This window comes from Silurus aristotelis (assembly GCF_946808225.1).
Source record: "Silurus aristotelis genome assembly, chromosome: 21".
Classification (NCBI taxonomy): domain Eukaryota; kingdom Metazoa; phylum Chordata; class Actinopteri; order Siluriformes; family Siluridae; genus Silurus; species Silurus aristotelis.
Window position 1 is genome coordinate 6,991,691 of NC_139594.1, and position 72,089 is coordinate 7,063,779.

Here is a 72,089-nt window from a genome sequence, read left to right on the forward strand (position 1 = left end):
TTTTATTGCAGTAACATCGAAGTGCACTTTTTCTCCATCTGAGATGCTTGTTTATTTAAAGCCAGATCTGCAAGCTCTAACTTATTCATGGCGTGTTTCATATTTCAGCGACTTGCCTGGAAAATTGAATGCCCTCTTTTTCCTTTCGAAACCTCCACAAAATGCAGGCTCATTCCTGAAGGAGAAAACAAAAGCGCGGCTTTTCTTTTATATGAATGATGGCTTATTTACATTCTTACGCAGCGTGCTACGAATACGAAGCGTCAAGCATGCGCGTAAATAACGGAAAAAACAAAACACTTAATCATGCTTTTCACGGTTTTTGGCCACTGTAAAAATCCTAAATTTACTTATGCTTATGAATGATTACATTTTTTTTTCAATCAGAATTGATTATTTTTCCTGCCTGTCAGCAGAACTTGCGATCTGCTTATAATAATGGATGTTCCTTTTTGTTTTAGCCTTGAGTCGTGAAATTTTGCTCGATTAATCCGAGTTGTTTATGGAGTAGACACTGCATTATTGACAACTTTCTCCTGCAGACACGCAGGTAAAGGGAAAAAGAGCGAGAGATAAATTACAGGAACCAGTGCTGAGTGTAGATGCTGAGTATGTGTTGACCTTGTGTTGAGCTGGGTACTGATACTCCTTCTGTTCTACATCTGAGGGCCAGGTTCTGTGTCTTGGGCTTTATCGACATGTCCTCAGGCCCTGTATGTGTGTGTGTGTGTGTGTGTGTGTGTGTGTGTGTGTGTGTGTGTGTGTGTGTGTAGAATGTGAAAGACTCACTGTCTCACCACAGGGGTTGTTTTTCAAAGGCCTTAGAACAGTGATATGCATTTTCTATCCTATCCTGCCACCAGCCCAGCATCTCTTATGTCACTTTCTGCATCAACATAGCAATTAGTCTGAATTATCCTTCTTTTTAATTTATCCACCCTTCCCTATGTCTTATATAAATCTGGGAGAACGATAAAGAAGTCAAAAACTGCTTTAAATTGGATTTTTTTCAAAATGGAAGATTACTTAAGAATTTTGCGCCTGTGAATTGTCATGTATTGAGTATTTGTAAAAAAAAAAGACTGTTGTCCTTTAAATTAAGTTCAGCCAGTGTTACTTTTTATTCAAAAAGTATAATAATGGAATAATCTTTATTCATGCAGTTTCGCCACATAGAAATAAGAAAATTGCTTGAGTTTCTTAAAAACTCCACAATACTAAATATAGGTCATCTGTCTTTCAGAGAAATTGGATACTGTATAAAAATAATTCCTCTTTCTTTTTCAGGTGAGGAAATTAAATGTCACAGAAAAACACGACTTGATAGGACGCAGCACAGGAATTGGTGGTCGTAAAATGGGCCATGAAGGTCTACAATAAATTCCCTGCCTGCCGGGCCTGATCTTTCAGGATGCTTTGTGCATTCACCCTCATTGCGCCATTTTTCCCAAAACTTGCAAGGAAAACTATTAAGAGTAAACTATAATGGCACACGTACATTATTTCCAGCATGTTTATTGTTCACTCTGTCAAAGAAGTAATGGTGAACTTATTACTTCGCATTAGCAGCTGGCCTTTATCCATTGTGGAAATGCGAAAATGATCTCTGTTTAGTGTTTGTGTAATAATGAAGGTTCGTTCTCTTCAGCGCTGACTTTACCTGTGATACTTATTACTGAAACGCAGGTCCTGCTATATCATTAGGGCTCATTATGTATTCTCTGGCTGCACAATACCAAGCCATAACAGGTACATAAATATGCCTTGCGCACTCTTTATGCAATGAATAAGCGTTGTCCTAAGTTCATTTGTCAGGTCATTAGCATCACAAGGTAAAAAAAAAAAGGAGGCAGGGCAGATTGTGTGCGGGTGGTCAAGCTGCAAATTTGTAGGCCCCGGCGACGTGCATGATGCAGAGCACCCAGCTGCTAGGCTTCATTTCAATGTGAGAATGTCTTCTGTGCTCAGTCTCTCAGCAGATGAGCGAATGTGGGAAGTAGCTAATGTGCTGGCATTACCTCTACTGTGTAATGAGTTGATGCATCATTCGGAGGAGAGGTGGCTGGAATGGTTCTGCGAAAATGTATGAAGTGTTGAAAAGAGAAGCCGAGCAAATGGTGTGGAATGGCTTGTGTGATTTTTTATTTTTTTCAAATTGTTTTCAAATGCTGCACAAAATAGATGCAATGACAGATTAAAAATAACTTTAGATTCGCTATGGATTATAATAAAAAAATAATTATTAGACAAAAGAAATATTATTTTCTCTTAAAAGTTTTATACGAGTCATAGTCAATAGTTTTATGACTAGTAGTCCTTTTGCCCTGAAGAACAAGTATGTGCCTATTATATTATGCAAGATTACTATTCAAAAATAGACAATATTTCACACAATTATAACGAGAAGTAAATATTGCTTTTTTTTCTCCGAACCAGACCATTTCTTATTATCTTTGATCTTTTACACTGTCGATCCACTTCATGATCCGTTTTATGATGTGTAATGGTGAGAAGAAAATGGTGAGACAGCAGCGAGGAGACTCTTGAGCTTATTAAAGCCGGCGTTGCGTTATAGTTTTTTGCAAGCGTTCCCGATATGGAGTTAGTGACGAGATTTTCTTGCGCATTCATCAGCGATCTCTCACACTAAGCTTGTGCAATCCCTCTTTGCTTGTCATAAAAATGTTCCCAACTTACCTTCGAGCTCACTGGGACTTGGCACATGGACTATAATAGCATGCAAATGGAATACACATTTACACACACACACACACACACACACACACACACACACACACACACACACACACACACACATATATACTCACTTAGACACGAATCTGGGACAAGATGGCCATGACCCACAGAGGTCTTCTTTCCGTGCAAAGTATCTGGGGGATTCGGTATTCTCTCCAGCCGGAGCTTAATTAGCCTGTCTGTGTGCCGGGAGAAGTGTTCTGCGGTTGACCTTTCCTAAAGGTAAGCGGCCGATGCGTGTTCAACAGAGCGACAGGAAAATGAGCAGCGGAGGGGAGGAAGCTGACAAGTCTGTCTTGGGCATGCCACTGCGCCCACAGCTCACACCGAGCCTGACTAAATAGTGTGATGGAGAGAGAGATATTTCCAAAAGGGCATCTATCTGGATTATTATCTGGACAAGGACACATCCATAAACGTGAAGCCTCATCTTACAGAAAGCAGTCGGGCCATTCTCTGCCAGCATACATCTCCACAATCTGTAGCTCGAGGCCATGGATAGGGGTTGAAATTTGGAAAGAAAATTGCATCAGACATTTTGAAAAGAGTTAATATAACACTTTTATCCCTCATAACGCAGTATTTACAACAGTCTTGTAATGAAGGGTGCTGCTACAGTAGCTATTTCACACTGAATGCCTTTTTTTTTTTTTTAGGAATGATAAAAGAGTGACGGTAGATAATAAATAAAAAGAAAACACCCATTCATATAATACTTACACCAAACATTTAAAATCTATCATTATCCAATTTATTTAAATAATAATCATTGAATTTTTTATTTTTGTATTAATCATTTATTTATTTAAATCTATTTGGATTTTTTTTTTATCATTAGAAATCAAATCTGTTGATATGTTGAATCACGTGTTTTTGTATTAAAATAATATCGAAAGTGAAATAAATTACTTCCATTATTTTGATCAAATACAAAATTAGATTTAATAGCTTTTAACAGGCTTTTAAGCTCCACCCACTTGACACAATCACATAATTAGCAATATAATACATTATATTGTCATTTTTAATTCTTGGGTGTAATTCCTCTGAAAACAGTCAGAAGTCTGGAAACCACAGCCATCATCAGACATTGGGTTTGTTCTCTGGTGATGCTCTGCCAGGACTTTATTGCAGCTGTATTTAAGTCCTGCTCTTTCCTGCTTTGTTTTGCCATCAGCAACTGAAAGTGAGCTCAGTTATATGCAGATCAGTTGACTGACAGCCATTGCAGAACTTTTTAAACGTTTTTTCTTTTTTTTTACCTTATGCTTTATGTCATTGTCCATCTGCAGTATTAACCACCATCCTATTAGTTTTAAAGTATTCAGCTGAATGTAAATAGATAATGCAGCTCTACTAGCTATACTTCAGACTTCATCCTCCTTTTTTTTCCTCTGCAGTGACATCTCAGTAAATAAAAGGAACCACTTTCATTTGCAGTCATACACACCCAAGGAAAAAAAACGAGGTGGAACACTTCAGATCATCAACAGTTCCTCTTCTCCATACTCTTCTCCATCCATTATTCTAAATATAACAGCTGTGAATGTTTTTTTTTCTGTCATCTACCACAAATGTTTTCTGTGGTCTTCCAGGTATTTTGTTGTTCCTGATATCACTAGAGTGTTCGTTTCTTTTGATGAAAGTTACTAATAAATGATTTAACCACAACTAATGTCATGCGGGTTGATACTGATTTTTTCTAATTAAGCCTTATGATGACTTGCTTTTGTGGATATTGTTTTGAGAGTTAGCAAGTGTTTTGAGAGTTAGTTGAGAGTTGCAGCGCTCTCACCGCTGCGGCCCGGGTTCGATCCCCGGTCAGGGAACCAACCCCAGCCACTCTCAGTGCCGGTCCCAAGCCCGGATAAATGGGGAGGGTTGCGTTAGGAAGGGCATCCAGCGTAAAACATGTGCCAAATCAAATGTGCGGAGGATCCGCTGTGGCGACCCCTAACGGGAGAAGCCGAAAGAAAGAAAGAAAGTTTTGAGAGTTAGCAAACGAATTCCGAATGCAAATGCAGCTCTGTGTTTTCTATCTGCTCAGTTATTTTGCTTTTTATGAAGTCTAAAAAGTTATGCTTAGTGAATAAGATTAAACACGATCATTTGCACAAACAAGTGTAAACCTTGAACATTAAAATGGAAAATCAGCTCACCTGTAATATCTTGTTTAATATTAATTTACCAATTTACTTTTACAAACAAATGCTTGTTACAACCAGTGATTGCATTGCATTTTATTTCTTCACTTGACCCAAACCTGCTCAATGATGATATTGTTTACATGGGTTGGAGTGGAAGATCTGGAGTAACCTGCTATAGAGTTCTGACCCCAACTCTATTGAACACATTTGGGATGATTTGGAACTATGGGTCTAATCCAGGCCTCCTCACCTCACCTACATCAGTACCTGAATTTACTAATTCCCTTGTGGCTGAATGAGCACAAATCTCCATAAGCACACTCCAAAATCAGATAAAACATCTTACCAGAATAGTGTACCCATATATTATATATCATGTTAAAGATTTATGGAATTGTTACAAACAGAAATAATTAAATAATTGGTTTAAATAGAACTTGCAATATGAACTTGTTGACTTTAAAATTAAACCAAATTATGTAGCAATTCGTTTAATATAATTGTTATTCACGTTGTGTGAGTACTGAGGTTGGCCATAGCTCTCTGCATTAAATTTAAACACACATGAACGCATAAAACAATACAAAACCAAAATTTACCAAAAAGGCATTAGTTTACACCATAAACCCTTTAAGAGGAATGCTGAGGAGTGTCCAGGATTCAGCTACAAGAACATTAGTGAGAACAGGCACTGATGATGGGTGAGGAAGTTTGGGGTACAGTTCCAGTTCATTCCCAAGGGTTTAAAGTCATGCTTTGGTGCAGGGTACTTGAGTTCTTACACTCCAACCTCAACACACTTTGTAAACTCCATGCTTCCACTTTGTCCAAGAACCACATGTGAATCTGATAGTGTATTCAAATAAAAATAAAAAAATAGTTACACTCACCGGCCACTTTATTAGTTACACCTGTCCAACTGCTCATTAACGCAAATTTCTAATCAGTCAATCACATTGCAGCAACTCAATGCATTTAAGCATGTAGACATGGTCAAGACGACCTGCTGCAGTTCAAACCGAGCGTCAGAATGGGGAAGAAAGGTGATTTAAGTGACTTTGAATGTGACATGGTTGTTGGTGCCAGATGGGCTGGTCTGATTATTTCAGAAACTGCTGATCTATTGGGATTTTCACGCACAACCATCTCTAGGGTTTACAGAGAATGGTCCAAAAAAAAGAATATATCCAGTGAGCAGCAGTTCTGGCTACGGTTCAGGCTGGTGGTGGTGGTGTAATGGTGCGGGGGATATTTATTTGGCACACTTTGGGCCCATTAGTAGCAATTGAGCATCGTGTCAACGCCACAGCCTACCTGAGTATTGTTGCTGACCATGTCCATCCCTTTATGACCACAGTGTACCCATCTTCTGATGGCTACTTCCAGCAGGATAACGCAGCATGTCAAAAAGCGTGAATCATCTCGGACTGGTTTCTTGAACATAACAGTGAGTTCCCTGTACTCAAATGGCCTCCACAGTCACCAGATCTCAATCCAACCTTTGGAATGTGGTGAAATAGGAGATTCGCATCATGGATGTGCGGCCGACAAATCTGCAGCAACTGAGTGATGCTATCATGTCAATATGGACCAAAATCTCTGAGGAATGTTTCCAGTACCTTGTTGAATCTATGCCACGAAGGATTAAGGCAGTTCTGAAGGCAAAAGGGGGTCCAACCCGGTACTAGTAAGGTGTACCTAATAAAGTGGCCGGTGAGTGTATAATAAAAAATACAATAAAAAACCTTTCAAATTTACTACTTTGTCTTTTTTTTTATTTGTTTTTGGGAGCTAGTTAGAGTTGAGTGTTAATCTCATGCCACACTGATTGTTGGTAAACACAAAATTAGTTAATCACATTTTAAAATGTACTTTTTTAATAACGTTTAAGGGACTTGAGAGTTCAGTATAGATGAGAAACTGCTTTTGTTTTTGTCTTATTAACTGTCTAATGAATCTAAAATGACTAGTGAGGGAATGACTGCTTATATAATGCAAGTGATAACAGGAACAAACACAAACTGTTAAACCAAACCTTAATACAAACCTATAATTTTTATAACAGTCATACAGATCCTTGATTTTATAAAGAAAATGAGTAAATACCTTTTGATTGGAGAAATTAATGGAGCTATGATATAAATCACTGTAATCAGCGCTTATTCTCTTTCAAACCTTAAAGATTTGAATCCAGATCATAGTGCCTACCACGCACACTATATTGACTAAGGTTTATGGACACCTGACCATAATATTGTTTGTTTTTAAACATCCCATTCCAAATGTAACCCCCTTTTTTCTGTTATAATACCCTCCATTTCTCTGGGAAGATGTTCCACTTTATTTTGTGAGGTGATGAGGCCTGGGGTGCACTCAGTGGTCCAATTCATTCCGAAGTTGTTCAGTGAATGTGTTCAGATCTTTCACTTTTCACTTTCACTCATGGATCTGGCTTTGTGCACATAGGCATTGTCATGTTGTCATGTTGTCATGCTGGAACAGGTTTGGATCTCTTAGTTCTCTTAGTGAAGGGGAAATGTAATGCTACCGCATCCAAAGACATCCCAGAATAATTGTACATGTCCTTCATTGACCTAACAGTTTTGGGAACAACCACATATGGCTGAAAAAGACAGGTGTCCTAATAATTTCGTACATATTGCATATGTGATTTTTAAAATTGATATGGACAAAAGGCATTATTCACTATTTAAAATAATACTCCAAGACATATTATTATGATTATGATTATGATGATTATTATTATTATTATTATTATTATTATTATTAATAATAAGCACTGCTAGCTTAGCTTTCCATCAAAAGATTAGTGCACAACCCTATTTTTGTTTTGATAGACTACAAGGTATTGGCCATTGGTTAATGATTAGAATAAAGCCTTATAATGTGAGTCCAAAGTTTTAGCATCATATTCCCGATCAATCTTGATTTTCTATGCATGATGTAAAGAATAGGGGTAAAATAGCTCTGTTCCTATGGCTCTATAGATAGTGTTGACAATTTAAACCCCTGAACCGCCAAATCCCATAATACTTTCCAAAAAAAGTATCAAAGTTTCAGGTTAAAAAACATTTTTCGATTGCATGGAGAAGAGCTGGCTCTGGCTCTCTCTCTGTCTAAACCAAATAAGCAAATGTAGACATGCCTGTGTGTGTTTGTGTGTAAATGTGCAATGTCTGTTTGCATCAAGAGTAAAGGTAAAGAATTTGTGTTGTCAGGTCACTCAAAGCCCTGATGCTATGGCATGCCTGAACCCGTTTTAGTCTTTGTGGCAATGCAGACTGTTTGTCAAGATATTGGTCATGGATGTCACTGTGACATGCAAGAACAAGACGTTTTTGAGAACTTTTACCAATTATTCTGTTTTAGGTTCACTGCTTCTCGTGCCGACATTCCTGTATCGAAGTCAATACCTCACCTCGAAAGTGTGAAAGGTGCTTCTTAAATACAATGTGTTGTTATTCTTACGTGAACAGTTTAAGGAGTGAAAGCACAGCGAGAAGCAGGATATCACAAGTTTTACTGAAGCTTGGAATGAGTTTCCTCTTGATTGGAGCTCAGGCTCTTCTGCTCCAGTTGTGTTCATTTCACACGTCAGTGGCACGTGCGGGACAGTCTGGCACGTATTATTCGTTGCTTATCACAATATTTGAACAAAATCAGCTGTTTAGAGGAACAATGTTATTAGTAGCTTGATATGTATACATGTTTGAACTCAATCCTAATACGATCAGCTTCCTGATAATATTTCTGTGTATTTTCTTTTATTAGTGGCATTTTTTTGCAGCTGATTAACAAATAATTAATCTCCACACATTTTATACTTCATTCAATGTGAAATCTTTGTGGTTTTAAACTACACAGCAGATTCAAAATCAGGAAAAGCATCAGATTTGTAAAATTTGCTGAATTGAAATAGCTGGATATTCTAATAGTTTTCCATTTACTTATATGTAAATAGGTGTTGGAGTGTGTGCTTTCATGGTGATCTGAGATGGACAAGTGTCTCCTACAGGCTAAATTTCTGCCTTACCAACAGGGTTTTCCTGAAATATGCCAGATCCACCTCAACCCTGATAAGAATAATGAGTCAGTGAATGTACTAATTTGTGCATGTTAGAACATTGCTGTTTGGCGGAATGAAAGCCTTCTACAGAATTGATCATACATTGTTTACTCAATTCAATCAAATAGCATTCAACCAATATTCCAGAACCCACCAAGCTAAATATTAAGCAATAAAGCAAATTTTATAAATGTATGACGTTCATTACTCCAGTGTAGTCTAAAGTGCAACTGTCAAAAATTCCACCACAGGTAGCATTCTATTACAACACTATTACAATATTATATTCTTTACGATGTGGACATAGAAGAAAAGAAGCCATAAGACATCTCAGGATTTTTGATTGGACATTAATGATGGTGCTTGATATTAATTTTAACATTGCCAGGATCAGAGTTTATGCAATAATTCAATTTATACAAACACACACACAAAAAAATCAGGTAGTATAAAAATGTAAACCAAGGTTGTACAAAATAAGAATGTATTGCATTACCCTCCTTTCTGAGAAATAGGCTCTCAGCTCTGATCAGAAAGTCGGGGCTCTGCTACCAGTTTCATTTACAGCCTTCCCACGTTCCAAATAATTGACAGGCAGGAGAGACCACCTGCTTGCAAAGAAGTTCCTTAATTGGTTAATACCGATTACAGACCCTAGGGCAATCACAGAGAGTTTTTATATCAAACCATCTACTTTCGTGATTTAGCTCTGAAGAAGTAAAGACAGTTTAGTTAGTGTGTTCTGACCGAATTAGAAGCCTATAGCAGCTTTAGGATTAATTGTTATAGTTCGCTGCTACCATACCGCTGCATCCTCTAACATGTCTGTGCGCTTTTAATTGTGTTCCCCTTTCAAAACACGATGATGTCTAAGTGCTGATCTTCATCAAAGCTGGGCCGCCCCGTTGTGCTGCAGCTTTAATAGCTCGCACTTCATTAGTGTTTCATGAGACCTGTCAGATAGATGCGGCTAATCTACGCCAAGCACGAGGGAAAACGAGCGGGCGTCACGATCACACGTTCTTATCAGGCAGCGCAAGGCTTTATAACATGCTTGTTTTTTTAGCTTTATAGTTCAAAATGTCGTTTGTTGACGCCGATCCCGTTGAAACAGGTGGAAGCTTTTGATAGCATGTTTTTTTTTTTCAGTACATAATGAGAAATATGTTGCATCTTATAAATCATGCGTTCCGCTTATTATCTTCTGGTTTTACCTCAGAGAGTGGAAAAGCAAGGTGAGAAAAACACGCCGACCAAACTCTGGCCCACGGCTCTGCTGATGGCTAGTGGCAGCGCATTGCAAATTAGTATAATGAAGATACGGGGGAAAAAATGGAACAGTCTCAAACATGCATAGCTGTATTTTTAGCCTTTTGTACAACACATTGTGAAGCCCTCAGAAATCAGCTGGATATTTTAAGACGTGGTGAAAATCTCTGCCTGTCTCACGTGTCTTAGAAGAACTTTGAAGTCTCAGGCGGTCTCCAAGATTATTTTTTCTATTCGTAGACTGGTCTGTTCCTTAAAATGTTATTTCCTCTTGAGGCGTAAACAGAAAAGCACCTAATAAAAAAACGAAATCAAATCTTAATTTGGTGCATACAAGGATATCCACATAAGGATAGCAGGGGAGGAATATCTGAATTTTGACAAAAATGTCTGCTTTTATTTGCCAAAAAAAGGCCAAACTACAGAGTAGGGGAAATATTAACTAGTATTAATAGAATGCACTTAGAAGAATAGTGTTTGTGTGTTTGTGTGTACACAGTAAATAAACTCAAATTTTGCTAATTAATCAAATTAATTCTAATGAATTAGTTACCACTTTACTCACCTTATTTGTCTCCTTTTACCAAATCCTGCGAGTCAAATGGCAGATTTTGCACCTAAGGCTTAATAGTGTTAAGGTGAAAAAGCAGCTTTTCTTATTAACAAGGATGGACAAATATGAAATGAAAACAGCCATTTTACAGATTCTCTGCTCATTAAGTGTGACAGAATGGTGACTCTGGCTCAGCCCCTCGCTGTACCGCAGTCAAAGCTCGCAATACCACAAGTGCTTCAGTACACCAATTTACCCTGACCAGGAAGAGGCAGCCGTAGTGAAACCTGAATACTAATTGAGAGATACTAGTTCAGGTTGATGTGCGTAGCTCTAATTTGCATATATGCGAAAATAAAAGCTTCTGAGAAGAGATTCTAGAGGTTTGAATTAAATCGATTTCTTCAATCTTCTTTGTAGACAGTGTAAATCTAGGCATTAAAACTAAATAAAAATGGTTTAGTTTATGCATCAGTGTTGTAGACTAAAATGTAAACCTGGTATATTTTCTGCATTTCGACTGAAGACCACAAAGGTTAGCCTATTCATGTGAGGTTTTCACAAACGAAGCTGAGCCATAAATAAACTTCAGCAAAAGCTATAACTGGATGATTCCTCAAGGGCTGGATTCTACCGCTGTCTGGCATGCCGGCTACATTCTGCTTTTACTCTTCCCTCATTAACACATCTCACAGAACTATGGGGTTATGGTGTAAAAGAGGTTGAGATCTACCACTTTGCTCCTATCAACTCTGGTGTGTGATTGTGTGAGTGTGTGTGTGTGTGTGTGTGTGTGTGTGTGTGTGTGTGTGTGTGTGTGTGTGTGTGTGTGTGTGTGTGTGTGTGTGGGAGTGTGTGTGGGAGTGTTTAATATCTTGACCTTGGTTAGGATCTTGGTGCAAATACTTGACTGGTACCTTTGATTTATTTTGTAACAAAAACTCTGATCAATAATAAAAAAGCTTGTTGGTTATAAAGCTTAAATTTAGGGTTTTAATTTAGGTTTCAGGCTTTGCATTGATTAGCCACATAAATAATTGTCAATTTATGGTCCTCAGAAACAGGAAACAGCCTTTTAACAATAATCTTCATAGGTTATTTATTTTACATACCACTAAAATACTGAAGAACCCTTCAGAGTGATCAGCAATTTAAAATCTCACTATTTAAGATACATTATATGGACAAAGGTATTGGGACACTTGAGTTTTCCAGCCATATTTGGTTCTTCCTCCATCTGCTACCATGAAAGTGGAAGCACATAATTGTATAGGATGTTTATGGATTTGATAGCTTTAATTTTTTTATACACTTGAACTTGGAAACCCAAACCTGTTCCAGTATGGCAATAACCCTGTGCACAAAGCCAGCTCCATGAAGATATGATACGATCTTAAGTGGCCTGCTATAGAGCTAGGTATATGAGCAGTTTATCCAAATCCAGTTAAAAGTTGTTTGAAATTGGAATGGGCTAATCTTTTACAAGTTTCATAAATGATAATATCAGTGTTCAAAAACATGGAAAAAAAAAACATTTAACTGAAGCAGTGGATATGTGTGTTGGTTTTATTGTCACGTTTTTAAACCTGTGTGGAATGCATTGCTTTTGAATGAGTACTTATCATGCTGTGTTTTAATCATAGCAATTGTATTCCATGAATATTTAGTCTGAATGTGGCCTGAATGTGGGTGTGGCAGCAGGGGCATGGCCGAGCATTAGTTTGTGAATTGAGGGAAAGGTCGGGGGAAACATCAGTAAGAATCACACACCTGTTGGAAATTTTATCTAATCAGTGTTCAGAGGGGGGGTGGGTTGGGGGGTAATAAGAGGAGTGAGAGAAGGGTGTTAAAGAGAGAGAGAGAGAGAGAGAGAGAGAGAGAGACAGACAGACAGACAGACAGACAGAGACAAACCTGAGAGAGATGTGCGTGTGAAAGTGACCAATAAGGAAACCTGGTTTTGCCAAAATTGGTCGCCACCCTACTGGTCTTCCTTCCCCTGAACCCTCATACAGGGAACTTTATGACCTGTTTATATTCTCGGGCCTCATTACTAAGGTCAGGACAGGAGAAAGCATTAGGGGTTAATATCAGCCTCTTTATGGCAAATAAAAAGCATCTCCTGTATATTCTCCTGTATATAAACACAGCAGCAATATCCATGTGAACTGCCTTTTTGTAATTAGACGCAAAATCTTTTTCATAAGGTGGGCATAATAATGAAAAGCAGAAAAAAAAGACACGACTTCTGAAGAGAGCTGGCCTGGAGCCACTGCTGATGCACCTTTTAAACACTGTGAATAAAACACCAGGGTACTTAGCACTAGATATTCATTATGAGGGGAGCTTATTCACTCGCAGTTGTTGCAAGTGCACAAATAGATACCAGGCTATGGGTGCTTCTGATTAGGTACCACAAGCTTTCCTGTATGCAGAAATATACAGTATATGAAAAATTAATGCATTAATGAACAAACAAACTATGCCTTAATGCAACCAGGCAGATAAGCGATATAAAATGGTGATCGTCATAAACACCAACTGCTTATAAACTAATATTCAAATCTATTTTCAATAAATTAAAGAATTAAAAAAAATGTCTGGAAGTGAAATCTCAGTAGTTAAGATGTTGGACTTCTGTTTGGAATGGCATGAGTTAAAATCACAGCACCACTAAACTGTGACTGCTGGGCCCTTAACCCTTCGATTTCTCAGATGTATAAATGAGATAATTCTAAGTTGCACTGAACAAGGGCATCTGCCAAATTCTGGAAATGTCTCATTTTATTGGGATTTGAATTTGACAATTAATGTTACGATTTGATTATTCGAATGAAATAACTTTCTTTCGGCTTCCCACATCAGGTGTCGCCACAGCGGATCCTCCGCATGTTTGATTTGGCACATGTTTTTACGCTGGATGCCCTTCCTAACGCAACCCTCCCCATTCATCCGGGCTTGGGACCGGCACTAAGAGTGGCTTGGGTCGGTTTTCTGACCGGGGATCGAACCCGGGCCACAGCGGTGGGAGCACTGCATCCTAACCACTAGACAAATGAAATAAGAATCATTTTATTCTTAAACTAACCCCTTAATGTACTGTACTGTAATTCTTGTTATGAGATAAATGTTCTATTTTAAACTGTTTTGTCAAGTTTTTGGCATTGAGCCTCAACAAATTGTACTAGTTTGAATATATTTCAATCAGTGTTTATATTCAATATAGCATTCTTTACCTTCAGTCAAACCAAGTAAACCAAGCTTTTGGTAAACAAAGTAAAACTCACTTTAACTTTTGTACCCATGGGAGTTCTCACAAAATCTATTAAAGTGCTAATTTTCCCAGACATGAATAATTGGAAACCGAATTTGGAGTAATGATGAAACTTACTCAATATTACATGTCCAATAAACACCCAGTAAGGTCCACATAGCAGCAGTAATAATTGTACTTATTTCAACATGTATAATTAAAGAAGTACAGCTCCTAAAACCAAAAAACAATTAAACATTTCCAACAAATCCTTAATTTTGTAATATTGTATGATGTAAGCCGCAGACATCTGGTAAAGACAGCTGGTAAAACATACTTTATTAGGTTCTTCACAGATGTTGCTGTAGCATCCAAAGGAAGGTCTGCCATCAAGCTATAAAGAGTTCCCTGTGTTAATCTAAGAGTAATACAGGAATGTGCCTCAGCAGCAGTTGTTAAAGTGTGGCAGACTGATAACAATATTGCCCAAGTGGAATTGAATTTGGCCTTTCCACTAACGCACCGTACACTTTATTGTGGTATACTTGCTAAATCAAGTAGTTCGGCTTTCCTAATTTTTTAACTGGACTCTTCTGTAGAATAAACATTATACTGAACCTGGGGCCTTAGAAATGGGCACTAAAACACTAAGGTTGAGATTAATGCTTTTGGTACGAACACTGATGATCTCACTAGTGGTAAGGCTAATAAAAAGTGTGTAAATCCATAGGCCATTCAACTGAATATAAAGAACCTGACAGCACTTGGCAAAGTATTCAGTGCCTGGCAAGTTCTAACCCTTTCGAGTTGAACAGTAAATTAGTTGCCATCAGAAGCCACATAGTTAAGAAGAGTTCACTGGTGGGCAATTAAAGGGTTACATGTAAATATAAATACACTGAATCCAGATCATATCTAAACAAACAGCATCATTAAACTATCAAAAGAAATCTAGGACAATCAGGGTTGGCTTTTTCTTAAGATTTGAAAATAACCCACCAGTAAATCAACCATGTCTGTCTTAAAGAGGCTGTTCACTAAAAATCTGTGACAGGGTAAAAACGGTGGATAAGGATTGAATTAACCAGAAATGCAACCAATTCCAAGGGTACCTGTTAAAGAGCTGAATAGATCTACAGATCAAATGGGAAAAGCTGCTCATTGGTCAACCAAAGCCTAGACAAAGTTTTTTGTTTGTCACACTCCTATTGTTCTGGCAGCATATATTTTTTCATCACTAGGAACAAATACAGGGCAATTTTGTAAGCTAGAATAAAATCCTTTTCTAGTCTTGAGAAAAGAGCAGAGCTTCACTGAACCCTGAAAACTTCGGTGGTTTAAACACAAGAACCCAAATGTTTTAGAATGGCTCAGTCAAAGCCCAGTGGCTCAGACAAAGCTTCTAATCTGACAGAGCATCTGTGGCAATGCTTAAGGTTTCTGTTCACCAGTGGTCTTCAGGGCTTAAGCAATCTTGCCAAGAAGAATTGTCACACATTTTAGGATCCAGATGTACAAATCTGATAGAGACTGAAAGCTAATATGCCAAAAATCTTAAAGTTATCATTTCAGCCAAAGTTGGTTCTAATAAGTGGTCTGAATAATATCAGCTCAAATAAATATCTGGTTTATTTGTTGTTTTTTAAATGAACTTTTCTGTCACAATATAAAACTTTATCACCTGAAATGTCTAATGTAACGTACATAAAATGCTACAAATCCTAATTACATCAATTTTTATTCCAAGTTGTAACAAAAAAGTTTAAATGGATTTAATTCTTACTAAAGGAATTGTTACACTGCAGTGAATCAAACTGTCTATGCTCCATCTATGTGTCAAATCTATGCAGTCTAGCAGTCTGGTTGAAACTTTTCTCATTATGTGTGAAATACTTTGCTTTTATTGTGGATGATGTTTTAGGGTTGTTGTTTTTTTGCAGAGTTGGCAAGAAATAACCCTTTCTGGTTCTACCATAAAGCTGAATGTGGCAGCATTGTCTGTGCACAGTTGTCAGACTGATTGTTTGCTCCTGGGAAAGTATAAAATAATCCAAAGGTGGAATGCTAAAGTTAGAATGTATCCCAAGGTCCCACAGAGAGACTTGTCTTTCCTTTTAAACTTTTTGTAAAAGGTTTCTTATTAACCAATAAAAGATGCAGAACTAAAATATCTTTACTTAACAGCTATACTTAACGTTGCTGGCATTGCTACAGCCAGATGATCTGGTAAATCATCTGCATTGTGAAATAAAATAACAGAATCAAGCATTCATGACAAATATAATGATTTTGTGGGTTATTAATAAATCTTTTCTTCCTATCTGATGTTGCAGAATGTACCAAAGCCAGCACTTCTTAAGCACTACAAGGAGGCGAATTACATGACCTGGGTCAAGTGAGCTGATAGAATGCCCATGTGAAGTGAGAAGGCTGTAAAGAAGTTCTGCTGTTGGTGCTTGGCATGAAATCAAGTGTTTAAAAATACTAGTGGAAACCGCAGATCCTTTTGAATGACATTAATTCACTCAGTTGTAGATCCAAGGTTATATATAAACCTTTAACATGAATAATGTAAACCATACAGTAGCTTGTTCTTGGAATGATGAGTGGCTCAGAATAATAAAAAATTTAATTAGATCTGCTCTAAATGCTAATTCTAAGTCCTGCATGTGATTTCTGACATCTTGATTAACTCATTAAGTGAAACTGTTTAAACATCTAATGGACCTGGCAAAAGTTTGAAAACACCTAGTCTTTTTACAACGTAAAGATTTACTTTGACCAAAGAAATATATAAACGTACAAATGTTAGACTCCTCTATTGTTAAACTCAGATGAACAGCTTTACACACTTCTGGTTCTTTCCCAGAGACTTTTACTTAATTTTTGCATGTAAACAAATGAAACATGTATGTCTTAAAAAGGGTAAAAGAAGGTGTTTCCAAACTTTTCACAATCACTGTAGATATTCATCCAAAAGCTACACACAACTGAAATATATATGTATTATTCAGTCTCCTGTGTAAGGTCTTTGCAGCAGACAGAGAAGGGAAAATATCATTTCGTATGTCATTTTGGTTGATGTAGCCTAATAAGGCAGAGGTTCAGGTTGCACCTGAGAAGCTCAAAGTTCATGACATTTATAACATGGCTTGTTTGTTGCTCGGTATTTACTTTGAAGGTTAAACTGGCCTGTAGCAGTAATTACATTGTTGCCTCTCCAATGATCATATCGAATCGATAGACCTTTAAGAATATTTTAGAGATCTAAAGCTCAATCTGCTAATTAATATCGGCAGCTAATTCAATTACTCAGGATCCAAAAGCATTATACAGGCTTAACAAAATCTCGTGTTACGGACTACAGATGTTTGGTTTTAAAACTTCTAAATTGAGCTTTTAGAAGGACGAGAAGATCCGTTAGAAGGAGTTGTTTGGGCAGGACTTGTTTTCTGTAAAAAAGACTGGTATGGATTAAGAACACATTGGATGGTCCTTTGGGATCTTCTCACAAGCTTTAAAAGGAAAAATAAAACCTAGGAATTTTTCTGGCTATCCCACAATGGTATGACAGGGGTTTCAATCTCCTCTGAACATCACATCTGTTACCGGATGTAAACATCTGCTGATGGCATGCAGTTTTTAGATGTCTGCTGAGAGAAAAAAAATGACATACACATTAATAAAAAAAGACACAATTCCACACCAACAAGTGAAACATGATTAATATGCTAACAAAGCTCACATGATCATGTTATTTCCCATTGTCAGAATCATAAATCCTTGAATCAATCAATTTCTCCAGTAAGAATAGCCCTTAAAGCTAAGTTTCTTTTTTGAGACGGTGTTTAATTTTTTTTTGTATTTTACATTTTAATGACACAGTTGTATGCTGTACGGGTTTCACTTTTTTATAACAAGATGACAAGGCTGTTTGTATTTTAAATAGTAACAGGAGGACAGTGAACAGACACAGTGCTGTGCATGACAAGTACTTTGAAACCATATGACAGCTTCTCAGATATTCTCTGGATTTAATGAGCGAGCGTCAATCCTAAACGTAGTAAAGGATTTTCAAGTGAATGGCACAGTGTCCTGAGCTACAGTCGGAATAGCTATGCCTGTGTAGAATCATTCATTAAGCTTTATAAGCTAGTTTAATATCTTAAGAGCATTTGGTCTTCGTTTGTTTAAGGTGTCCTTTGAGGTTTTCTGTTTTCATTCACTCCTTCTGTCAACCGCCCGATCTGACAGATTTGATCAAATGACTCGTTCGTCATTTAAGAAAGCATACCACTTCAGTCCCATCTGAAGTCATGTCCTACCATTTCATAAAACTTCACATTGAAAGGCCTATAAAAGTCATGCAGCTGCTCAATGACCTCCTGGTCGATTTGCACATGTGTCCTGCCCTTGGACTTGCCGAGGCACCGAGGAGTGCTGCTGCTCTCAGGCTTCTTTAAACAGGGGAAGCCTTTGGTTCGGTTGAAATAAAAGTGCTTGTCTGTGATGATGCGCTTAAGTCCCAGAAAATCCTGTACACGCCCCAGCTCACCGGCCGGGTCTGTGATTAGCCGCTCGCCGCTCACAAAGTGGATCTGTGAGAGACGGAAGTACTGCAGCCAATTTTCTAGATGCAGGATATACATGCCTATGCGGATGGCGTTCCATGTAGTGTCCACCAAACCCTCACTCTTGTTCTTGAAAGCGAGCTCCTCGAAGCTGGGGATATCTGGCTTTTTGGACAGCGTCTGTGTGTAGTCGGAGATGGCTCGTGTCACTGGATTTCGAACCACCACTATGAGTTTGGTGTCTTGGGACATACTGGCGATGCGGCGTGGAGCCTCACGTGTTACAAAGTAGCTGGGGGTTTTCTCCATAGTGATTTGGCTGTCCAGCGTTCGTGGCATTAAGCCTCTAGAGAGAAATAGAAAGAAATGACAATGATAAAAGACCTTGGGTGCAGTCCTGGTTTAAAACTGCTAACTTTATCCTTAAAAAAAAACAAAAGAAGGAAAAAACTAAATAGAAAAATCGAGCGTATGAGAAAATTATTTAACAAAATAACAATGAAATGAAATTAAATAATGAGGAAAAATAATTACACATCACATTATATGCCACTTGACACCGTATTTTACACTAAGCAGTGAAATACCAGTAATTAGCTTCATTTGCATATCTTAGAAATACATTTCAGCCATTATATGAAGTATGCAATAAAGCAGACAGTACAGCCGGTAACATTTACAAGTAGCGTGTTTCACAAAAGCTATAGAACTATGCACTATGCAGAATAATGAATTATTCTAGCCAGTATTCCTGATGAGGTGGTAAAAATAACACTGGCCTTTGGGTTTTATTTATAGAAGGTAAAAGAAAAGAATCAGGAGGTTAAAAGCAAACAGCCTGTGCAAATGATTGCGAGCATCCTTGAAAATTTGAGATTCTGTTACAGTCACGAAATCAGTGCACATACCCAAACACACACAGAAGCTTTTAATACTTTCAGCCAATATTTCCAGTCCCTTATCTCCCCAGTGTGTTTAATGCTGAAGGGCATGGGGAAATTATCAAATCTCAGCCACATCCTGCACTCTTAGTCATAAATCACCATCACCTGCATTACAGATGCACAATACCGAGAGAGGCTTTGGGAAATCTAGGACACTTGAAATAGGTCATTATTATCACAAAGTTTTCCAGGAGCAAAACATCAGATCTTCCAACTTCAAAGTTGTAGAAGCATGAACTTATGAGTTACAGAATTTGTATTTATTTCTTCCATTTTCTTTACCAGGATAATATCAAAACAGTGTCAAACAGGGATTCTGGATTGGCATTATTATTCAGAATCAAGATTTATTTTTTCTACCATTTTCAATTGGAGTTAAATTATATTTGAATATATATATTTTTTTATAATACTAAAAAACTTTAAAATGCTGTGTGTTTTGTCAGTTATAGCTGAAATTTGCTGAAGATCAGCTTTGCTAAGTTTGAATTACTGTATGTTTTCCAGCCAGGATTCAAAAGCGTTTTCTCTCAGTTCTCTGGTTTTCTCCGACCTACAGTACCAAAAGCATACAGGTACGTAGCTGACTGCTACATAGCCTGTAGGCATGATTGAAGAAGTTAAGTTGTTGGAATTCTCATGCCCAGTGTTTAACCCTGATAAGGATAAAACAGCATTTGAAGACGAATGAATGCTATTTGGACCTACTCTTTCATTATTTATTAGAATTTTTAACTCCTTCATCAACTCTTCACTGATTTCTTAGAATTCAGTTGAACTGAGGAACTCAGCATTTTTGTCAAATTTAATACATAGGAGATAAACCACATTTTTTTTTTATGATACTACAGCACAATACCTTTTTAATACAGTTTGTTGGATATTTTGGCAAAATAAAAAGGAAAATGCCAGGAAAGAATAAAATACTGATCCAGAGCTGCTCAACTGTCCCATAAGGCACGCTTGTGGCTTCGTGGACCTCGTTTGTGCATGCCCATGAAGCCGTATGATGTCCCATTTCTCATTTGCAGATCCAACAGGATTCTCACATGCACCCTTCGGAGATGCCTGAATCAATTTCAACTCGGCACAGGCCTTTTACCCAAAAGCCCATGTGATTGATAGAGCGCACCAATCACTATGAAAAGGTTTTATTTAACAGAAAATAGAGTTGCAAGGCATCTGAAATGCGAGAACAAGATCTTCAAATTAAGATTCCTACTGTGTATTTTGTTACTACTCTTTAAATTACATGAAACAGATAAAAACAAATTACATAAAACAGAAAAATATACATACAAATTTAGTATTTATGTACTACTGCAGTAGACTGTAGTAGCTATGTTTTTTTTTAGCAGATTTCCTTGAATGGTCTTGAGGTTTAAGTTGAATGAGTGGGTCAATATTCAATATATTTTTTTCCTGCTGAGCAAACAAACATCTGATACACTACATTCACTGGAAACAAATAAATTTATTGGTTAAAAAAAAAAAAAAAAAAAAAAAAAAAGATTTTCACCCAAGAAAATGCAGTTAGTAGATATAGGTCTCCTATAAGAGCTTCTGAGTTTGTTTAAATGTATGTACATACATAAATCTAAATAGGTGAATGAAACCAAATGCAAAACAAATGAGTGATCATAACAAATACAAGTTTGTTGTAGCTGACATTCTTCCATGGTAAAACATTATTGAGGTTGGATTAGAGAACATTCTTCTTTCTGGATTTATAGGTGGTTTCCTCAGTGTTCTCTGTTTTTTTCCCAACTACCAAAATCATGCACCAAGGATTGACTCGGTTTCACAGTCTTTAGGTGTAAATGAGTGTGTGAAGGTATAGGAATTCTCATATACAGTGCTTAACCCTGACCAGGATAAAACAGCAAGTGAAGATGAACAAATTTATGAATGCAAATGTAAATGAAATGTGAACTTTGTGTGCAAAGAATTTGCTTATAGCTGAGATGACAAACCGTCTGAAACTCAAGTTATAGACAATATATCTACACTGTCTGCTATTCCTAGATGAGATTTCTAATGTGTAGCCCCAAAATGCAGAAAGATCATAGTCGATTTAAAACTACAAGGTGGCATCTCACTTACCTTCTCTATCCAGCAGATGCCTGAACATATGTCTAAAATTTCTTTTTAGAATTAATGGAAACATTTAACATTTTACAAGCTTGATAATGATAATGTTAATGTGCTTGAAAGCAATTGTAAACATGGCTATGTAAACACTCTAGCTCTAGCCAGGCTTTCAGTAGTGTGACTCTCAGCAAGATTGGAGGTTTTATTTCCCATTCTTCTCTTGGCTAGTTGTACTGTCAAAGTCACGTAGCTCTCGGTCAAAATTGAATCCTGTGTTCCCCATTACAGAGTAGGGTCACATATCTGCAGCGTTAACTTCTGCCCGGATTGAATTAGTGGGGAAAGGCTGCCTGAATGCAGTACAGAGTTTTCTCTGCATATCTGTGTGTATGTGTGTGTGTGTGTGTGTGTGTGTGTGTGTGTGTGTGTGTGTGTGTGTGTCGGTGTGTTTTCACATTCCATTTTAGCACTGATGACTTTCCATGTTTTGGGGTGAATTAGGTGCCAATATAAATGTGACCTACAGCAAAAATTAAGTGTTAAGAAATAATTTGCCATGTAAGCTGCTTTCTTTCAGGTTTATTGCCCAAGTGTGTTGACAAACACAAGGAATTTGGTTCCAGCTGTTAGTTACTCTCAAAGTACAGACATAAATAACACTACATTCAGCTTTGACTATACAAGACAAAACAGACAAGACAGACAAAACAAAACAAAAACAGACTATACAAGACAATACAGACAATGTGAGACATTTTTAATTTCCTTTTAGTAAAGATTAATAAACCCCTTACATTTTGATGATACTACTAAAAAAAAAAAATCTTCTTTAGTCCATTTTTCCAAACAAAAACAATTCAACTATTCCAAAGATGACTTGAAGTCTGCGATGGCACATCTTTGTCAGCTTTTTTATTTAATTTTCTTTCAGAAAATCCTCAACAGCTTTTAAGGACCATGTTTCCCAGAACACACAAAGGCATAGAAATATGGCTGCAAGAGTCTACACCCACCCAGCACTTTTATATCAACCTGAAGACTAATTATCTGCAACTGTTCACTAATTACACACACACACACACACACACACACACACACACACACACACACACACACACACCCTTAGCCCTTTGTGAAATAACACAGAGATAATGACATGCTATTTTCTCCACTGTTTGCAATTTTGGTTTCTATTTGTTGCTGGGTTTGATTCTTTGAATTTGTTCACTGTTTATGTCTGTAGTTTGCACCTCACCTGAGTTTTTTTATTACTTGGATTCTGATTTTAAAGGTGCTTTATACTTGTCATTGTCAGGATTTTCTGGGCTCGTGGTGCGCACATCCGAGTTGAGACATGAGACATAGTTGAGATATTTACTCCCTGCCAGTTTATCTTACTGGTTTGCTTGCCCCAGAAAATACTTTTGCCACCCTGCTCTGTTTTGCCTCCGCTCTGGTTTGAACTCTGGACTGTTTTTAGTTTTGTTTTTTTACTCTGCCTACAATACTCTGTTTGCTGGCTATTGGACTTTAGAACTCTTTTTCTGAGTCGTTTTGCGCAACAGTTTTGGAGCAGTTTTTTCTGTGTTTTCTATCCACCTGTTTTATTTAATTAAACACTGTTTTCACCATACTCTGTTTGCATCCTGCATTTGGGTCCTTCCACTCACCAGTCACCTGCACTTTCTGACAGAATAATCTGGCCAGAAAATTTACCTAGTGGATGTACCAAAACATTGGGCTCGCCCCGTCCTAAACTGGCAAGTAAAGGACACATCCAAGACGAACAATATTTTGAAGCTCAGCCGCCAGCAGACAACAAAGTATCTTCGGGCACTTCATGCCCATGCTTTGGCATGTCATCCGGTCATTGATGACCATCTTAAGACTGCTGTCTCTCCGGCCCCTGTGCCCTGCAGCGATGGCTGCCCAACCTCAGCCTTTCTGCCTGACTTGGGGCATCACCCAGCTTTCACGACATACCAATATCACCACTATGCCTGTCTGCTCGGCTAAGATTGCTCCCCAGCCTTTCATTGCTGCTTCGTTCCTGAGCCCTGGCGAGGGTGCAGTTCCGCTCAAGAGTTTCTCAAAGATGGTCGCCTGGCCCCTGGGTTTCGCTGACAACGTGGTCTCCCCAGAGGGCGTCGCTCTGCCTCAGACCTCCTCAGAGGGGGTCGCTCTGCCCCATCATGTCAGCCAGAAAGCCTGGCAGAGGACAGCACCTAGGAGAAGCCACCAGGAGGCCCGCTACACACTTTATCTGGCCTTTCCTGACCTCCAAGGTGTTCTACCTGGTGGCGGTCCGCCTCAAGTACCACTGTGTATGCCGCTTGCACCCAACCTTCCTCATGTCCCGGCTCAAGGATGTGTGTGCCTTTCCAGGAATTATAAAATGATGCCTAAACTGGTCACAGGACAGCCTGATGACTCTCCTGCTTCAATACAATGAAAGCGCTACTTTTTCAGAAGATGACATGTAGACATGAGTTAAGTTGAAATGTTTGTTATGTCTTATAAGGATAAGTGAAATTTAATGACGACTAGCCGACTTTATTACGCAGTCTGTTTTATGCATTTTTCAATAGAGACATATTGAACCCGAAAGGCTTGCATTGAGCACATACTGGTGCCAAGGGTTGCATATTATTCAAACCATTTTGTCATTTTTAACGGTCGTTTCGTCTTGTCGATCCCTTTCTTATTTATTGAAGTAAATAAGAGCCTGGTCTAGGTTGACTGAAAATAACTGCCTGGGAACACTGCCAAGATTTACTAGAAGGATGTTGGTACAAATGCTGTTAGAAATGTTCATCCGCACGGAGCTTATTATAGTTTCTTTTTTTGACCAGCGAAAGGCTTCCAAGGCTCTGAATGCTACATGCGTCAGCTTTAGTCTAGCTGAACTTAGATTTACACATATACTTATGAAATCCAGTTGCTACACACACTTTGAAAGTGTACAGGTTGCACAGACAGCTCTTCAATCAATTAGGCAGACTTGAAGCCCATAATAGTTATTTATGTAATATCCTTGTCAGGCCTTTCATTTTAGTGCTCGTGGACAGGCTTTAAATGTGAAAATGCCATTACATTAAAATAAGCTTTATTACTATTAGGTCAGTGTATGCTAAGGATCTTTTTATTGCTAGCAAAAAAAACCCAAAAAACAATAATATAGATTAATATTTTATTGCCTGCCTCATGGCAATGAAAGTGCAGGTTAGAGAATAAGTTCAATTCTCCATCAGTTCTGAGTCGTTCCCAATTTTTAATAGGCTTTCCTGGGACGGGAATGACTATAAGTTACCTCCACGGTCCACAGAAATATCGATCTGTTTATCTTGATTTATGAACAGTGTTATTCTGGCCAGGTTGTCTCAGTTAGCCTTACCAGTTCAAGGCCAGAGGCGACAATTAATCTTGTAGAGAATGGAGCAGTAGCTCTTCTCCAAACAGCTTAACTGCATGTTTAAATACATGCTACTAATCATAACTTCACGTTGATGGAATACACAATAAAGTAGCATAATCAGTCAGGTCTATCTTGCTAGGTGTACACCATAATTGTAACTTTGAATTATAGTTTTGTTGCTGTAGTGCACCTCATAGCGCTCATAACTCATACTGCTCATGTTGCTTGTGTTCAATCTTAATGAACTGATTTTTTTTTACTGAAAGAAATAAATCCTCATTTCCCAGATGGCACACAAACCCTGGTGGGTAACGTATATGTCATAATCATATATACTGGAGGGATGTCCATGAGCCAAAGGGTGAATTTGCAGGTAACTGCATGTTTTGTATATTTATTTTACATTTTTAAAAGCTGTCAATATGCACATTCATGTCTATTTCTGAATGAAGAACCAGTTAGTGAGCGACAGGTCAAACGTCAGAGGAACCTCATCCATATTTATAATGTGGTGCGGCCCGATTCAGTGGGAGCGCATCTGATTTAATATAAAGAATTTCATTGGTTCACCTGAACCCGTTCAGCAATTTCATTGGTCTAATGTTATGGGGCTCAGTTTTTTGGCTTGAAGTTTGGGAAACCGGGAAAAAACCCAGGAAAAATCCATATATTAGCCGCTTCGTTGTTTAAGTTGCGGGGTTCAAAGCGTGGGAAAAAAGTAGCGGCTTATAGTCTGGAAAATACGGTAGTAGAATGATATTAATGAGTCAAACACTGATTGATATTTATTTAAATTATAATGAGCCCAAAACCTTCTTTTCAACAACTTAAAGAAAATCCCACAGATAAGACCACAGATGTTGTGACAAGTTCAAATCAGGAGTTTCTTCCATCATTTATTCCACTCAAAATGTTCTGCTTGCTGTTAAACTGACACTAAACTGTATGTTGGTGATAAGTAGATACCACCAAGCGGCAATCAAAAATTAAAAACCGTTTGGTGGCTTGCTTTGTGTTTGACCAGTATTTATCTACTCATAAATTAAAAGGAAGGACTGATTTTGCAAAGTGTAGTTGATTAAAAAGTACGATAATTGATTTTAAAATGTAGTAAAGTTAAAGTAAACGTCTCACCAAATGGCAATACTTAAACTACAGATACACTATATAAGTAATTACGTTCACTTTGTTACTGTCCACCACTGGTGTTTGGTTAATAAGAATTTAACATCTGAAATGTTTTGTTCAATAAATGAAATATTATAATTTCTTGACTTGAAAGGCACATTTCATAGGTAGATGGCAAGTCCTTGAGTAGAGATGAGTTTAATTTGTGTTTTTCAAAACAGCATGTCATCTCTCACCTGTATACATTACTTTTAGGTCTACAGTATTACACTTAATCAGTATTGCAGCCAGTCAATGGTACACGTGGGTTTATTTGTAAAGGCTAGATCTCTGATCATTTTGCCCCCGAAGAACAAATCATTGTCTGGGGGTCAGCATCTAGGCAGATCATGTTCAATTTGGAATTCAATTTGTGTGGAAAATATTGAGGGCAATTTTCCAAGAAACAAAGACAATTCTAATGAAAGAAGTCTGAAACTAGAAACAGAAAAATTAAACATAGTCTTCAAATGAGCATTTTCTGCTAATAATGAATAATTAGGAATGCACTTCCAGGTCTATCATAAATGTTTTCCAAGTATCTGCAAGTTTTGGCACAAGCCTTTCATTGTGGGCAGGACATAACAGTGTAGTACTCTCATTGGCTAGAAATTTGGATCGACAGCTCCATGTCCTGGAAATAGAGATTTTTGGCAATAATAAAATGATCATCTGCTGTCTCAGACCAATTGACACTGTCCAGCATACCCATTGATTCCTGATGATTTGTCACTGATTAATTAAAATTTAATTTAATTAAAAGATTCATCTAATTAACTTCCAATCCTTGAATTTGCTCATGTTAAGGGGTTAGCGGGTAAAATATGACATGCTGAATAAGTATTATTACTTGGCTAATTAAAGATTATAAACATGCGCTGACAATGCAAAACGGTGGCTAGATATTTGTTGGCTTCCCTGTTTATCTTGAATCCTATTACAGAATACTTGAGAAGTTTTGAGTTTGAATGTGAAACCCATCTTTTTTTAAAACAGCAGTAGTCTGACTGTGAATTATAACTGCGTTTTTTTACTGACCAGGCTAGACAATCAAATAATCCTAAAGGAATGCTGAAGAGTCCAATTATGTAAATAGTTTGAAATACGATTTTCTATTAAATAGCCTCCAGATGTCAATTTGTTCTCTTGTTCTTAAAGAGTCAGCCATATAATACATTTCTCTCACTTAGAAAGAAGAATTGAGAATCTTCTTTTTAATTTAAGACCCTACTGTGTGATTGTCTCCTCGCTTAAAGGCACAGACAAGCTAAGTAGTCAGATCATCTTGATTGCATATCGGTCTAGCTTTTATCCCAAACTATCACCATCATCTGTTTGAACAGCCACTTTTTCTTTCACTGAATAACATCTAAATAACTACACTATATAGGCAACAATAATATGAGTATTGGGACAGCTGACTTTTCCAGCAATATGTGGTTCTTCCCCAAACTGTTGCACAAACTTGGAGCACACAATTGAATTATATGTCCTTAGAGGTGGTAGCATTGAATTTTCCCATCCCTTGAACTAGGAGACCGAAACCTGTTTGAGTATGACAATAAACCTGTGCACAAAACCATCTCCATTCTTTACATAGTTTAAACTGAAACTCTTGAGTGGCCTGCTATAGAGCTCTGACCTCAATCCTATTGAACACCTTTGGGATGAATTGGAATGCTGATCCCAGGCCTCCTCACCTCACCTACATCAGCACCTGACTTTACAAACACCTTTGTGGCTGAATGCGCACAAATCTCCACAAGCACACTAAAAATCTAGTGTATCATCTTCCCAGTAGAGTGGGAGTTATTATAAAAGCAAATGGGGACTTAATGTGTAAGGGGTGTTTAAAAAGCAAATATAAATCTCATGGGCAGTTGTTCACAAACCTTTGGCCATATAGTGTATTTTTGACAGCTCCATAAAAAGATTTTGCATTCAAGAATAATAAAACATCATTTGAGTTGAGTGGATTCAAAAAGCAAAATGGTTTTAAAAAAACAAAACAAAAAAACATTTATATGGTTTTATTTAGTTTCTATTCACAATTTAAAGAAAGACTCTTTAACATGCCAATCACTGCCACATTGCACAGACAAACCAAATTCCCGAAATAAGAAAACTAAAATATTACATTCTTCCATTCGTTCAGATCGGAAAAAGTGCTTGGTCAAAACAGTGTTAATATATTGCCGAGAAGTCTAGAAATTTTCATGATTAAAAAAACTCAATTAGCTTATCGCAAAACTACGCAAGACACAGTGCACAGACCTTTTCATCTTCATTCTGCTAGAAGTTGGTAGGATGGATTAAACTTTAACTGAATTCCGTTCGTCAACAAGTTATTCAATTAGCTACAAAACAAAAAGCTGTCATTTTAGGAATTAGACATTCTGGAAGATAAATTCCTCTTAAACGATGGCTTCTGAGAGCACATGCCACGTACTGTTTCGCTGCGGATGGTATCAGTAACATTTCCTCTTAATAGAGATTGACGTTCCAATTCATCTGAAGGCTTACTCAGTTCATTACTTTGGACACATCTACCCTCTTAATGTAATGAGGACTGACACAAGGCTATGGTCTGATATTACATCTGGAAGATACGGCAGCGTTAATTGTTTGCCATTTATATGCCCTTGCCCCCAACACACACACACACACACACACACACACACACACACACACACACACACACACAGACACACTCCTTTTTCAGTTATAGTCGATGGCTTGTACTCCTGAATTGGCTAAGGTTGAAGTATTCAATAGTATTCAATAAACACAGCTATATCATAAGTCTATGTGTCATTATAAGTTGTATACTGTATATCTTGGCTGGCCAAATGATTTATACTATGCAGCACCCTGGGCCTTTTTGAGACACCTTAAAGTCATTGTATTGACATTATTTTTACTAAATTAGATTACTTCACCAGGCAAAATGTCATCTGCTAATGATCAAGCCTTTTCTTATGAGTGCTGACAGTTTAGAACATGAAACTGTGCATGGCAGTCGATCCTGCAGTAAGGAAACCTGAGCTGAAAGATTTAGAAATGCCCCAGTCATTTTAAATCACACAGTGCACAGCGATTTCCTCACTTGGCACACCCTTAGCGGTGAGTGTTACACTCTGGGTGGCACAGAGAACTCATAGGCTGTCAAAATATCTGAGCATATTACTGGATGGCACGTTTCATAAGATAGAATGGATATAAATGGTCTCCACACCCCGTGTTAGAATGATTTAAGGTATCCCTAAAAGATGTCACTAGGTAGATTTGCTATGCTAACTTATGTGTTTGTGTGCATGCTGCCCTCTGATCCCCTGGTGTCTAATTCATGGTGAATTTTCAGTATAGGCTCCATATCCACCACCACCAATACCTGACCAGAAAAAAGTGCTCAGAGAATAGAAATATATAAATAAAAAACAAATTTGTTTGGAAGGGTCATGTTTGTGTATTTGTGTGTCCAAATGTGTACATCTCATTGGTGCAATAAAAAGATGCTTTTATTATTAGATGTTACACCAAAAAAAAAAGTGCTGTCAGGTCAGAATAAGAGTGCGGAGTGAAGTATGTAAAAGCCGAGGCACATCTCTGTCAGCATTTTAGTTAGCACACAACGTGTTTAGTGGCAATTGGTTTTGAACCAAAAATACATTCCCATTTAAGAGCAGTCTGAATGGAGCTTAGTTTCTAATCTGACTGAAGTACATTTCCCTGTGTTAGGCAACATTCAAGAGGACTCTTTGTTGTCTGTCAAACACATACAGTATGCATTGCTGGTATAGTGTAATATACTTCCAGGCAAAGATTAATATTAGGTGAACTCTTTTATGCAATCTGGGCACAAAATCTGGGGTGCAGAGCTGACGCTTGCTGTGAGTGACACATATAAAGTATGTTATGCTGCTGAACTGTTAAACTTTGAATAAGACCTGACAATCATTGTTAGGTTTTGCTTCATTCACCTGAATATGTCACACCTAGGCAAAAGATCAGGCCAAAATCAGAACAGAATATTAGGTTTTTACCTAATAGATTGTCGGTTAGTAATTAGCAAGAATTAAACAAACATTTACTTATTCACTTTTGTTACAGTGAACCGTTTGTTTAAAAGCTAGAAACTCACTGGAAACTCACTGAAATAGTCGTCTTGTACGCACAGGTAAATTCATGATAATAATTTCAATGTTTGACATTTTTTCATAGGGGTGGCCAGGCAGGGGACAGCTGTTACTCTGGGGTGGCACAGAAAATATTTTGCAAACAAACATTGCCCTTATCTAACCTTAAAATACTTTTAAAAAGTATTGTAGGTGTCAAAATCACATTGCTACAATATTTTAATTTAAATAAAATTCACATGAAATTTATAATCCTAACTTACTTACCCTGTTTCCTAACTTCTGTTTACAACAGATGTTGATAAAACTGCAATGAATTGACATTATTGAATATTGACTGCACTGAATTGAATCGGCTATTGTAGAGTGTGGAGCCACTTAGTTTCTGCGGTCTAAGAGATAAACGATACAGTGTGGTGTGTGTGTGAGTAATAAGGCCTGCGATGCTAATGATGGAAGCCTGACTCAAAGATACCAGTCCAATGAGGTTCCTTAGCAATCTATAAAATAAGGGATGCCAGGGATATACAAAAATACACTCCTACTACATGAAAAGATGGGAGGCAACTGCATCTAACTTTAAAGGACAGATTGTTGTCATCTGTCCAGCTTTTCAACCTTGAAATAATTAACCCTGTGTCATAATAAAGACATTTTCGGGTGTCGCATTGCACAGTGTTCGTACTGTACTCTGGATAAAAAATTAATCTGAGGTATTTATAGTCTGATGTTTCACAGTGTACATTCTTAAACCCTGGGTTAACTTTCTTATTTGCTAATTTGCTGTGTCAATGTCCCTGAACGGATAAATGTAATGAGCGGCTGATGTAAATACTGGCATGCCTCGCATTTTCACTTTTGTAGGAAAATTTTTTACAATGTTGATAATTTTTGGCTGAAAAATCAAAAGAATTTATCTTTTGAAGAAAACAAAGACAAATGTCATCATTGTATCCAGTCTTTGCAAACTGTTCAGTCAAGTCTTTAAATATTCTGTTATCTGGCCAAAAACTGTAAATAAAAAATTCTGTCTGCTAGATTTTAGTCACCATTTGACAAACACTGCAACTCCTGTTTACGCATACACAAAGCTGTACAAAGCTCATGATGTGAGGTACGCACTGTTTAGTTTCTGATTAGGTGTCTGATTGTGTAAGCCTCTAGCTGTAACATTCTAACGCTGCATTGTTTCACACTGTACATGTTTGCAATGTGGGTTAACACGGAAAAAAAAATGTGCTAACCCTGCTTCAGAGCATGTTTCATAAACCTGAGTAAAAAGATGTGCTATCCCCGCTTCTAGATTGCAAATGGGAAACCTTCCTCTGCCTTCTTTTTTTGATTGATGAGAACCCAAGGCATAAAAAAACCCAATGTAAACAAAAGTCACTATTCAGTCAGCTCCATATTGTGTACATGTGGCCCCAAAAAATAGACAGTTTGAAAGAAAACTGTACCACATCTGCATTTTTACAGTGACTTTGTTCGGTCTGCCCAAAGAAGTAGGTATCCAGGTTATACTCAGTACCTGTAGACTGCATAGCATCAATTGTGATAGAACAGTAGTTGGTAAAAGCTGGGGATTTAAATAGCACTGGTGTTTAAAGCGTCCACTGATTTCTGAAGCATTAGGTTTAGCTTTGCCCAGATTCTGTGTAAAGTCATGCTTTCTTTTTCATTTCAAATCAATTTCCAGTTGAATACAGGATTTGCATTTGACTTCAACCTTAGCATACCCAATAATGCACACTATAGGCTTAGCAATACTGCATTGCTTGCAGACGGTTTTTCAACATAATTACGCAAAGGATTATATGTGCTAATGAATGTGATTTATGATGAGGTAGAGGTTTGGACAGTCATTTTTGAGATGCCACTGATCTGATTGTTATTTAAATCAGTAAGCATCAATCATGGTCAGTTAGCAAAGGGACACACTGGGACTTAAACAATGTCCTCCATTTTCCTGTAGGAGAGCAGATGCTAGTGATTAACCAGACAGCCCTGAGCACAACAGATTCATAGAGTAACAGTACAGGTGATTATGCAAAGATTGGTGGCATTCTTAATTTACTGTGTACATGCTGCCTTCAAGCTGTACGTCATATATCTACACTTGATCAAACCAAATAAATCTTTATCCCTGCATTAAATAACCAACAGAATTTTATACAGAGTAATAGAACGTCCTGATTTCAGGTTGTATTTAAAACCTATTTTTGTAGTAATAAGTGTATGTGCAAAGCCTCCCATTCCAGTCTCTCTCACAGAGCAGCAGCTTGTTAAATATACAAAAGATATGGCAGAATGATTGTGCTTGAGTCTACCTGAAACAAACGAGCATGGACCTCTTCAAGAAGATGTGGGGGAAGGGGAGGGTGAAGGGAACTGTGGAAATGCTCCAATAAACAAGGTCTAAAATAATCCTGTGGCCAGTGAACAAACTAATTACTAATTGCAGCCCGTACTCCCCTGGACTGATAAAGAGAAATGGCTTAATTCTGGATTCTCTGGAATACATTAGCTCATTAATATTTTATTCACTCACATTTTCTTCTGGGAGGATGTCTGACCATTAATCACCAGCCACTAAGGGAAAAAATAAACCCAGGAATAGTCTATTTGGAGTCATTGATACAGCACGTAGGTGAGCTTTAATATGAACATAAACAGAGATAGCATTAGAACAAAAAGAACTATTAGCATATAATTTTTCTGTTGGTAACGTATTAGAAATATCTCCAAAGTTGCTTCAGCGCTCTCAAAACAGTAAATACAACCAATATGGATATAACCACTGGACCAGTGGTAATTTTTTAAAGTACAAATACTGCATCGCACACGAATTATACTATACATTGCAGGACAAACACATTGTTTGACAAACACAAGAACACTAATGATACAAAACCATAATCCAAAATCTCATAAAATGCTCCATTCTTCTGGAAATGTTTCCACTACATTTTGTAACATGTTTTTGGGATTTGGGTTTAATTATCTCCAGGAGCATTTGTGAGATTACTAGTTTCTGATGTTGGGTACAGTCAATGTTCCAGTCCATCCTAAAGCTGTTCATTGGGGTTTAGTTCTTTCACTTTAACAATAACAAACCATGTCTTCAAAGATCTTGCTTTGTGAACAGGAGCATTGTGTAAGAGAGGCCTCTTTGTAATTGGAAATTTGTAATGCTATAGAATACAGTCCCATTCTATACAATCACATGCCTCCAGATTTGTGTCTGGTCCATATATAGGGTTCATGGCTGTTCACATTCTTTTGGCTATGTAGTGTTGTTATCAAAGCTGTTAGTGATTTCCATAGTTTTTCACACAAATAACAAAACTTCTGTCAACTTGAGATTTATTTTCTGATAATAATAATAATAATAATAATAATAATAATAATAATAATAATAATACTATAATTATTTATTTATATTTCCCCATAAAATTGCTGTCAGCTGGATTAAAAAAAGCAAACAACACAATTATGCAATACAGATGCAATTTGTTTAACAGTTGATGCTCCTCTCAGAATTTTGCTGTGTATATTCAAAGGACAGAAACTATACTATGTATGGACCATACACTTATTAAAAAATTCCAATCCATTTAAATGAGTGCACACTGTTTCTAAGTGCATCCTCCACCATGCTTTCTAATTGTAAATTACATAAAGTTCCTGTAGTTTTAAAGAGATGGTTTTAACACTATATAAGAAAAGTGCATAGACACCTGAATATTATATCAGTACCTTGATTTGTGCTTGAACATCCCATTCCAAAACCACAAGCTTTAATATGAACATTTCACTTTAATATGAACTAATTTCTTTTGTAAAGGCTTTCCACTATATTATGGATTGTGGCTTTGGGGATTTGTGGGGATTCTTAGACATGCATTGGTTTTTCCCACAGGTGAGTTGGACCAGAAAATATTGCCTACTGTGTGATTCAATCATCCATCTTTGGTAACCTTTATCCTGGTCAGACTTGCCATGGATCCCCAGCCTATCCCTGAGCACTTTAGGATGTGACACCAGTCCATTGCAGAGCACACTGCATCCACACATTCACACCTAGAGTCAATCTAGCGTATTCACTTTTAAACTGCGAGGAAACCCGGAGCACTCAGACATACGGAAACGGTAACCTGAACCCGGGATTGCGCCAGAGCTGCGACATGGAAATGCTACGCTGAATGGAATGATGAATGAACTCAAAGCGAATGTACACTTTTATCAGTGAATTTTTTCTTCCCATTTGCTAAAGTAAAGACAATACATTGTCAATACCTCATTTAAAAAAAAAGAAACCCTTGCAGTAATTTAAAGAACTGTAATGTATCAGCTTTCCCTTTTTTCAAAAAAGAAAAAGTGTATAGTGAAAAGAGAAACAGGTGTGACTGATAAATCTTTTGCCTTTGGTGAAGAAAGCAGTGTTTCATTCTGCACTGAATGAAAGTGTTGTTAATGGCTTGTAGTTATTGTTTTGAGAGCATTGACTTGTGTTCTATTGATTGAGAGATAGATATTAATACCATACATCATCCATACTGCTGGCAAATGATTTATTGCAGATTCTACGTGTTTTAATAAAAGGGTTTTCCCCACTACATTTAAAAAAAAATTTGTGGATATGTATTTCATTTTAATTGAAACAACCAAAAAAGCTTTAATTTCTCCAGTAAATTTGCATTATAATGTACATTTTATTGCTGCTCTCCATCAAGAGGCTTGAGTGCAACATTTCTGCGACTCATTTCTCTTCACATTTAAGCCCCACTCTAACTCAGATGAGAGGATCCATGTACTCTTCAGTATAGACTATAAAAATGTAGAGGTCCTCGACTTGTCAACCCTAAAACTCATTTGTGCTGGAGCGGAAATGTCTTTTCTTTTCTTTTCTTTTTTTTTTTTTTTTGCTTTTTGGTGCTGCCGAGATATTTTTGGTATCATTTACTTCGGCTACGTCCCAGAGAGGGGAAGCGCTCAAGGAGCTGATGTCTACCGGATGATGGATGTAATACCATATAGGTTGGTCTCTCACAGTCATTTTTCAAAGAAATGGGTGCTTGTACAATAACGCATCATGACTCAGACTTACAGCATATTGAGATAAGAGTTTTTTAGAGAACTGTAGGTCGTGTAATTTGTAATGGATGTACTGTATGCCATGAGGACCTTTTTTTTAGGAATTTAAACCAATTCAAACAGTCGACAGGGACAGTAATTGTATTCTGTTTAATTTTTAATAATTTCAATATTATATGACTTATTACAGTAAATATGTATTGTTCTAGCTTTTCTTTACCAATTATACAAGGAATAAGCACCAAATATGCCAGACTTGCCTGTATTATACACCAAATATGTAGGAATTAGCCAAAATCGTATGGGTTTCCCAGGATTCTAAAACTTATTATATTGAGATACTAGATAAATTTGACTATAGTCAAGATATTTTTTACTTGCTAGAATGTTTGTAGTGATGTGATCATTAGTTCAGAGTGGAATTAAACAAAGCACATTATGAAGAAGCGACCTGAGTTCACTGGTTATATGGGGTGGTATCAAAAAGTTTCGAGACTCGCTCTGTTTAAAGAAAGTACTATATCTACGTTTACACACTATCATCTTCAAAATAGTCCCCTCGCACAGCAATACAATGCTACAGGGTGGGTAAGGAAAGCAAGACTGTGTGGATTGTTTCACGACAACCACCATGCACAAGCTGCCTAATGGTTTCGACATTTTCTTGGATTGAGCTCATTGAAAGTCTTCTCATTGAAAGTGTTCTTCAACTCTCGAAGCGAACAACTCAGGTTGCATTCATTGCAGGTAAACTTGCTGAATCATGCCAAACGTCTTTGACAGATTTGACCAGTTTCCTGCAGAATTTCATGTTTGCTTTTTGTTCTAACATGCTATTCATGGCAATTCAATTGCATACGTGGTAATGAACCAGTTAGCACCATTAATCTCGAAACTTCTTGATACCACCTTGTAAAACATTAAGTTTTAAGAATGAAGTGGTAGCCTTTATTTTAACCAAAATTGGTTATAGTGCAAACCAGTTCCAGCATGACAGTGAGTTCCAGTAAGACATTTTGTGTTAAGGTTGGATCATCTAAGTCCTGAGCTCGTCCCCAATGAACACCTTTGGGATGAACACCAAATACACCCCAGACCCTCTCAACCAATATCAGTACCTGACCTCACTAATGCTCTTGTAGTTGAATGATCACAAATCCCTCAGCCATGCTCCAAAATATATTGGAAAGACTACCTAGAGGTCTAATGACAGTCTGAGGAGAACCTGAACCAAGTCTACCAGGAATAATAGGAAAAGGCTACTACTTCCAAAGCAAGTAGGAATTCCCCCACACACTTAGAGTTAAAAATGAAAAGTAAAAAGTGGTCCAAAGACTACCAAGTACTAGTCTGAAGCAATACTTATGCAAGCAAGAGCTTTCAGTTTTTATTAATAAAAAAAAAAAACTGCTGAGAAATAATGAATTTTGACATTAAAAATAGATTTACTTTGAGTATATTGGTATGCAATAGAAATGCTGACTAGAACAATCTGTGTCATTTGCAATACAGATAAATCTGTTGAAGGGGGATGAATATTTTTGCAAGGCACTGCACATTGTCATGCAGTTTCCACCTAAAATATTCACCCAGATTTCGAGCTGTTTGTGTGTGGAGAGTTTATATACTGAGGTCACCACACAGGAAGTGTCTCATGAGGCAGTTTCCTCTACTGGGACTGAAAAAAGCCTGCAATCTGTTTCAATACATTTACTTAAATGTTTGTAAAGAAGCTGAAAGCATCTGCCATATGCAGTTGTTGTAAGAACCTGAGAGCATTTAGAGTCAAAAAACTGCCAGGCAATCATAGTCACTGGAAATACTGAGCGCTAATATGCAAGCTCACTAAACCACCTGACTTCGTCAAGAATTTTTGAGTATTTATAACTATATCTCATAACTGGTAATGTCAAAGTCTCTGTGCTAAACTTGAAACAATGTTAATTCTGTTGGCTTCTCTCCACTGACACGGCCATGGAGATTTTGGACAGATTATTGATTTTGTACTGAGGGGTACACCTAATTATATTTACAGTATATTGTCAGGATCTTTCTGGCTCATGCCGCGCACTTCCGGTTTCATGGCATGCACTTCCAGGTCGGCGGCCATCTTTTTTATCCCGTGCCACCCTGTATTTAAGGACACCTGATACATTTAGTCAAGGTGTTTCTGCTCTGCTGTTCTGTTTGTTGGCTCTTGGATTTTTTGGACTGTTTTTTTTTTTTATTTGGTTTTGTCTCTGCGTGCATTGCCCTGTTTGCCTGTGTTTAGACCCTGGACTGTTTACTGGACTTTGTTTTTGCCTTTGCCCCATTACCCTTTTGCTGGCTCTCGGATTTTGGATTGTTTACCAAAATCCGTACAAAATATATATATGTATGTATGTACTGTATATAAGGATATAATTAAACTCTAAAAGTCAATGGTGGGTCATCAGGGCCAGCAAGGTCTTCACTGCTGGAATAAACACTATCTGAATTGCTGATTGTGTTTATAGTTGATATATTTTTGTCTATGACTGTGTATTAAATTATTCCCAATAGTCTATTCTCTTGATTTAACTCAGCCATTAGGGTTGCACAAGCTAGTGCACTCTTAGTGCCGGTCCCAAGCCCAGATAAATGGGGAGGGTTGCGTTAGGAAGGGCATCCAGCATAAAACATGTGCCAAATCAAATATGCGGATAATGAATCGGAATTCCATACCGGATCGGTCGAGGCCCAGGTTACCAACGACCGCCACAGGTATTGTTAGCCAACAGGGTACTGGTGGAAATTAGGCTACTGTTGGCTGAAGGAGGAGAAGGAGAGGAGGAAGACGTGTATGAGGAAGAATTGTATGAGAGTGGGGTTGGTACTTTAAATGTTGGTACTATGAATAGTAAAGGGAGAGAGATACCTGATATCATGGAGAGGAGATATGTTGTAATATGTTGTGTGTTCAGGAGACCAGGTGGGAAAGGAGTGAGGCCAGGAACATCGGAGGTGGGTTTTAACTGTTCTATTATGGTGTGGATAGAAATAGAAGTGGTGTTGGGGTGATTCTGAAGGAAAAGTACAATAAGAGTGTAGTGGAGGTGAAGAGAGTTTTTGATAGGGTGATGAACGTGAAGCTGGAAGTTGAAGGGGTGATGATAATGTCATCAGTGCCTATGTTCCACAAGTGGGTTGTGAGATGAAGGAGAAAAAAAATTCTAGAGTGAGTTAGATTAAGTGGTAGATGGTGTTCTTAGGAATGAACAATTGGTGAGTCTTTAATTGGCATGTAGGTGAAGGAAACAGAGGTGATGAGGAGGTAATGGGTAAGTATGGCCTTAAGGAGAGGAATGTGGAAGGGCAGATGGTGGTAGATTTTGCTAAAAGGATGAAAATGGCAGTGGTGAACACTTATTTTAAGAAGAAGGAGGATCATAGGGTGACGTATACGAATAGAGGAAGGTGCACACAGGTGGACTATGCAGGAGATGCAACCTGAAGAAGATTGGAGACTGTAAGGTGTTGGCAGGGAACAGTGTAGCTAGACAGCATCGGATGGTGGTCTGTAGGATGGCTTTGGAGGTGAAGAAGAAGAGGAGGAGAGTGAGTACTGAAAGAAGAATAAGATGGTGGAAACTAAAGGAGGAAGACTGTAGTATGACATTCAGGGAAGAGGTCAGACAGATGAAGAGGGATGTGGCGAAAGCCAGGGAAAAGGCATATGAGAATCTGTATGTGAAGCTGTGTATGAAGTTAGACACTAAGGAAGGAGAGAAGGATTTGGCCAGGCAGAGGGACCGAGCTGGGAAGGATGGCTGCAAGTTAAAGCAATAAAGAATGTAGATGGAAAAGTGTTGACTAGTGAAGAGAGTATGTTGAGAAGATGGAGGGAGTATTTTAAGCAGCTAATGAACGAGGAAGATTAGAGAGAGAGAAAAGTATGGATTGTGTGGAGATGGTGAAGCAGGAAGTGGATAGGATTAGTAAGGAGGTAGTGAAAGTAGTGATTGAGAGGATGAAGAGTGGAAAGTCAGGCTAACTACAGGGGAATTAAGTTGATCAGTCAAACCATGAAGTTATGGGAAAGAGTAGTGGAAGAAAGGCTAAGAGAAGAGGGGACCATCTGTGAGCAACAGTATGGTTTCATGCCAAGAAAGAGTACCACGGGCGCATTGTTTGCTTTGAGAATGTTGATGGAGAAGTATAGAGAAGACAGAGTATATGTGTGAAAATAAAAGGGAGGGCAGTGGAGTGGTGCAGTTGCAGGGAGAAGAGGTGGAGAAGGTGGAGGAGTTTAGGTACCTGGGGTCAACAGTGCAAAGTAATGGAGAGTGTGTTTGAGAAGTGAAGAAAGGAGTGCAGGCAGGGTGATGTGGGTGGAGAAGAGTGTCAGGAGTTATTTGTCATAGAAGGGTATCTGTGAAAGTGAAAGTTTATAGTACTGTGGTGAAACCTGCGATGTTGTATGGATTAGAGACAGTGGCATTGAGTAAAAGACAGGAGGTGGAGCTGGAGGTAGCAGAGCTGAAGATGCTAAGATTTTCATTGGGAGTGACTAGGATCGACAGGATTAGAAATAACTTTATTAGAGGGACAGCGCATGTAGGACATTTTGGTGAGAAAGGCGAGATTGAGATGGTTTGGACATGTGCAAGGGAGGATGCTGAGGATGGAGCCGCCAGGAAGGAGGAAAAGAGGAAGGCCAATGAGAAGGTTCATGGATGTGGTAAAAGAAAACATGCAGGTAGTTGGTTTGAAAGAGGCAGATGTAGAGGACAGGAAGACGGATGAGCCACTGTGGTGACCCCTAATGGGAGAAGCCGAAAGAAGAAGAATTTAAATTTTTTTTTTTATTTCATAGCTTTTCTCTTTTAGATGTGCTGCTGCAACTGTTGTCTGTTTATGCTGGAGTTTCTATTAATCAGATTTCAGCTGTTACATCACGTGTTGTTGGGATCAATGGTATCTACCATAAGGCCTTTGTATATTAGCACTGTGGGCGCTGGTAGCTTAAAGTACATGAGAATTAAGCTGTTAGTTTAATCAACCAGTTTTCAAGCTGCCATCATTGTGGCCTTCGAGAAAGCATCCAAAAACATTGCCATTTTTATGTCCTTAGATTGGATGGTCAGAGAGCCCACTAGTCAGAGTTCACAAACCGCATCTATGTCAAATTGCACAAAATAAAATATATGTTAATGAGGATATAATAGTCATTTTTTTATGCCATAATGGCATTCAGAGAAGAAGAAATGTATTTGGTCACAGGTATACTTACAAGGACATTTAAAAAGATAAGGAAAAGCCAAACAGTTGTTAAGCTTTGATGATCCATTTATACTTTTGGGTTTTCTTTCCTGTAGAATTTGCACCAAACACACAATTTGTCAAATCCCCAGGAAAACCGTAAAGCATGGGAAAAAGGCAAAGAAAACCTGGGGTCATTCTATGAGATTTTTGAATATTGATGAATATTCAAATATGAAATATTTTATGAATATTGATGCTTCTGCTAGAGATGATGACTGTGGCAGCAGTGAAAGGAGACTTATTAAATTATGTTTATTGGGTTTCTTGCTGTAGTAACTGCATTCATTTTTCGGCATTAGACACCATGCACCATTACAATGTGGTTCTGTTTAATATTGATGGTTTCTATAGCCATGGAATCACAATGATTGTATTAAGAGCTCTGCTGATTCTGGTAGGACACCACTGAAAGCCTAGGTGTGAAATGCACAGCCCATTTCTTCTTAAAGTAACATAATTGCTCTCAGGCATTATTTCTTTTAAAATCATTTATTTATATAATTTCTTATATCTTTAAACTAAATCTTTAATATGCACACTTACAAGTTAATTGTAATAAGGCTTGTGTGTTTAAATAGGTGATAGCTGAAGCCAGACCTATTTTCTTTACATAAAAAAACAAAGTATAAGACCATTTTGCAATTCCATTACATTTATATCATTGAATAGATATGACTGTCTAACCCTGTTCCAGCAGAGGTAGTACAGTCAAGTCAAGTCAAGTTTATTTGTATAGCGCTTTTGACAACAGACATTGTCTCAAAGCAGCTTTACACAAATCAACAGTTAAGGTGAATGGTGTGAATTTGTCCCTGATGAGCAGCCGTGGCGACTGTGGCAAGGAAAAACTCCCTTAGATGTTATGAGGAAGAAACCTTGAGAGGAACCAGACTCAAAAGGGGAACCCATCCTCATTTGGGTGGCATCAAGGGTTTGATCATTAATCTACAGCAAAAAAACATTCCAAATGCTTGATGAGAAGGAAGGGCAGACAGTGACTTGGCTGTTCGACACTTCGTTCCACTACACGGGTGCAAGGAGAGAGAGGAGTCTTGATGCATTTCTTCCTTGTACCATCTATATTTCATCTACATTATAAAAGTTAAAAGAAACTCGGAAGACAGTAGACCCAGTTGTGAACTTTCTTACAGAGTCGCTTTCAAAGTCTCTTTCCACTCATCTATACTTTTTTTTTCATATCAAAACCACAACATCAGACACCATCCACATTACCACAGAGCCACACCGAGCATTGCATTGAACGATCACAAATAATCCAGGACAGAGTGTACGCCCTTGCTCTCAACACAAACAAAGGAGCACATGAAGACAACAAGCTTGCGAGGCTGGTACGTGTCCTCTGGGCATCGGTGGAACACTGTTACTGTAGGGTTTACTTTTTCACTGCTATTGGTGACAGACATAAGAAATGTTTGAGTCACTTTGTGAAATTCTCAGTACAATTTAATTAATGTTTTGTTTAGACCTGAAATAGTTACCACTCTGTGTTTTACTACATATTTAATACATTGCTATGTTATTTCTAGGGAATATCCTGTAGTGCACACTGTATAGGGTGCAGCACTGCTTCTGTTTAATGTCCAACATCTGTACACCAAGGGTCATCAATGAGAGTTTACCCAGACACAAACTTTTGTCAAGCAAATGCTGTTTGGCTCAGACTACCACACAGCTGAACCAATTAACTAAACATTTTAAAAAATCATACACTTTAACACACACTCTTGAAGCTCTTATCCAAAATCAACATTTCCTCACTGCTTATGCATATCACGTGTTAGCAATGGTACATTTATTGGGATTTTAATAATTGACTTAAAACAAACATCAATTGTGTGCAAAAATGTACATAAGTAAAACTCAACATAACATTTTTGCTACACTCACAAATGATTTAAAATTTAGTTTACATGCAGCATGCATATGCTGATTAAAACTAACTAAATAAATTAATTACCAGATGCATTTATTTTCCAAGAAATCTTGCCAAAAATTGGAAAAGGAAAAAAGTACAATAAACCTCTTACCTCTATATATATTAAACAATATATAATGTAATTGCAATTCGGGGTTAAAAACCCAATGGGTGCTTGTTGGGATTTGAACCCACTCATCTGCCAATCAGAAGTCTAACTAAACCACTGAGCTACCACTTCCTTTATAGACTAATGTACCATTGTGGATGACATTTCCATTCATTGGTGCATTGCGGAGAATTGCTCAAGTGGCAGATGTCACTGGAGAGGTGGGGTTTCCAGAATTAAAGTGCCATGCTGGAAGTGGAAATAGATAGGAGAGGTGTAGGGTGTGAAGAGGAGTGAAGGGTTTTGTGATTGAACCCAGTCTGTATAAAGGTTTTGGTAGTTTAAATGCTTGGCTTGTTATTGGCTTCTCTTTTATATATTACCCTCGTCACAGTACAACACTACCTTTGGCCTGCTGTCCACACTGTTCCTAAGTGCGCTGTGTGGACAGGTAGATTGGGTGTGGCTCTATGTTCCCACCTATAGTGTTCCTCTGTCTAGACACACTAGGGTATTTAGGATAGGTGAGCTTGTATATAGGTAGTTTGTTCTTTTCTTTTCTTTGCCACAAACACAGAGTTTACCTTCGCTATTAACCTCTGTACTGTTCCCCTTCCATTGATCCTTGCTGTTAAATTCTTCATATCTTGTTGTGTATATAGTCCTTCTTATGATTATTGTAAATTTGTATTCTACATGGTAAACAAAACCACTACTAGGTCACGTTTATGTTCTCTTCCTCCAGATACAAAAACATGTTACACCTCTTTACCCTAGATGTAAAAAGGTGAACATAACAGTATGCAAAGCAGAATAATGTATTTACAACAATAGAGAATTTACAGCACATTGCAGCATCGGGTATTTAGTGTTGGCACTAAATTTATAGTACAGCATTAAAAGATATCCTGGCAAACACAACTGACTGCAACATTGGTTCTAAACTCCATGTCTAATTTGACTTAATTTATGAAGTTATGGATTTATTTCAATCAATAAGCTATTTAAACTCGGTTGCATAATCTGCATATCAAAGTTCAGTGAAGCACTACAAATGCTAGCATTCGAAGCAGATCTTCTAAGGTTTACATTTCTTCTTTTATTTTTGGTGTCAATTCACACACACTACGGAGCATTTGTTGGATACACACCGTTTCTTTTCCCCAAGGAAAATACATTGTGTAAATGTTCCTATGAGGATCTAATTAATGAATCCATTAGTAACCAATTTGATAAACAAGGCCCATTATTGGAAGTACATTCAGCAGATGTACACACTACATAGTGTAGCTAGTGTACAACAATTGTAGACATATTCAGCTCATATACATTACAGGACATTGTAAGATGAGTGCAAAACTCAGGACAGTGCAGTGCTGTCTGTGTACTACTGACTAAAGAAAGGATTATCAACAATATCAAGCATAAAAGGAGCAAAAATAAAGAGCATAAATACTTAAAGAATAGTCCTTCAGCAGGATCATTGCACCATTATTGTTTGATCATTGATGTTTGGGAAAAGTTTGATTGGTCCAGGTGTATGTTGTAACGTATCTGTGTGAATAACATTTTCTTCTGAAAAAAAAGCTGTTTTGAGTCAACTGGGAGCGCTAATAAATAAATAGATAAATAAATAAATAAATAAATACAAGCCTTGTACCTTTTGCTTTGCTGTCCTTAATCTCATATGGAGTTTTACCAAATCTTATGTAACGCAGTATCCCAGAGCCTTATGTTATTCTTAGACCGTAGCTTATTAACAACTTCAGTGCACCTTTAGTTTTAAGTTATAGCAGAAATAATTGTAAAGAAGTTAAAGAATGGGTTTGAAGAATTGGACATTCATTTTCAATTTTACATGAAGGACTCGAGGGAAAAATATAATCGAGAAACATTAACATCAATTTCAGTGTTTCCTTGTATTTACTGTAATATGTTCTGTTTTTGCGTTCTTTTCTTCACCAGAGGCTGAACTGAGTATCGTCCTGTATTTTGTCCAGTCTAGAACACTGAATTTATTTGTGATGTCACACTGTACAGTACTGGCATTAAATCAGAAACACAGGGCTTTAACAAGCAGTAGTTTTGCTAAATATGTTTAGGGCTATATATCTCTCCACTCATTGGAACCTCAATGTACTGCAAGAAAGAGTTATTGACAGTACACTCAGGCTGACACAAATACAAGTTTGTTCGAATCTGATTAACTTTTTTAGATGCAATTCATAAGATAGGATAAGATATACTGTATATTATAGATAGGACATTTAAAAGAAAGGCTGTAGTAAATCATAGGCGCTCTTTTAAAATTGAGAAGAAAACCATTTTGAAAAGCCACAAAAACCTCTAATCCTGAGGTGTAGGAGTATCAAAAAGCCACATTAGGTGCAGGAGTAGTTTCCATTTCTGTAAGCCAAGAACAGAAATCTGAGGCAAGTATAGACAGAAAAAGGGCCATTTTTTCCTAATCTTCAACTGTGCAGTTTGGGTGAGTCTGTGCTCAAGACTGCCTCTGATATCTGTTCTTGCCTGACAGGAGTAAAAACGTGTGGTTCTTGGCAGTTGTAGGTTCACCATTTTGTCCAGAGTTGCTTTTTCTGCTCACCATGATATTAAAGAGTGATTATGTGAGTTTTTATATCTTTCTTGTGCTTTCTGCTTGGACCAAACTGACCTAATAAAATTGTTTCAGCCTATAGACCTCCATACAGAGGATGTTCTTTGTTTTGAGCACCATTTACTGTGTGTAAACAATAGAAACTGCTGTGGGTGGAAATCCCAGGAGATCAGGTGTTTCTGAATTACTCAAACCAGCCCTTCTGGAACTAACAACAATACCATTTTACAGAGATTCTTATGTTTGTTTAGAGTGTACAGGTGTTACTTATAAAGTGGCCAATGAGTGCATACACACATTAAGTGGAAAAAAAGGAAAAAGTAAGATTGCATATTTAAAAAAAAAATAAGGAAGGAAAACATCATTTCTGACAAAGTCGAAAAGTATCAATAGAGATATGCCTCCAGTTTTCACTACTAATTCCTCTTCACATAATTGCGCCATTCTTTTTTCCATCCGACACTTGGCCTAACAGCACTCACTGTTTTCAATCTAATAGCTAATGACAGCAGTGTTTTTTTTTTGCTGTTCACATGTGTATGTTTTGGTTCTGCTGTCATACTCTAATGATGCCACCTGTGTACTCACACACACACACACACACACACACACACACACACACACACACACACACACACACACACACACACACACACACACACACACACACACACACACACACACACACAATGTGCAAGAGCTGTTATGCCTAAAGTATATGTTGTTAGACATGTCAGTGGGTCTTATTCACTATTTCAGCTTTTCTTCCTATTCTTCATAATTAAAAAATATGCTATTTACAAATAAATAAATAAGCAAAAAAAGCATTAAATAAAAATATCATAAATCATGGGTTTGTCCCAAACACATGGGACAATGAGATGGCAGGGCAGAACGGTTCAGGCAATATAGTTAGTTCAATAAAAAAATGCATATTTTGGACATTCTTTTCCTTTATCTATAATGTACTCACTAGGATAGTGAATTTCTTCAGGCTCCATGCAAATATGACAGCATCCATATAGTGGAAATGGAAATATGGAAACAGTGTGAATATACTGAAATCTAGCTAGTAATCTATCGAGTCTTTCCAATCATTCTTTCCTATCATTCTTTACCATTTAGATTTTGAAATAGTCTTGTTTATGTTGTTCTTTAGATAAACTGTCTACTGAGATCAAAGCAAATTTGTGGAAATTAGTTTCAAAAGTAGATAGAATCATCTAAGATTTGCAGAAAATATCAGCTACATTTGCAGATGTCCAGGATGTTTTCACGGGGCATTTTGTTGCCGTTTTAAAATGGACCGGTTTTATATATAGAAATGTCAATAATCTCCATCGTCAATACTGCATGACAAAACAATAAGCAAGAACAAGACTAAACTAAACATTTTTCTCTGTAGGTTGCTGCTTGTTGGTCCAACAAACTCATCATTTTTAATCATTTCTATCATGACACAGCTGTGTGCGAGTGTGGGTGTAGAGAGACAGAAAGATATACTGAGCCATCTGCGCTGAAATAGGAAGCAAATGAGTGACAATAAACAACATTTCAGTAGCCACAGTAGTGTTCGGTTCCTAATAATGCAATAGTCTGTGTCTGTTTGTAAGAGAATCACCAGAATTGCTCTTGCTGTTTTTATTGTATGGATGTAGAGTCAAACTGGAAAATTATCCAGTCGATATATATATTTTTTCATGTAATTTCAGCCAAAAAATTAACCGTATTTTTCGGACTATAAGCCGCTACTTTTCCCCCATGTTTTGAACCCCACGGCTTAAACAACGAAGCGGCTAATTTATTAATTTTTCCTGGGTTTTTCCTGGTTTCACAAACTTCAAGCCAAAAAACTGAACCCCATAACTTTAGACCAATTAAATTTCCAAATGGAAACGAAAAAAACGCACCTCACCTGTGTTCTGAGCTGCACGGCATCGGGAGAAAAAACTTCCATCGGGTGATTTTTAAAAGCACGACGATGCCAAAAGATAAACTTCCGAGAGAAATAGTTGTGAAAGGAAGGAGAAAGACAGTGAACAATGACTTTCTTGGTCGGCTACTGTTTAGATACAAGCAGTTGTAACGTGTTGAGTGAAGGGAAGGCTCGCTTCTGGCAGGCTATTCCCAAAATACCACTATGCTCCTAAAGAAAGCGCAACATATTTCACACGTTACACCGTGTGTAACGTGTCTTTCGCTAAAGCCTGTGTAAAGTACATTAGTGTAGCGGCTTATAGACAGGTGCGGCTTATTTATGTTAAAAATACAAATATTTGTAAAATTCAGTGGGTGCGGCTTATATATGGGTGCGCTTTATAGTCCGGAAATTACGGTAAATGCTCTGTACTGTAGTCTTACATAATATGATAAATTAATCTTAAATCTTTTAATTCAATAGATATACAGTCTGTTCCTTGCTTAGGAAAAGAGTGGGGAAAAAAATGATGGCAGATGAAAATTCCTTTCATTTTTCTGACAGAGCTCTTTGGATGGCCTGTTACATCACAGACCCGTAGGCTGCACATTATCCAATGAGGTTTTCATTAATTATGGCAGTGTTTTAGATGAATTTTTCATAAAGCAGAAAGCTATATATGTAAATCGCACTCTTTTAGCTAGGACTCATCAGTTCAACCAAACCTTTCACACGGTTTACTTGCTTCTTTAGAGTTTATTTTCTCCCCTTCCCCCCTCTGCTTAAGACTCGGATGCAAAGCTGCAGAAAATAATGGGAACATTAGCATGGCGTAATGAGAGGCAGACTGGCTTCAGTCATTGCGAGGTAGAAATGCAAATGCCTGGCAGGGCCACCTGAAAGCGTGCGAGCCATGCATTAATGTTTGTACTTTACTTAATGCCTGAGCTCGGAGCGCCACATTCATGAGATGCACAGTTTCTGACAGTTTCATTATGTGTTTAGGTGCTGCACTAACAATCTTATGATAATGCCGCATGTGTGCACAGTGTTTGTCACAATTGAAATGTATCCAGCGAGTTTACTGCGATGTGTTTGTTCTTTTTCAGGGTTGTGGACTTGGCGTTACAGCTGCACAATATTATGCTACTGCACCATAATTGCTGTATATTAGAAGTATGATAGGCTTCTTTTTGATGACATAGACGCAATTAGTTCAAGCCCTAATGAGTCATTTGAGCTAAAACAAAACAAATCAAGTGCTATCGTTATATATCCACAAGAGAGTAGTACTGGTTGAATTACAGTAATCTCACCATCTTCCAGGCTTTGACTCAGATCTGGAATTCCCATTAGTGAAGGTGGCAAGCTCAGTCATTTGTTCCAGAAAGTATATGTAGTTCTTTTATTTTTTTCTTCATGCTAAATGAGCTTCGCCCAACTTTCTGTCCTTGTCAGCCTCCCTGACTGCAGCATTTCTCCCCTGCCTCCTCCTCCTCCGAGCCAATTAACGCAAGACTAGGATGAAATTCAGGGCCTGAAGCAAATGTTAAAAGGCTTTTCTCACAATTTGAGCACTTTTTATATTTTTTTCAAAAATCTACTTGAAGGGCATGAATAAAAATCAATAAACGCATGATGCCCTTTTAAGTTTTTTCATTATAGCATTACTTATTTTTTATTTCATAAACCAGTGGAAAGAATAAACCTTTGGAAAACTGTGGTCATAAATGTTTCTCCATGAGGCAGAAAGGCAGGTGTTGCATGCACAAAAATGCAAATAATGAATGAAATTAGTCTTTTTTTTTTCAGCTATTCTGGAAATACAGTCAAAGATTGAAGCTTTTGTTCGTAACTCAACAATTAACCAAATAGGCCTTGTGACGTATTCTGGCTCATTATTTCAGAAAGTAGCAGTGGCAGGGAGCACGGCTTATAGGTGAGCCCCATGAACACCGTTCCGGACTTCACGCTCTGAATTCAACGGACGTCATTAACTAGACTGGAGGAAAATGTGTAACAAGATTGAAACACATTGTTAGGGAACTTTTGTGAGGAACTTTTGACTTAATCGACCAATCATCTTTCATTACTTATAGCCTTTATCGCAAGATGTCACAAGCTCAAAAAAAATTGCTTTCAGGGACAATTAGAGGAACTGTTTCAATGTCTTGGCCTCTGTGGCATTTTAATTAACCAGTCTGCAAATAGTATTGATAGCTTTTGAGTGTCTGTGTGTGTGTTTGTATGTTACAATTTGTGTGTGTGTGTGTGTGTGTGTGTGTGTGTGTGTGTGTGTGTTTATTCCTGAAACAGGAGGTGGTAAAGGTGTCATAAGAATGTGGAGTACCTGAAAAAAACAGGGTATTGATTAGAGCATTTTTAGAAAGCACAATCCAAGTATAAGAACAGAACACAGGATACAGGAATGGGTGATGCTGCAAAACAAAAACAGAAAAAAAAAAACCCCATCATTTTGCTGAATTCTTTCCTGCAATACATCTGTGAAAAAATGTATTATGTAAGAAACAAGAACCCATCGATCCACCTATAGTAATAGAACGTATTTCTGATGAGCACAATATTCTCAGGTTGTATCTTTTTTGAATGACAATATCATATTTTCAGTATATTGTTGAGCATATCTATTATTTGGCAGCATACAGTGTATTTTGCAACTCGTAACACCCAGGCCGAGATGGAGCCTCATTTTTTACACTTGATGCATTGATGTTTTATTTCATTTTTTTAAATGCCACTGAAAAGTGCATTTCCTGTTTTTCAGCCACCATTGCATCCCGGCTCATTCATTTGTGTCTTAATTACATGGTATGGCAGATTTCTTTTTGGTTTTTTGGATCTTGACGCTGATTACTGCACCCTACATACACACACGTTCCTCAGCGCATTTATCTTTCTTAGTGCAGCAGATTAGAGGTTAGAAAAGTGGCCCCTGTTGTACCTCAGACTGTGTTCCTGACTGAATGTCCTTTATCAGGTGAACAGACTCGTTTCTCTTTGGTGTAAACCGAAGACTCCGATGGATTCAAATGCTCGCAAGGCCTTTGTCTGCCGGCTATGATGTATGTGTAATTACTGAGCTCTGAGCCATGGGTAGCACTGCTTGTGGGAGGTCTGATACACTCTCGCAGTGTATCTGCTTTCCCTAGCCTCATATACCACACACCCATAGCAGGCTCAGCTACCAGCCCGATGGCTCCCGAAGGTGCACTTCGATGGCCATCCATCACAAACGGGCTTAGAAGCTTCCAAGGCTGTGTGGAGCTTCATGTACAGGAAGTTTACTATGTGTGCAAAAACAGTTATCTTCCTCCCGACAGCAAACGCCACAATCCTATTGACAATTATTTCACCTTGACTCCGTGGCAGACATGTCCTCTTTTTTCTGTAATGATTATAATCCAATTCTCTCTTCACCTCTGTTTAGGTCGTGGTTCTTTTTCTGCTCATGCATTTCTAACCATTTATATGCACATGAAATGCCTTCATGTTAATTTTTCAGAAAAAGAATCCCTTTCCTTTATCTTGACATAGACCTTTTATATACATATATAACTATGTATCTTTTAACCTGGAAATCTGCTTGTCTAGGTTGAGGGGGAAAAAAATTATATATATATATATATATATATATATATATATATATATATATATATATATATATATATATATATATATATATATATATGTATATATATATATATAAACTACAACAATTTGGTAGCAGTTTAGAGTGTATAAATCCATATGCAATTAAAAAAGGTTGTGCGTTATTTTATGAGCTGAACATGTCAGGTTTCTGCAGACTTTTCTGGTGTAGAGAACAAAACAACCCTCTGTAATTAAAAGGCATATTAAGAGTTTTACGCGTGAGTTAAAAACAAAACAAGCAAGCATGAAAACATGCCCTGCACGTGTTTATTTACAGGGAGAGTTTGAGTCAGTTCACGTGCTCCTGCGCGCTTACCTGTACCAGTCCATGCCTCTGTCATAGTTCCGGTCGAAGAAGTGCGGCTCGGTGCCGAGCGCACGCACATCCGGGTGGATGCGGATGAACTCCAGCACGGCGCGCGTGCCGCCCTTCTTGACGCCCACGATCAGCGCGTTGGGCAGCTTCTTGTTTCCGTAGCGCTGCGCGCTCGCGGCGGACGCGTTGGCCGGTTTGGAGCGCGCCGACTCGGCGCCGCGCGCCCGTGACCCCCGCGCGCTGGGCTCCTCGCTCCGGTTCACGGCTGGATGCAGCGGAGCCGCCGTGGCTCCGTGTTCACCCCGGCTCGAGTTCGCCTCCGCGCACGCGGCCGACCTCTGCAGCAGCTTTGTGGCGCCGGCGCTGCCGTGTCCGCGCGCGCACCGGCGCTCCTCGAATCGGCTGCCTGGCATGACCGGAGCCGAGCAGAACAGCACGCTGTAGCACACGTACGTGAAGGACAGCGAGAGCGTGAAGATGAACATGAACCTGCTGCTGAACTTGGAGCTGGAGGACGGCGCCGCGCGGCTGGACACAACCCTAAAGGCCATTTCTCCATAGGTTAAAGCGCAGCATGCTTTCAGCTCTCGAGTTGCTCTTTGATCCTCGCGCGCCACGTTTTCTCCACAGAGGAAACCCCGAGCGCGCGACAGAGGCACCTTAACTTAAATCTCATTCTGCAAGCCAGGTCAAAATCAAAACCTCTCCAAAGTGAAGCGCTTCAAACTCAGGGAGTCTTGCGCGCGCGCACACACACACACACACACACACACGCTCACACACACGCTGCGCTACGGGAACAGGTCTACTTTAAGTGTGCACGCAGGAGAACCCGGTTCTGCTCGTGCACTTTTAAACGCGAACTGCAGTCGTGTGCGATACTCCCCGTGCACGACCGCACGCGCCGTCCCGCTGCGCATAATAATCCACACGACCCGCGCCGAGGACCGCTAAACATCCCGAATTTAAAACCATAATTCTCCTTCAAAGTTTCCCAGAACATCTCGTCCCAAAGCGGTGGCGCTTCCTCTGGCTTCCCCGGTCTCCTCCAAAGTTGTTCGTAGGGGCTCTGACACGCGCCCGCCGCCTGGCACGCGCTTAAAGACGACGCCTGACGTCACGTCGTGTTCGCGGATTCCTCGCGCGTTTGTCAGGTTTTTTTTTTGAAGATGAACACTGTGCACGTGTCCTGAGATCTTACACCAAACTACATTCACTTCATCAGACACTGAGATGCCTTACTGAAGAAGGCGCCTTTATTTAATTTTGAATCTCCACCTTCAGTAAGGTTTGTGTGTGTCTGTGTGTGTGTCTGTTTGTGCGTGTGTGTGTGTGTGTGTAAGAGAGAGAGGGAGAGAGAGAGAGAGAGAGAGAGAGACAGACAACAAACTCTCTTCCTGCAGACAATCTATGTGGGAGTAGAAGAAAGTATTGGAAAGGACATGTACTGTAAGGTGAAAGATACTCAAAAGAATCACCCCTTTCTATTTGTCTGTGTCTCTGTCTGTCAGTCTGTCTGTCTGTCCGTCTGTATGTCTGCCTATGTCTCTCGCTCTCGCTCTCTCTTTCTCTGTATGTTTGTCTGTCTGCCCCATCTCTATTTGTCTGTTTCTCTGTCTGTAGGTTTTTGTCTCCCCCCCTTTCTGCCTGTTTCTCTGTTTCTCTGTTTCTCTGTTTCTCTGTTTCTCTGTTTCTCTGTCTGTCTGTCTGTCTGTCTGTCTGTCTGTCTGTCTGTCTGTCTGTCTGTCTGTCGCCCTCTCTGTCTGCCTCTCTCTCTCCCTCTCTCTCTCTCTCTCTCTCTCTCTCTCTCTTGATTTGTCTGTCTGCCTAGCTCTCTTTCTCTCACTTCTTTGTCTGTCTGTCTGTCTGTCTGTCTGTCTGTCTGTCTGTCTGTCTGTCTGTCTGTCTGTCTGTCTGTTTCTCTCTCTTTCTCTCCTTCTCACTCTTTCTTCCTCTCTTGCTCTCTCTGTTTTCGTCAGCACAGTCCTCAAAATATCAAAACCAACAAGCCTCAAGACCCTTTAATCCTCCTGATCTAATCTGCAGCTCTTCCACAGGATTGTAGTATTTGGTTCGAGTAGCTTTAGAGGTGACAGGTCTCGTGTCCCTGTGGAAAGAGTATATCAGATGAGGCTTAAGCATCCCTAAAACAAGATTTTTTATGTTTAGAGGTCTGAAGCATGCAGCCTCGAGGTATGAGGCTAAGAGCAGATGCTCCTTATTAAGCTCCACTTCAGCGTGTCCATTTTTAGTCACCATGATGGCAAGAGACTACTTGGGCCTGATGTCAAATTCATGGCACCTCAACTGACTTGTTGAGCAAGCACTTCTGAGTGAGTTGTTTTTTACTAGGAGTCTGAAAAAAGCACTGAATGTGCAGATTATATTAAAATATATTATATAAAATATAAATTATATATGAAACTTAAAATGTGCATGAAGCTGGATATTTGAATATCTTCAGGTCATTTTGTTTCTATCAATTTCCATGTCAAATATTCCAGCTTTTTCTTTCCCCTTATATCTTAACATGGCATACAAAGCCCAAATGATGCAAGAGGAAAAGTGGGGGAGAAAAAAAAAAAAAAAAGAGAAAGAAAGAAACTTAATTTTTCTCCAATTAGCCAGGCCCCATACAGTCTGTCTCTCTAATCAGCAAAACCTTACTGTGAGTCTGCTATTAGTGTAATGTAATCAGAGACGAGATCAATTGGGTTAACAGTTGCCATCAAGATAAAACTGCTACAATTAATGGGCTTTCATTAACCTTTTCATCCTGGTAAGACTAGAAAGCCTCGTCTCCAAACGCTCCCGGCGCCGCTCTCAAGGGTACGCACAAAGGTTAGCGGTTTTGGCGCTTAGCACGGTGTGTGGGACTTAAATAAACCTGGTTCCGTCTGGAGCTGTCAGACGGAGAAAAAAAAACAGGTGTCGTAGATGTATGATGTCAGCGTCGGTATTCTGGCTGCAGTGCAATTTACCTCTTTTTTACGACTTGCAATTAACTTCCTCCTGCACATAATGGGACGTTGTTACTTTGTGATTTAAATCTATGTATCTGTGTTTGAGGAAGAGAGAGAGAGAGAGAGAGAGAGAGAGAGAGAGAGAGAGAGAGAGAGAGAGAGAGAGAGAGAGTACTGCAGTCTCTATAGTCACTTCATTCTCTGTCTCAGCTGGTCAGAATAACTTGATGTGCACTCAAGTTCCACTGAATGACTGTTGTCTAAATGATATTTAATGTCTCTTGTAGCTGAAAGCTGACAGCTAGTGCTAAAATGTGCCTACACTGCAGGAATTTCCAGAAATGCATATTTCTATAGGACAGAACACAATTATAATATTGGGTATGTCTTAACTTGTAGCCAGTAGTATACCCCAGCTCACAAGAAGGTATCTTGGTATGATCCACATTTCAAACTAGATCTCGTTTTTTTTTTTTTTTTTTTGGAATGAAGTAGTTAAAATATTGGATAGCAAATCAGAAGGTTGTGATTTCAAATCTCAGCACCACCAAGCTTCCTCAGCTGGGCCATTAAGCAAGGCCCCCAATCCCCAAATGCTCAGTTGTATGAACAGGAAAGTTATATGTCGACCTGAATAAGGATGCCTGCCAAATATAATGAATGTAAATGCTACGTAATAATCACAAAGCTACTGTACCACCTCCCCCTAATAGCTTAAGGCATTTGGTTTTAGATCTGGGGGTTGTGGGTTCGAGTTGGCTGCCAGGCTGGCACTCTTAACCCCCCATCAGTGCTCAGTTTTGGGTTTGGGGATAAAGTACTCTGCCATGGTCCCAAGCCCAGCTGCAAATGAGGAGGGTGGGTGTTGGGCTAGCAACCCGACCCTGTTACATAATCGATACATTAATGGCAAGTAAGAATACTAAATAAATAAATTCATAATAAAAATTAGACATTATTTACTCAGAGGTGTTGGACTATATTTTGGATTTTATTTGTTGAAAGTTTTCCCATATGGATCCATATAGGTTTTCTTTCAAAATCATGCCGATAGTTGTGTACTGGCTGCTCAAATTTGCCTCTAGGTGTGAATGGATTTGTGTGTTTGATAGATGCTGTGATAGACCGGCGTCAAATCCAGGATGTATTCCTGCCCCTCGGGTCTAGTGCTCCTGGGATTAGCTCGGTATCCACACTGACCCTGACAAGGATAAATCAGTGACTAAGGATATAGAGTATATGAATATATTCCTTTCATTTTTCTTTTCAAACTGCATGTAACTCAGGTAATGTAAGAGTGTTGTGGAATAAACACCTCCTCCACTCTCAGTGTTCCAGAGTATAGCCTTTTTTTGGCCCATCAAAGTAAAAAAGCTTCATCTAACCAGCTTATCTCATTAACACCTGCATTTTGCTGCTCTCCCGAGCCTTTATCACTCAGCCTCAGAGAAACAGAGTTATAAAGATGGATGCTCCTTGTGTTACTTCTTCAGGCAGGCTGAGAACTGAGAATCCTACCTTCAGGCTTGAGTCGCAGTAGTGTGGCCGTTTGTTACTCTGAATTTGGTTGTCATGCTATCGTTCAGCTGTAATTCGATTACAGACCCCACCAGCCTGCAAAATTACTTGCCTAAAAGACAGACAAATATCCACATAGATCTCATCGGGCTAAGAAAAAAGTGCAAAACTATTCATTCTGGAATCATCCCGTTGACATGCCTGTCTTTGGCAAAGGAAGCTAAATGCTACAGATATGTATTCATTTGTGTGGTTTATGGCCTCCGTTTCTACCTCTTCTCCTGTGACCAAATTAATATCGCCGACAACAGACTCAAACCAAAGGCCATTGAACAGCAGGTCATTTCTTCCCCTGCCAACAAGCCACTGGGCTAATTGTTACTGACATTTCGCCTGTGTTGTTCAAATCCGAACTGTTTTGATGCATCGATCCCTAATGTTGTTCACAAGGAGGGAACATGAGCTAGAAATGTCACCCTTTTTGGTCGTCAGCTGGCTGTCTCACCTAAGCTGTTGCTTGGGACCTGGTAATTGTCCTACAGTCTGTATTGGCAGGAATCAGCAGGGTGCTCAGCAGGGAGGGGTATTTCCTCTTGACAAGTTTCTCAGTACTTATGTTCTAAGCTCACCATGGAAAAACCTAAGGGAAATCACCTCTGGTATATATCAGCTCAGAGAATGAATCAGAGGATATACATTTTCTTTTTTTTTTTTTATATAGGACAGAAACACCAAAATTGACAATTTACCCATATTGTGAATGGTTTGTGGCTAGTGATCAAAGCATTCTATTTTTTTTTTTTTTGCCAGATGCTTTAGTGATACTAACAACAGCACCCCAGATCTTTTATCTTAAAATGTCAAGTTGGAAATTACATGTAACTTATCTAGTCTGGGCTGCCTCTCTGCCAGACAACTGAGCATTTTGCCATAAAATATTATTACAGGGTTGTAAAGGTTTCTCCATACATCACAAATGTGTCAGCCATGTGTTTGATTCTCTGCTGTAGTACAGCACACTCTAAATACGAGTAATATTTCACAAGGCTCTTGCATTACTGAATCAGCTTGGCCTGGTGATCCATTTTTTCTCCCCAAAAATACTGAACTCCACTTATGACCACCTGTCTAATATTGTATTGGATCGGAACACACGGACCAGCCTTCACTCCCCACGTGCATTAATGAGTCTGGGCCGCTCACGACCCTGTCGCTGGTTCACCACTGTTCCTTCCTTGGACCACTTTTGATAGGTACTAACCACTGCAGACCAGGAACATCCCACAAGAGATGCAGTTTTGGAGATGCTCTGACCCAGTCGTCTAGCCATTACAATTAGGCCAATTATCAAACTTGCTCAACTAACAGTTCATGAAGAGATAATCAGTGTTATTCACTTCATCGGTCACAATTCACAATGCTATAAGGCCATAATGTTATGCCTGGTCGGTGTATACGCCTAGTCTGAAGCTGTACCGTTTTTGTACAGCTGGGTAGTCTGTGGTAAATTTTTCTTAGTCTATACCTCACAATGTTAAATTTGCAATGGCTTTCTTAAAAATAAATGACCAACCGCACCAGTACCAATACTGTGTAGATATTCTGGCATATAAATTCATATACACATATATGCAAACGTGCAAATATATTCATCAAGCTGAATCCTGTGATAGAAAGCATCTTAAATTGTTTTATATCATACATAATTAAAGGAGTTAGCTACAGAAGCAGGAAATTAAAAACCACTTCACGTGATATATCTGTTGTCTCGTTTTTTGTTTTTTTTTGATCCCTCGTATAGTTAACCCTTAGGCTAGGCTATAAATGAATGAGGAGAGTTGTGTTAGTTCGATTGAATACGAGATATGCCTAGGATTATGAAAACTTTGCAAGAGCATGCTGATGTTTGACCAAAAGTTTCAATCTTATCAAAACATACCAGAGGCGAGCCTGCAGGGCATTCTGGGCTCTTTGAGAGATTGTCTGGGAACTGGTAAATAAAAATATACATGCAACTGGCGTTTTTTTAGTTGATTTGTATTTAATAGAGTTGTTTTGCTTCTGCTCTGTAGCTAAATTTCAGCTGTAAACGGCTTAAGTTAAACATCAAAAGTAAAATTAATTAATCAGATGCGTTCCTTCCCAGAGGTCACAGTGGTGCTTTTACACTTTCACTTTCTTGCAGACTGCTTTGGGGTGTGTAGCTAGAATGTTTAGTTATCCAGAGTAAAGCGCATGGAGAGAGATGAGTTTGTTCTGTGCACAAGCCAGAAAGGTTATAGAGGCAGGCCAGACATAAATATATGCTATTTCTAATATTTGTGTTTCTGAAAATGGTTGAAATGACATTCAGCCAGTGTCTTGCTCAATGTTTGCATGTAGTTTGAATACATCTACATTTTTATCCAGCGTTCATGTACTGAATACAATATATTTACTCACGTAAGACCATAAAATCACATTTGAAGTTCTTGTGCTGTTGCACAAACTAGCTTGCAACCCACTTATGTGTGGGTTGACTGCAAGCATGGACCTTACACAGAGCATGAGTTTAAGTATTTCAAATGGAGTAATTTGATTGCCTGCCTCCAGGTTTGCAGTCTATGATTAACCAGCAGCATATATTAGGAAGTGACAGCAGAATGAACCTATCACGTGTGGATTTTCAAACGATTCATGGTTTAAGCATATAATAGGAAAATGTCGCACCATTGACTCCCATTTTGTGACTTTGAAGCCTTTTTTAATCAAAATGAAAGTCTTCGACTGGTGAAAAATTGAGTCAGAGCACGTGTTGTAGATAAGCCAGTATGTCAGTTTGACAAAGGGAACATATTTCACCTGCCCATATTCATGATGGATGCTACATTGTTCATGTTAGGGCCACTATATGACTAATCACACCAACAATTATATTTAAGACAACATAATTTCTAAGCTAAAATAAACAGGTGTTAGGTACCTTATGCCATCACTCATGATAGTTATAATATATTACATATAATACATACATCTACTTCCTGCAAGAACAGCAAACAACTGCCCTCTAGTAATTTTCAGAAATGAATTAAAATTTAAAAAACATACATGCCTGCTAAGTTTATACTTATGCCTGTGGGATGTGGTAGCTTAGTGATTAAGGCATTGGACTTTGGATCTACAGCAGGGGTCACCAACCTTTTTGAAACTGAGAGCTACTTTTTGGGTACAGATTAATGTGAAGGGCTACCGGTTTGATGCACACAGTTTTCAGTTTGATCTGAAATAACAAATTTGCTCAATTTACCTTTTATTATGTTACTATTAATAATTTATGATATTCATCTATGTGAAGACACTGATTATGTTAATGATTTCTCATAATTATAAACAATGATTTAACAAAGTAGGAAACAGCTATTTTTAGAAAAGGCCCGCGGGCTACTCATGTGGTCTTTGTGGGCTACCCTCCGGCACCACGTTGGTGACCCCTGATTTAAAGGTTGTGAGTTTAAATCCAAATCAAAGGGGGGAGTGGTGGCTCCAGCGGTTAAGGCGCTGGGTTGCCGATCGGAAGGTCTGGGGTTTAAGCCCCGGTATCGCCAAGCTGCCACTCTTGGGCCCTTGAGCAAGGCCCTTAACCCTCTATGCTCCGGGGGTCCCTTACGAGGGAAATATCAAGGTCCGTGACGTGGGGCAGCCTTCCCGTGGGCTCACCACCTGCAGGAGGGACCGTAAGGGACGGTGCTGTGAGGATTGGGCAGCAGTCGAAAGGCGGGGGCCTGCTTAGACTGCTGCCCCCGCGACCCGAATTACGGATAAGCGGGAGAAAATGAATGAATGAGTTCAAATCCCACCCACTGCATTTTGCCACTTCTGGTCCCATGAGCAAAGCTTAACCCCATAACTGCTCAGTTGCATGAATGAGATAAATGTAAGTGGCTCTGGATAAAAGCATTTGTCAAAAGCTGTAAATGTTATATCAGGAGGCAATAAAACTACACTTCCCATTAGCAACTGCACTGTCAGATAATCTTTGCACCTGATTTGCATTCACAGATAATGAGCTTCAGAATGTCTCACTTTGCACTGGATTGTTGATGCCAATTGTATTCCACGTTTCCATGCTCAGGCTTTACTCTATGTTCCGTCTCTTTGTACATTTGCACTTCATTAAATTATCTGCACTTTTGTCCTGTAATCCTTCTTATTATGTGGTAATGTCAATAGAACATGAAACACTCAAGCTTGAATTTAGTATTAGTAAAGCAAAGCTACAAATAGGTTTAAATCTGTCTCATATTTTGGTGTTATATAACTTTGTAAGTTTTCCTATAATAGGCAAAGTGTATCCCCAAAGGCTCCATGCATGGGGGAAAGTAAAATATTTTAGCAAAATGTGAAACTTTTTTTTTATACAAAACCTCCTCTACATGATCTACACAGAGTCGTCTCTCACACTCAGGATGGAACCTTGTTACAGCTTCCTGATTCAGTCATGATTTTCAATATGTTTTTTCCTTTGATAAAGTCATTCTGAAATTCTATCGTAAGTGTTTCCATTTGTAACGTTTGGCAGACGCCTTTTCCAGAGCGACTTACAATTATCCCCTTTATAAAACTGAGCAGGGTTAAGAGCCTTGCTCAAGGGCCCAACAGTGGCAACATGATGGTGGGATTTGAACTCAATCAGAAGGCCAATATTTTAACCACTTGACCACCACATTCTTTATACAGTATATAGAAACCATTAGGACACCTACTGTAGTATATACAAGTTAAATCATTTAAGATATTTTCACTTGATAAGCAGTGTAGCATTTTCTCACTGCTAAGTTCTTATGCTACAGATCACAGACTTTCATATTTTGTTGCTCTACACACTTTCAATTAACCTTATTTAACATCCATCTGGCTGGCTGGAGGTCCACTGGTTCTGTGGTAATTATTTTTGTTGGTCGCTATGCATGGGTGCTTGCTGAAAGCCAGTGATTATTTTAAGGAGGTGGTGCATTAGGAATCTGCAGTGTGAGATTAAATAGTTCAGAATAAGCCAAAGGTCTAGATCAAAAATGCATGCCTCACTGGTTTACACTCTCACATTAACAGTTACCTGGAATCAGGATTGAACCCAGGGCCATGGCATAACCTAAATAAAGCATTAATCATTGAATAGCTCAGGGCTATATTATTCATTACATTTTATTGTTTACCTAATTAGAATAGAAGTTAAATGAAATAACACAACAATGAGGATTTTCTTAAATGAGTTTTGTGAAAGAAATAAAGAGAATTAAAACACAAGTTTTTTATGCACTATATGGACAAAAGTTTGTGAACACCTGACCATAAAATTCTTATGTGCTTTTTTAACATTCCATTTGGCATTTAGTTTCACATTCTCTGTTATAATTATCCTTCAATCTTCTGGGAAGATGTTCCACTAGATTTCGGAGTGTGCTTGTGGAGACCTGGGGTGCAATCAGTGTTCCAATACATCCCAATAATGCTTAGTAAGATGAGATCAGGGCTTTATTGTAGATCACTGAAGGTCTTCCAGGCCAACCCATGTAAACCATATGTTCACGGAGCTTGCTTTGTGCACAGGGGCATTTTTATACTGGAACAGGTTTGCGTCTCAGTTGAAGTGAAGGGAAAATGTTATGCATCTGCATCCAAAGACATTCCATATAATTGTGTTCTTCTAATATTGTAGTAACGGTTTATGGAAGAACCACATGTGACTGGAAAGGTCAGGTGTTTCAAAACCTTTGTCCATATAATGAATGTTATTAAAATAATTTAAACTTGAGTCACATCATGTGGTTATTTAAAATGTCACAATGATTGAGCTGTTTAGACAATGTTATTTATCATAACTTTATTCAAAAAGGAAATTCTGACTTGTAACACACTTGAGTAATGATTACTCATTTCATTTAGTCATTACCACCGTTATGTTTTTTATGACCAGTCATACCCGTTATACCTGTGATTTACATAATAGAGCAAAATAAAAAAGTGTGCCCAGCTAAGCTTTAAAAAATCTTTATTGTGGTGTTGCAGATGAAATATATTAAAATAGATGTTTAAATGCATCTAGATCTTGAGCTATTTACCAACCATTACGACCCTCGCACTCGGTAGAAAAATGAGAGTGGCTACATGGATGCGACGATGTTTTTCACACATTCTCAACCCCTTTCCACCTTCCCCCAATCTTTTTAAGCTTTCAATCTAACATATTCATTTTAGCATATGCCTCTCTGACACATCTGTGAAAGGCATGCTAACAAGAAGCTCCCCCACTGAAGTGTCACCCAGTCGGTGCGCTCGGCAAAATTGAATCCAAACAAAATGGAAGGAGAGATGAGAGTTGCCCCTCATTGGTGCCATCTATCACCCAGCCTCCACTGGCAAGTCTGGAAATGATTCCTGTGGTGATTTATGCCGAATCCGTCCTCGTGCAAATGGGGCCGAAGGGCAACTTCAGATCTCGCAGTGACGATTAGAACTGCATTCGTGGCTGGTGCTGGTACTTGTTTATTTTAAACTTCCAGATGATCTTGCGTGCATGGCCTGCGTTTATACAGAAAGATTAGCAATTATTGGATCTGATGGATGCTTTCAAAAAAAAAAAAAAAAGAAAAAAAAGAAAAAAGAATTATATATATATTATATATATATATATATATATATATATATATATATATATATATATATATATATATATATATATATATATATATAGTTTTTGCTCAAACCGTGGTAAAAAAAAAAAAAAAAGTTTTATGATGTGTGTTGGTTGTGTCTCAATAGTTCTTCTGAACTGATCGTGATTTTTATTCTATTTTATTTCTTTAAATGTGGGTATTCAATATGTTCATGTGATCACTGAATGGAGAGTATAGAAAAAAGGGTATAGCATAAAACAGGAAGATTAATCTTAAATGAAAATAAATAAATAAATAAATAAATAAATAAATAAATACATACATACATACATACATACATACATACATACATACATACATACATACATACATAAATAAATGGAAAGAAAATGATGCTCAACAATCCAAGAACGATAAGTGAACTCCAGCTGCAGTCAGGAAGTGTACGTGAAGGATGTGGTAAAAAGCACAGCAGGCAGTACTAGAGCTGATCTGTGATGTGGGTAGGGGGGCAATCAGGAGTCTTTAGAGATAAGGAGAAGAAAGTTGAAGGAAGTAAAGTCTGTATTTGACCATTAAGAAGTGCATGTGGTTGAGTGAAAAAAAAAAAAACTTTGAATTGATCACCAAATTGTGATGTGGGTGCAGACAGAAACGACACAGATAGAGTTTATCGATGAGCTTGGTAGGGTGCCAGATAGAAGACAAGTACTGTTAGCCAGTTGTGAATAAATGCATGTAAGTACTAATGAGTGAGTTACAAACCGGCAAGTTTGCAGAAATGTGGTAAGGCTGATAAGAAAAATGAAAAAGAAAAAGTAGAAAAGAAAAAGTAAAAAAGAAAAGATCAGTGAAGTTATACAAACATTTTTAATAAAACTTTTTTCAAATATGAGATTTCATCTTTTGAGTACATTTGTTTTAAACTTCTATATATTTGTGCTTCTAATCTCTAAAATGTTACGCTAAACATTTGCATCAAATTGAATATTTTTTAGGCGTGTCTTGTGTCTAGATGGCTCTTTATCTTCTTTTTTAATTATTATTTTCTGTAGAGAACTATAGCTATAGAAATTGCTGTACTGCACAAGTTTGAGATAGCTCAGGGCTGTTATTAGCACCTAGAAGTAGTTTGTGTCAAAAAGCAGGCAGCAATGTTAGAAACATAAGGATAATTCAGCTGTATTATGTTTTCAGGCACTGTGATTCCTCCATTTATTTGAGATCCTGCTTTGTTTGAACACTTACACACAATATATTTTTCACTCCGATTCCACTAGAAGTGTGGATGAAAGCCTAAGGAGAGATGGTCTTCATCAAAGTGTTCTTTGTGTAAAAGTACAGAATGTCCCCTGTGATACGGAAGTGGAACAGTGGTGAGATCTGCTGAAAAAATATTTAAATATGTCATTTAGTTTTTGTGAAGGTACAAAAATGTGACATTTGGAAAGTAGAAAACTAGTTTAATATCATATAAGTCAATGATAATTTAATAATGTATTTTACATGTAACATTTTCATCAAACTGCTTACAGTATTTTACAAATACCCCGACCAGGCATAATATTATGACATTATAACATTATGACCGGTGAAGTGAATAACACTGATTATATCTTTGACAAGGACCAAATTGTGATGGCTAGACGACTGGGTCAGAGCATCTCCAAAACTGCAGCTCTCCAAGATTCATTGATGCACATGGGGAGCAAAGGCTGGCCTCTGTGGTCCGATCCATCAGATGAGCGACTGTAGCTCAGATTGCTGAAGACGTTAATGCTGTTATTGCTTGGTTTAGGACTGTTTTGGCAGCAAAACAGGTTACCAACACAATATAGACATGTGGTCATAATGTTATGCCTGATCAGTGTAAAGCAACCTACCATCATGATGTGGCACACATAAGGGTTTATATGAAACACCGGTCACTCTTTTTGGAAATGAATCATTTGGCCTAATCCTGTCACCTTTTTATCCAATCTTGTAAGCTTTTTGTTAAATTTAATCTCATATATTAGGCATCTCGCTCCTAGTGATTCTGCAACTTTTCAGTATTGGCTATGTAAATCAGCAGTGCTTGTGCCATTGACCCTGGCCACAGGGAAAAGCACTTGTCTGTGAAATGGGTTGACACAGGCAATTGATCACAATTATAGCAGGTGATGTGCTCCAGGCCCTGGTCAGAACGCTGCTCTGAAATGAGCAAGACTGGAATCCATATTGTATCCTGAGGTAATTAACATGGTCCAAACCTCTGCGGGCTGCACAAGTGATAATGAGGAGAATTTCAGCCAAGTTTAAAGTAGTACTAAGCTGAGCTATCAGAGATAGATAGAGAGAGAGAGAGAGAGAGAGAGAGAGAGAGAGAGAGAGAGAGAGAGAGAGAGAGAGAGAAAGAGAGAGAGAGAGAGAGAAAAAGATAGCAAAACTGTTCGGGAAACTTCACAGTCATAAAGACAAAGTGTTTTGCAGCTCCTGAGTGCATTGCATTTCCCTTATAGAAATTCCATCACAGATCCAGTATTGTTTCCCCATGAGAACTCTGTGTAAAGGGAACAAGAGCAGCAGGTTGGGATACAGCCCATACAGTAGTAATGCCCTTTTTTTTTTAAACCATCTTCAAACTTATGCTTAAAATAGACCCAATTATTGCAATATAAAGAGACTACCACAGTGTACACTTCCCTGATATACATGGGAACATATCTACAGCAACGCTATCTAACTACGTTCATATTGAGTGTCATTCCTCTCTTATTTTTGTGCAGTCTGTGTGCTCAATAACATTTCATTCTTCCTAAGCAAATAGAACACAGACTGTTTGGCTCTTTCCTGTCACAAACACCAATGCTGAAGTCTAAAATGGACTGGCCAAACACTAAAGAACATCCATAATTCATATGTAAGGGAGAAATTTAAGAGCCCACAGAGGCTGTAGGTATTTATTATTAATGTGAGCATCCTGCTCGAGCCACTTTTGCGTATTCACCGCTCTATTTTGCTTTCACTCGAGCAACGGCAAACACCTTTATCCAGCTCACATCAACTCTTAATTAATGTTAATGCTGTGATTTTGGGATTGGTCGTAAAAGAAATATGCATACTATTAACGTTTTTGAATCCATTGTACTAGAAAGTGCAGCTGCATGAACTGTGTTTTGCGTTGGTCTAAAGGGGAGCATTCATTCATTCATTCATTCTCATTTATTCATTCATTCATATTCATTAACCACTTCATCCTGACATAATGGATCCCTAGTCTATCCAGAGAACACTGTGTACCTAATGGGAATACACCCTGGATTGGATGCCAATACATCTCAGGGTGCCAAAAACACATGCATATGCACGCAATCAAGCACCCACACACACACACACACACACTTTGGCACATTCATTTGCACCTAGCGGCTGCTTGAAAAGCCATGCAGACATGCGGAGAACATGTTAAGCTCTTGACAGAAAGAAAGCTAAGCCCATGATTGAATCTGAAACCGCACTAGACGTGAATTTCTAAAATAAACTGAAAAAACACCTACCAGCCAGAGCTATAATATGCATTATCACCAGAGGTTAAATTGGGACTTAGAAGGTGAAGACACCCTGCATCTTTGATGGGTGCGACAATGTTAAATTAGAGTTCTCCACACCAATATTATGAAAAGTAAGTTCTCAGTATGTCTATCTCCAAGGGTTGAATGTCCAGATTTTCCTTTTTTTTTTTAGGTATGCCAGTTTAATTATTAGCATCAGTATTATGCCATGTTGTGATTAACATTTCAATCAAGCTATAGCGCAAGAGCTGTTGGCACTTATATAAACCTGCTTCCTTCTAACAATCATAATTAGAATTTAATGATAGGGCCTTGATTTTCAGTTTCTTTTCATTCTGATGCGACTTAGATTGAAAAGGTGGTTCAAATGACATGATTTTTACTTCAGTTCTTTTAGCTGTTTAAATCTTGACTAGTTATAACTCTGTATCACTAAAAGAGTTTCTTTACAATAAGGTAAATTGAGCAGTTGAGTAATAAAGCAGGGTTATACTATATATAGCGTATAGATATGCTATATATTGCGTGTAGAATTGCCATCTCACAGCACCAGAGGATTAATACTGAGCTTAAATTACAGCCTGTGCAGACTTTCACATATCCTCTTCCTGTTCTTATTGGGTTCCACCTGGTTCTCTAGTTTTCTCTTATTTTTCAAAATGATGCCAATAAATGGATTGGCAGGACTAAATTACTCTGGTCAATCAATCACTCAATCAATTAAACAATTAGCTTATAAATCAATCAATCAATAAATCAATCACTTAATAAATTGATCAAATCAGATCACCTCCCAACAAACAAATATACAAACAAACATAGTATTTTAATTTACAATGATTACCCTAATGTTTTTATACTTGTACATTGCTATAAAAGGCCTAAAGGATATAGATTATATATTACTTGTGGAAATATTTTAATATATATTTAATATATATTTTATATTATGTTTAAATCTATCAATTTATTTTACTGCATATACATTATATAAACAGAAGCTTATGGATATTTTATCATAAAGTTTCCTATGTTCTTTTTGAACATTCTACATTAGGTCCTGATTTGCTGTTATTATAACCTCTACTCTTCTGAAAAGATGCTCCACTAGATTTTGGAGTGTGTTTGTGGAGATTTGTTTTCAATCAGTCACAATGGCATTAGAAAAGTCAGATCTTCGACTTCAACCTGTGTAAAAGCGGGAGCTGGCTTTGTGCACAGGGGCATGTCAAAATGTATGCATTAATGAAATTTTTTATTTTTTTCATTTAACAGCACAAATTTTATCAACGCGCGATTAATGCAGTGCGCATTTCTGTTTAACAATTTTTTATAAAAAAAATGTAAATGAATAAATATAAAAAAAAAGCAAAATTAAAACCTTAAACACAACACACATATTCACACCGACCTTTCTTTACTTAGATATAACAAAAATTACTGGAAAACATCTGGCAATTAAAACCATCCGGAAATATATTAAAAGTTCTATTTGGCGTCCTGATGATTTACGTAATTTTATATACCATAATTACATTTAAAATATTTACAAGAATATTTTGTCTTCATGCTCTATGGTGAGTATGATTTCAATTATTCAATGATAAACATTGAATTATTGAAAAACATTGAAAGTATTAAAAATTTAAAATCATTAAATGAAATGTGTGATTAAAAAATATATATATATAGTATTTCTTCACAAAAGTAAGTACACCCCTGAAATTACAGGCAGCTGTTAAAAAAATACTCTTGTAAATTCTTTTAATTATGGTGTTTTAAATTACAATAAAATAAATAATCAGGACACCAAACTGAATTTTAGCTATGTTTTGACATGGACAGTTTTAATTGCCGGATGTGTGCGTCATGGAGGATTTTGGTGCTTGATTTGAGACTTGGCGTATCAGTAAAATGAATGCTTAGTGATTAAAAACTATTTTGGTGGAGTTTTTTTTTTTTTTTATATATATGTCTGAGAAATAAAAAGCCGTTGTGAATAAATGTGTGTTGCATTGATGGTTTTAAGTTTTTTAGGCTTTTTTTTATATTCATTTATTTATTTAGGTTCAAAATAATAATTCATTTTTATTGAATACTATAAGTGAATGTTGTACAGCCATTTTTAACACAGTATTTTTTAGATAAGTACTTGCAGGTTTACTTCCTTAAGGAATAAATGTACATCTATCTTTTTTTTTCTTTAAGCAAAAAAATTTAGTCCATATTAATAGGTAGCCTAAAGATATATTTTGACTTGCTATCTGAAAGGGAGTTTTGCACACCTTCATAAGGGCAGAGGTGACTTGGTGTTCCAAGTTAATAATGAGAGCGCTAATGCACTAAATGGACTAGCGGCTAGCTTTTATCAGGGTGGCAGCGGTTTCAGGAGACATGAATTTTTAATAGCAACATGATGGTTATTGCAAATACTGATTGAGATGTTTTCCATTTTCTGCATGATTTGCCTTCTCATAGAGGACCAATTCCATACTCAGACTCACGTGCAGCTGACCCTCAGACGACTGGTGGCTGTGGGTTGAGATGTCCGGAACATTCCATATAAGCAAACAAAAAAGATGATGAAGAGTCAGGAGCTCCCTTAAAGCTAGCGGGACATCATAAACATTGTCTCAAATCAAAAAATACAATCCTCCTCCTGGAACTATGGGAAACATAGGGTCTAAAATAGTATATATATATATATATATATATATATATATATATATATATATATATATATATATATATATATATATATATATATATATATATATATATATACTATTTATATATATACCCAACATATATATATACCCAACATTTACTGCATTTTATGTTCACTGGAAGTGGGGGGATACAACGATGTGTCTCTTGGTGTGACAGACAGGATGTTCCTGTGAACAACCTGAACAAGATCCCAGCTCTGAGCTGAAACCGATAAATAGATTCATGCGATTCGTGACTTATTTGTTTCACTTGGCAGTGCTTGCTTTCCATGATCATGCACTCTAGGGTGAGAAGAGAAAAATCAATACACATGAGATTTTTTTTTTTTTTTTCTGTCCTTGCAACTTATACAGTAACAAATGATTCTGCACAAAGAAGGCAAAATGTTGAAAATGATCATGGTATTACAGGCAAGAAATATGACCTCTATTTATCATTTTCTGTGAGGTCTTCACTGCAAACAAATTAAGCAAAATCAGTAATAAATCATGCTGTGTTGAGCAAAGGGGATCTTGAATTATTCTACATTTGATTAGTAGTTCCAACTGTTGAGGTCGGGTCAAATCATGAGGTTCCTCTTCTAGCTCTACAAGACATTTTCTATTGGTTCACAGTAAAAACTGTTTGGAAATGTTCAGGCAAGAATATAGGGTATATGTAAAATGCTACTCAGGTGTAAAAAGATGTCAGCCAGGAGCTCTTAAGTTTGAAGGTTATACTTGTTGGAGAAATCTGTTGCACACCAAGGAGGGCAATAAAAAAAAAAAAAAGCATTTAATATCTCATGGCTATTCAGTTATAGGTACAGTTTAAAAACATGCTGATGCAGTAAAGCTTTAAAAACTTTCATCAAGGATAGTCTACACTCTTTAATCTATTTATACAGGGAGAACAAATGGCGAATCACAGGAACAATTGGCCAAAAATACACTATTTCGGACATCAAATTTCTCCAGTAATATGTGGTTATTCCCAAAACTGTTGCCAAAATTATCAAGGATGCCTTTGGATGCTGTAGCATTACATATTCTCTTCACTTGAAATTGGAGTCCCAAACCTGTTCAACAATATGAGATCCATAACATATGGTTTACATGAGTTCAAGTTGAAGATCTTCAGTGGCCTGCTACAGCGCTCTAAACTCAACCCTATTGAACACCTTTGGGATGAACTAGAACACTGACTGCACCCCAGGCCTCCTCACCTACATCAGAACCTCACTTTACCCATGCCCTTGTGGCTGAATGGGCACAAAATGCACACTCTAAAATCAAGTGGAACATGTTCACACAACAGTGGAGGTTACTATAAGAGCGGTAGGGGACCAAATGTGAAGTAGGATGTTCAAAAAGTACATACCAAGCTTATGCTTAGTTGTCCACAAACATCTGGCATTATAGTGAAGATCAAAACAATGCAAGTTTCTTTTATGCATGAACATTTTTTTTTTCTATAACAATATATTTCTTTTTTTTAATAGCTAATCATTGTTTTATTTAAGAGTACATGTATATTCTAATGTATGTGGATATTTATACCTTGAAAACATGTCACATGACTTGTAGCATCATTTAAAACATCCAATTCGACTTGCTCTGATGAAGTATGTCTCTAGCAAAATCCCAATCTCCAATTCCTAGCGAACACTGTGGCAACTAAACAGGGACGCCACGGACTACACCTCCCACAACCTGCAATGCTCGCAGTAGCAAGCTAGTAAGTGAGCACACCTGTAAAACAGACTTCCACATTACCGGGCTTTTTTTATAGCTTGACCACAGTTGTTTTTCAATTACAACTCTGCTTTACGTAGTGGCTTATATCTCATAAAGTACTCTAACCTACATGACCAATTGAGTGCTTCAATATCCTGACAAGTTTTTCAAAGCTGTAACTCTGACTAAAGAATTATGAGAAAACATTTTAAGTATATTACCCTACCGAGAACCTCCGGTTACTTCAACACAGCTACAGTACAGCCATGCTGCAGCGCATTGACTTGCAGTCTTAGAGTTTCACATGCTCAGGAGAAACTCTTCAGTGTCTGTCTAATAAGGCTTTAAGGGCTCTCCTGGTGCTTCATTCGAAGGACGTAATGTCCTTCTGTCTGTCTCTATGGTGCATTATAACCATACTAATCATAACAACATCTCTTTCTGTCTAGCTTAAAGTCTGATACAAATGAAGGGAATACTCAACGGGATGTTTTTGCAGATCAGCTTAAACAGTGTATGCTGTTTGCTGCCCGAATACAGAATATCTTATGATAAAGATTTTCATCCTAATATTTGTCTTGCTGTCTAAAACCTAAAGGTGTCACTCTCTACGCAATGCTCCAAATATTCGTATCTGGAACTGTACTAAGAAGTGGGGCAGATTTATTTTATTAAAAAAAAACAAAAAAAAGAAATAAATATCAACTATAATTATGTCCCCTGAAACTGGGGCTGTTTCTATGATCCCACCCAGGCAGGTATTATTTTTGTTTGTACCTACCTATTCCCCTTCTATTCTTATCTGTGTTTATACCTGATTGGCACATTATCTCTTTGTTTGGCATAATGTATTCATATTTGTTTACTTTCCCTTAATATTTTTTAAAGATCTAATTTAATTGAAGCACAGTAATATTTCTGGAGTTTGCTATATTCGGTTAAAATACTGCCGGGATACTGGATTAAATATCCAATAGAACACCATCTAAGACGATGACATGGACATCAACAATCCTATGAGGCTCTTATTATTCATTTACTCCCATGTAGATCTGAATAGAATAGTTCTGAAATGAAACCAGAATGAAATGTAGCTCAAACATGATTTATAATGGTTTGGAAGTGAGATTTAAAAGAGAACCGCCATGACTGGTGCCCCAATACAGATGCACTTAGCTTATTGCAAGCTGGTTTGTAGTGCAACCGAAGCTGAGGTGAAGCTGAGGTCCAGCTCCTGTGCTTTTCTTCACAAATAGCTTCTTATGATTGGCTGTAACTCCTGTGCTGAACTTTACCTCCGTCCGCAGAAAGAAGAGTAACGATTGATTCAATTCAATTTTCAATTCATTTTTATTTGTATAGCGCTTTTTACAATGACCAGTGTCTCAAAGCAGCTTTACACAGATAATGTGATGATAAGGAATGGATAAGATGTTTATAAGTGTAAGTTTGTCCCTGATGAGCAAGACGGTGATGGCGGTGGCAAGGGAAATCTCTCCGAGATGGCATAGGGAAGAAATCTTGAGATGATCCAGACTCAGGAGGGAACCCATCCTCATCTGGGTGGCAACAAATGTCCATTTATTACAGCTAAACGATGTTAAGGTGTGCAGTGATG

At 38.0% G+C, this 72,089-nt stretch overlaps 1 protein-coding gene across 1 annotated transcript; it reads right to left on the reverse strand.

Moving 5' to 3' along the window:
* Positions 1–17,894: 17,894 nt before the first annotated feature.
* hs3st2 (heparan sulfate (glucosamine) 3-O-sulfotransferase 2) lies at positions 17,895–52,962 on the reverse strand. The gene is made up of 2 exons (XM_083524551.1): positions 51,339–52,962; positions 17,895–18,983 (listed from the first exon to the last, which is right to left on the reverse strand). Exons 1-2 carry the CDS (start codon positions 51,887–51,889, stop codon positions 18,365–18,367), a joined length of 1,170 nt encoding a protein of 389 aa, XP_083380677.1. The 5' UTR covers positions 51,890–52,962; the 3' UTR covers positions 17,895–18,364.
* Positions 52,963–72,089: the final 19,127 nt, after the last annotated feature.

Coding starts and splice junctions, on each gene's coding strand:
- hs3st2 (XM_083524551.1), bottom strand. CDS start 51,889: ATGGCCTTTAGGGTTGTGTCCAGCCGCGCGGCGCCGTCCTCCAGCTCC. Junction 18,984..51,338: donor AGAGGCATGGACTGGTACAG/GTAAGCGCGCAG, acceptor ATTTCTCTCTAG/AGGCTTAATGCCACGAACGC.